The sequence below is a fragment of the Oreochromis aureus genome, unplaced genomic scaffold, assembly GCF_013358895.1.
Source record: "Oreochromis aureus strain Israel breed Guangdong unplaced genomic scaffold, ZZ_aureus HiC_scaffold_54, whole genome shotgun sequence".
NCBI classification, from domain to species: Eukaryota; Metazoa; Chordata; class Actinopteri; order Cichliformes; family Cichlidae; genus Oreochromis; species Oreochromis aureus.
The window spans coordinates 301,257-365,613 of NW_024108952.1; the positions used below are offsets into that span (position 1 = coordinate 301,257).

At 40.4% G+C, this 64,357-nt stretch overlaps 1 protein-coding gene and 1 long non-coding RNA gene across 5 annotated transcripts; one reads left to right on the forward strand and one right to left on the reverse strand.

Annotated features, from left to right (window-relative positions):
* The first annotated feature begins 372 nt into the window (after nucleotides 1-372).
* si:ch211-153l6.6 lies at nucleotides 373-28,578 on the forward strand. 3 transcript variants are annotated; one of them, XM_031728612.2, is made up of 8 exons: nucleotides 373-507; nucleotides 8,233-9,378; nucleotides 15,196-15,410; nucleotides 15,711-15,920; nucleotides 18,614-19,176; nucleotides 22,772-22,863; nucleotides 25,308-25,396; nucleotides 27,304-28,578. In XM_031728612.2, exons 1-8 carry the CDS (start codon nucleotides 376-378, stop codon nucleotides 27,308-27,310), a joined length of 2,454 nt encoding a protein of 817 aa, XP_031584472.2. In that variant the 5' UTR covers nucleotides 373-375; the 3' UTR covers nucleotides 27,311-28,578. The 3 variants fall into 3 exon arrangements, with proteins under 3 accessions (XP_031584472.2, XP_039463743.1, XP_039463744.1); XM_039607809.1 differs by having other exon boundaries at nucleotides 15,768-15,920; XM_039607810.1 differs by having other exon boundaries at nucleotides 25,278-28,578.
* A 12,145-nt stretch (nucleotides 28,579-40,723) lies between these two features.
* Nucleotides 40,724-47,909, reverse strand: LOC120437094. Of its 2 annotated transcripts, none has more exons than XR_005610826.1 (8): nucleotides 47,874-47,909; nucleotides 47,304-47,343; nucleotides 47,112-47,158; nucleotides 46,755-46,799; nucleotides 45,878-45,907; nucleotides 45,351-45,419; nucleotides 45,075-45,146; nucleotides 40,724-40,763 (listed from the first exon to the last, which is right to left on the reverse strand). It is a non-coding gene; the product is annotated as an uncharacterized LOC120437094 (long non-coding RNA). The 2 variants fall into 2 exon arrangements; XR_005610825.1 differs by having other exon boundaries at nucleotides 45,075-45,149.
* Nucleotides 47,910-64,357: the final 16,448 nt, after the last annotated feature.

Below are 64,357 nucleotides of genomic sequence, written 5' to 3' on the forward strand. Positions count from 1 at the left end.
ACTGTAATGACCATTAATGTACAACATAAAGTTACACAAAGAAAGATTATGTTCGTGATGCTAGCAGTAGATATTAACTGTACATCCCCACAGGCCTAGGCTACTTGCTAAGATAGCTATCTTTTACAGTGTTGGAGCCTGGGGGGGCGTGAACGGCGGATGCAGCAGGCGCAGATAGAGGGGGGGTCGGAACCAGGCACACAGTAAAAAGAGAGAGAGATGTGCAAGAGTCTGCCAATAAAAATCGATCTCTTCTGCTCTAATTCACACACTAGCTCAGGTCGATATAGCCTGCCTCTCTCTCTCCCCGCTGCTCTCCTTCTCTCTATCTCTCTCCATCACATACACGTACGCTCGCGGCAGCCGCCAGCTTGTATGCGTCCCTCCTCGCGCCAGAGAGTGGCCGCCTGGCTGCTCGCGCTGCCGTTGGGGAGAGGTGGAGAGGAATGCGCGCGCCGCGGCCGACTGGAGATGATCTCGTTTTGGCTGCTGTGCTGGAAGCTGTTGGTAGGTAAATAAACCAATCAACAACATTGAATAATAAAGCCGAACAGCGTCTTCCTTGCAGCTGTGTGGATGCACACCGTGTAGCCTGTGAACGAGGTGTATGCGCGAGGCTCTGGCTCAGCTTGGGTTCTGTATGCACGCTTATCTGTCACGATTTTGGTGCTTTGCCCAAGTTTAGAATAATGTCTTATATAACACTGCTGGCACAGCACTCATCTGACAGAACGCAGTAGAACCAGGGAGATAATTGAATTTTTCATTAGAATTTAACTACAAAGAGCAGAACAGGAGAAAATGGAACGCTAGAACCGAGTGCAACAGCATCATGGCTCCATTTATAACTCATCTTTGGTAAAACACATGATGCCTAAAGCTGCTGTGTAATCCTCTCAAAACATAGACACGCACACACACACACACACAACACACACACACACACACACACACACACACACACACAGAGGTGTCTGATTAAGTAATCGTCATAATGCTGTCTCCAGCTGCTGATGTGGGGGCAGAGACTTCACTATATTCACTATACAGGGAATATAACTCCATGTCGTGGATTTAATATATTTTAAATATAAAGTTCAGCTGACAAAGGTCAGTGAGGTCTACCAATAATCCAAAAGTCTTCTGGTTCAAATCTAGACAGGCAGTGTAGGGGCATGGATTACAGCAGAGCACCACTACACCACTAATGACTGTCCAGGCTGTCCTCAGAAACTGAAGAAGGAACGATGCTATTTTGAACGTGCGCAGGAGCACATGTACTGACTACATTTCTATGCTGCAATCAAACAATCAAACCTGCTCAATAAATATGGCTTTAGTAGTGTATTAGAAACTAAATTTGACAATATCAGCCGGATCTGATGTTTTCATAAACCGTCACATCCTGCTGCTCAAGCTTCTGTGAGAGGCTAGCAGATGTTGACAGCTGCTAACCAACAGTTGTTGCACAGATGAAGTCTGAGCTACTGTGAAAGGTTATTCCCTGTATATACTTTGAGCAGCAAAACTCTGGACTGTCCTGCAGCAGGTTTCATTTGCAATAATCCAGGGTCTTCAACCCATGCTGTCATATTGCAGTATTGTTCATTGTTATATTTTCTGCATAGTCTCCTGTTTTTAGAGTTTCTATTTATCAGGTTTTCCATGATATTATGTCCAATTACAAACGTGTGTACGTACTTAAACCCTTAGTTTTCCTCAGTTCTTTGTTGTGTTGTTTGTCAGCCTGTGTGTTCCAGTTTGGATTATTTTACCCGCTTTATATCAGCTATCTGGAATCGCTGCCTCATATAAATAAATGTTTTTGTTTATGTAAATGTGCTTTGGAGTCTGCATCTTGGGTCCTGGATTCTCCATAACCATGACATTATTGTGTTTTGGTATGCTGGTCAAAGTTCATGAGTATTGTGTCTCATGGCTAAGAGCACACCTGTAACAAAGCTGTAAAAAGGTTATAGTCACATTTTGCTAAAAGAGTTTTGCAGATCAGAATGATGACCTTGCAGGCCAGACATGAACTCTGGAAAACAAACCCATCAATACTGATTCAAACTGGCAGATGTTGTATCGGTCAGCGAGTTAAAGCAGGGTCACTGCAAAATTAATAATAGTTTCAGCGAGAAAGAGGACGGACATATTTGATTTCTGTCATGAATGGATCCAACTTTGCTCACCAGTATGTTGGTGTGTGTGTGAGGGCGCGAGAATGAGGGTGACTGTTGATTTCCATATTTACATAACTGCACGTCATGAAATAAGCACCAGGGCAGGACAGATGATTATGTCACAGGGCTAACACAATTCAGCTCAATTCAGTTTTATTTATACAGCCCCAAATCACAACAACAGTCGCCTCAATGCAAACGTGTGCAAATGGAAGAAAGCAGTCTTACATATTTGTTTAATACGTGCGTTGAAGGACATGTCCTGGTCAAAAATGACTCCAAGGTTCCTCACAGCATTACTGGAGGCCAAGGTAATGCCATCCAGAGTAAGAATCTGGTTAGATACCATATTTCTAAGATTTTCAGGGCCGAGTACAATAACCTCAGTTTGATCTGAATTAAGAAGCAGAAAGTTAGCGGCCATCCAGGTCTTTATGTCTTTAAGACATTCCTGCAGTTTAACTAATTGGTGTGTGTTACCTGGCTTCATGGATAGATAGAGCTGCGTGTCATCTGCATAGCAGTGAAAATTTATGCTATGTCTTCTAATGATGCTGCCTACGGGAAGCATGTATAATGTAAACAGAATTGGTCCTAGCACTGAACCCTGTGGAACACCATAATTGACCTTAGTGGGTGAAGAGGACTCTCAATTTACATGCACAAATTGGAGTCTATTAGATGGATATGATACAAACCACTGCAGTGCAGTACCTGTAGTACCTACAGCATGTTCTAATCGCTCTAATAGGATATTGTGGTCGACAGTATCGAACGCTGCACTGAGGTCTAGCAGGACAAGCACAGAGATGAGTCCACTGTCAGAGGCCATAAGAAGATCATTTGTAACCTTCACTAAAGCTGTGAATAACACAGAGAGACAGACAACCATTCACAATGACATTCACACCTACTGGCAGTTTAAATTCACCAAATAATCTAACCCTACTAACTGCATGTCTTTGGACTGTGGGAGGAAGCCAGAGTGAACCCACACAAACACGTTGAGTACATGCAGATTCCACAGAGGAAGATGACGTGACAGTACTAACCACCGTGCCACTGCCAATGCAAATTCTAGATGTAAAGTGTATACATGAATTTCATTAAATAGTGACTTCCAAAATGAATTAAATTCACTTCATCCATTCTCTCCTGCTTATTGTTATCAGGGTCACAGGCACTGAATCACAAAGTAGTGACTTCAAAGTCCTTTGTTAGATAAACACCCTACAATAATAATGTGGGTCAATATAACATCAATAATATTTCCATTATTTTACATTATGTTCATATTACATCAATATTACAGCAGTACTAATCAACAAAGGGGAATAGAAACGTCATCTTAGCAGCATCTAACTTACATTTAGCAATACTACAATATAAAGAATTATATTGTACTGAGGCAAGAATGACACTTCTGCAAGTCAGTCACCTGTCAGGGATGATGCACAATGATTCACAGCATCCCAATGTACAGTTATGGACAGGTGAGTATATGAGCGTGTTGTATAAGGCCTTGGGCCTCTTGAGACATTTGCTGTGGTGATTTGGCGCATATAAATGAAACTGCATTGAATTGATAAATGTGTCCGCTTATTATTATTATTATTATTATTTTTATTACTGTCGTTATTATCATCATCATCATCATCATCATCATCATCATTATTATTATTATTATTATTATTATTGTTATTATTATTATTGTTATTATTATTATTATTATTACTTACAATTATTATTTCTTCATACATTAAGTAACTAAACGTCTGGAGATGATTCCACATGGGGTATTTGCCACGGCCAAGCCAACACATCAAACTCAGTGTTGTGTTCCTCAAACCATTCCTGAACCCTTTTTGCTTTGTGGCAGGACACCTTAACCTGCTGCCATCAGGTGGTACATGTTAATGTAACATGACCCAAGGTTTCCCAGCAGAACATTGCCCAAAGCGCCACACTGCCTCCTCCAGCTTGCTTTGTTCCCATTGTGTATCCAGGTGCCAGTTGTTCCCCAGGTAAGTGACGCACATGCACCCAGCAATGTGATGTAAAAGAAAACGTGACCTATCAGGCCACCTTCCACCAACCCAAAAAAGTTGATTTTGTTCATCTGGACGTAGAGTTTTCAGTATGTTTCGTCACTCATCCAGGGTTCCCCAACCTTATAAACAGTACATTTGCACAATGTACCACTGATCAATGGCCATGAGTCCCATTCACAGAGAGTTGGGGAATGGCTGCAATCACAGCATTGTAAGATGGTGACAGATGTACCCTTAGGCCCCGTCCTCGATTCAGAGATGGTCTTTCCCTTTTCACGTAAATGGCCTCCTTGACTCTCAAACCAGCGTTCCTCCCTGTCCAGGATGTGTACATCCTCATCATTGAAATTTGTTTATGTCCCCATGCACTTACCTAACCTCCACCCACTCGCTCTCCAATAATGCCACACCAGGGTGTGTGCGAGCCAGAGTCCACCATAGCCTGCCCTCCTGCAGCTGGTGCTGGTGCGCCGCTGCCTGCTCCATGTACATGACGACCAGTTCCGCCACCATTTGGCCCAGCACCTCCACGGACTGGGTGCGAGAACGCCTGGGTTTCAGCATCACTTGTGAAGTGAGGACCCCGTATCCACAGCGTTGGAGATTATTGCAGGCTTTATTTCCAATCATGCTTTTCTAACTTTTCTAACTACTAACTTTTATAGTGCTGTTGGGATGCTTCAGAATCAGAATCAGAAGACTTTATTTATCCCAGAGGGGCAATTAACAAACAACTGAGCAGCATACGTTGAAGATAAGGACAATAAGAACAGGCAATTGGAGTGAAATAATAAATACACAGAATATACAGTATATACAGTTTTAAAATTAAAATTAAAATTTCAGCTTCTTCCCTCAGCCTGGGCTGCCCGCTCATGCGTTCTGGTCAGCCTCCTTCACACCACACCCTTAACCCACTACTCCAACCCAACTATGAACATAACCAACAATTGATATTCAAAATACTGAGTCGCCACTTTACCTCCTGCTTTTACCGCCTTATGCAGAGGCAGGGTATATCCTGGACAGGTCACCAGTCCACCACAGCAGATGCACAAAAAGACAGAAAGCTGCACACTCTCAAATCCACACCTATGGAAAATTTAGAATAACCAGTCGCTAACATTTATGTCTTTGGGCTGTGGGATAAAACTGGAATTTCTGAATAGAATCCATGCAAGCCCACAGATGAACTGTTAGCTAAAATCAATGGACAGCTGTTATACTCGGAAAGCTTAAAGTAGGTGAAGAATTGCAGAAAAAGGCTACAACAGTTATAGGTTAACTGCCAGCATAGTTAAAACCTATGGATAATTTTACAGAAGCTGGAAGTGCAGGGTGAATAGTTAAAGTGTAAACAAAATGATTTGTGAGCTGGGATGGTTGGCCTCGGTAGATGTACACGACCTTTTCCATGAAGTTGATTAAAAATGCCATGGATAGAACAACGTGTCTAAATAAAGCAGTGAGGGCTTGGGTTGAAAAGTAATTTTGTTCCCCTATGAATCAAAATGTACGTAAAGGCTTCCACTTATGCCCATTCACTCAGTTTGTACTACGGCTTAATCAATGATTGTAGAAAACAGCCATTGGGCTTAATGCTGACTGATGCAGAGAGACGTTAATCATCTGTTATGCAGCAAACTGGAAATGACATCTCTTCAAAGTAAATGCCTTCAGAGTTTCATCACATCAGAATTAATTGAGGACTTGAGTTTCTCTGTTGAGTAAAACTTAAGCCCCTTTCACTTATGAACTTTATGCTGTTTTGTGAAAATTAATCTGGAATCATTTCCAGTGCTGGAAATGCAGCAGAGGACAAGAAATAGGTCATCTTCATAAGTGTTTGTGATAAATCCTGTTAGGTAGAACTTTTAGAAACCAGAGAGGTGCTGCATAAAAAAGCATCACTCCACCCAGCAATTCTAATAACCTTACTGCCACAAACTTGTTACAAACTATAGCTGCATTGGCATTGATCCAGTGTTGTAGTTGACACATTGGTGCAGGTATGCATGTCATGTGTCAGTGATACAGAGGCCTCTGTCTCCTGAGGGATACATCTTTCACATGTTTTAGTTTATATTTATATTTATATTTACATTTTATATTTGCTCAGTGTCATTTTAGTTCCCATGTTTGCTGTTTATGAATGTTATACCATCAATTTGCTGTTATGCAACTAAAGAAGTTTTTGTATGAAGTCACTATATTCAGCATGCAACCAAAGAGAAGTGATGGGCTATAATATCTGGTTAATGTGATCTCTCTTCACACAGTGTGACTGAACTGAAAAGGAATTGACTTTAGCAGCTTGCCTGCCTCTGCAGCTATACTTAGTGTTACCATAGCAACACCTCCCATCTGTCACCAGCACATGCTTTGAACGACAGACCATAATAATATGCAAACCCACTCACAGCCAACGCAGTGCCACCATGGTAACGAGAGGAAGGCTTGAGTTTAGCTCATCAAATATTTGAGGCCATGTGCAGTACTTTAATGTACCCTGATGTACTCATGAGTATGTGGACAATTATATATTCAAATATATTCAGTAATTGTTGAGTAATTGTATATTTGCATATGCCTTATTATAGTGTAAGATTAACAGTGTAGTTCAGTGTGTGTTGAATTAACCAGGTTTTTGTACTTTAATCTTAGCTCTGTGTTTGGTCTCCACCTACTCGTGTGCAAACATGTGCAGCTGCTAAAGATTTACCAGTTTTAACTTCTAATTTACTAAACCATGTAGGGTGATAAATTCAAACAGGCGATAAGATGCTCTAGTCTACCCACAGTTGTTACTCATCTGCAAAGCACTTTGCAGACCACCTCCATCCAAGGTTCTCATGATGTTTCTGACCTATAATCTCTGATTAGGACTGATCCTTCATGTATTATGTATGTACATGTATGTAACAGACCTGTAACACCAAATACAGGTTACTGTCGAAGCAGACTTGCTTTAACTAGAGTGATTGTCAAATTCTAAATTGGAGATAAAGTATCTGAATTTCAGGAGTGGGAAAACACCTCCAAAGACGCTCCTTACGGTTCTCCTCTATATATGTTCCCCCAGTTCTACAAGCTGTTCATTCTCATTTACGTGCTCCACCCTCCCTCCCTTGTTAAATTCTTTAACTTCTTCACTTCTATTTAGTACATGGGGATCTCCCAGGCCCGGTCGAGGTCTTCCCCAAACCGCAGCTCAATTCTTGTCCAAGACATTCACCTTTACCTACTAAAACGCTGTCAAACCTCAAATGAGGATGTGGGCCCAGCTAGCGAAACACATATTTGAGATACCAAGTTAAAACTGTGAATTTTCTTAAGAGAGTTATTCCCTGCTGTGTTTTCAGTGTTATTAACTGAATAACTGTGAAGTAGATTAAACCATCCGGACCCTTGCTAAGCTGACATGAAATTAAATGAAATTTATAATGTTAACAGCCTCCAATTAGAAGCAGCCTGTCCACCTCCAGTAACCCCCACCCTTGCTTAAGTATTTCCTGTATATGCATCAGTAAGAAGAGCAGTTTTTCACTATCATAACTGGTTAGTGCCACAGGTATGCTTTCTTTTCCTTTCGAACCTCGTATTGCTAAGCACACCACAGCAGTGACAGGAGCACTTTCATCCATGATCCACACCAATGTCTGCTTTGTGAGATTCTGCAGGAAAGCAGTCCTGTTCTTCAGATAGCCCTCTTTGACTCTGTCATCCTCCTCTGGGTGTCACTGTGTGACATCCATGTGTATCCACCTACCTGTTAGCCTGAACTCTCGCAGACTTCCTTTATGCACGTTGGTCACTGCTGCTCATTGGAAAGAATGCAAACCCATAAGCTATGTCATTTTCATCACAATTATGAGATTTTAGTAGATTGGACTTTTGAATTGACTTCATGCTGTTTTATCCAAGTATGTTTTTTTTTTAATTTCTGCTCCATTATAACCACAAAATGAATTAGAACTACATGTATGTTTCCTCAGAGAGCTACAACTGGGCTAAGGAGGACAACACCTGAGCTAACAGACGCTAACCACGACAACGGTAGCTCCAGCAGCAATAACCCCGTCTGCCCTCCCTCTCCCCCACTGCTAGTCAGTCCAGTTACCATGGAGATGAGCTCATCAGCACCACTAACAGACATGGAAGGAGAGAGCCTTTTTAGTTGCCACAACCAGGAAGAGGACGAACTAGGTTTTCCTGGGGTCCATAGGGTGGAAGACAAGGCTGTAGGAGGAGAAAATAGGAAAGGAGATGAGTGTGACTATCTCATTTTTGAGATGGGAGATGAGAAAGGAAGAGAGGTCAGTGAAAGTGAAAGAGGAGAGGATGAAGGGAGTGGGGAGATAGAGGGAGAAGAAGAAGAGAGGGGAAAAACAGAAGGAGAAATCGAAAGAAGAGAAATAGAGACAGAGGATGAAGACAGAGGGAGATTCAAGGGAGAAGATGGAAATGAAAGAGAAACAGAGAGTGATAGCTGGGAAAGAAGAGAGAGAGAGGGAGACGATGAAACCAGAGAGAGTACAGAGGGTGGGGAGGTAGGGGGTGGAGAAGAGGGAGAAGACCCAGGAGCAAAAGACACAAAAGAAGAGGATCGCTGGATCAGAGGAATAGAGGAAGAGGCAAAAGAAGATGTCTTTTCAGATCTCCTCTTCCCCTCAGACAGTCTGCTGCATCCTTCACCATCTGAGCCACTAGGTGCCACCTCAGATCCTCTGGAGGCCGTGCCACAAGAAGTTTGGGGTCCCGACTTCACCATCAGGGATGACCTGAGTGACAGCCACCTCAGTGACTGCCTCCAAGCAGAGCGTGTCATCGTGTACTCAGACAGCGATGCAGGTGAGGACCAGTGGTCAGCTTTTGCCCCCTCTGACATCACCAGCCAGATCGAAGAAGAGAGGAAGAAAGATGTAACATTTGAAGAAGAGGAGAAGGTCAAAGGAGAGGAAGAAGACAATGAAGTCAAAGCAGATGCAAAAAAACAAGAGCAGAAGAGAGAGGTGGAGGTGGAGGAATACAGGGTGGGAAGAAAGGATGATGATGAAGACCAGATGAGGTTGAGGAGAGATCTTTTCCTACGGTCTCCTTCAGTAAGCTCCACAGCGAGCTCCACGGACCCCGACAAGAAGGTGAGTTTGCTGTTTGTATGTAGCCTGATGGCAGAGACACGGGGATGTTCTTTTGTGCTTTTAACTTGGTTCAACACTTTTCATCAGACATTTAACAGAGATGAATTATAACAACAAAAATGTTTGCCAAACTTTTTTGACATTTTTTGACAAAAATAAAAGCAAGTAAGTTACCCCTAACTTAAGCTATCTCCAAAAAGAAAAGCCTAGACTTAAACCAGAATAGATATACGCACACATGGGGCTTTATAAACTCTGGTCTTAACAGAGTACCTGTCAGTTAGCCAACGGTGGATGGAGCTGTGTCTCTGTCACTCATCTGTTACAGTTTCTGACACTTTTCATCTGTACCACTCAAAACTGTACTATCAGTGTCTGACAGAGGGAGCTGCAGCATGTGCATGATTGTAAGAGCCTTGAGCCCATCACCCAGCATTAGCACTCGCAGTTTGCATCAGAGTTCTAGGACATTAATTCAAGCATCAACTAAAGTGAACTATGTAGTTATAGCACAGACAGATCTCAGAAGTATTCATTGCTGTATTATAACAAAACATGTTCATTTTAACAAGAAAAGGAAATAAAGATCATCGCTTCCACCTTGTGCCCAAACTGTGCAATCATAGCTGAAAGTGATAGCATAGCCCACTCAAAGGTGACATGAAAAGGCTAATTTACACTGTGGATCCCTGCACTCAAATACTGTCATAGGTTTAACACTGACTATGAAGCTGGGTTTAAAAATATGTGTTTGAGGTTTTTAGAACAAGTTTAGTGCCGTCTTGTACCAATACAGAACATGATGTCACTGAGTTGGTTGGTTGCTGCTAATAGACTTAGATTAGTTTCTGTTAGCTAACTAGTAACAGAACCATTATCTCATAAAAACTAAAAATCAGTTTATATCTATATCAGTTTTATACGAAACCAAGGACACATTGTCCATTTCTCTCTGTCCTGTAGGGATTTTATGAGAGAGAAGACAAATATGTTGTACGTTTTCACAATTTTCTATGAAAACGGTTAAAGTTTCAAATGAGTTTCACATGGTGCCATGGACTCTGTGTGTGTCTCAGTGTCTCTGGCTCAGAGACAAAAGGCTGCGTGTCTCTCTGCTTGCTCAGGAGACACAAACAAACAAAGAGCCCCACACCCAGACAGTAATGCTTTTATTATGTGTGATAAACAGGACTCTAAGGTAGGGATGTGTACCGATATGGCACCAGTTCTGACATAAACGGTAGTAACCAGACCGAAAAGCAGCGCACATTTTGGTGCTTTATTTTGGTGCTTTTTAAAAAATTTTTCATGAGATGTCATACACTTTGGATTTTAGCCAATCATTTTACCTTTACAAGCATAGTAGGCGGGCCCAGGTACGTACGTTCTTTTAGAGCAGAGCTACAGATTAAAAATGCCCAAGGCGAAGCGGTCAAAAGTCTGGCTGTACTTCACAGCAAAAGATGCAAACTCAGCAGCCTGCAACAAGTGCTTTAAGCCCCACGCCCCCGGTACTGGGAGCAAAAAGGAGGAGATCACGTTTAATCGGTTATAACACGGGGTGAGAAATATAAGTCCAGACATGTGTGGTATCCACAGAAACCTCTGAATCTCAGCTAAAATGTCATATAAACCATTTCTACAACCACCAAACTCAACGAAAACAAGCCATGATTAAACGAGCAGTTATGTAAATGCGCACAAGTCCGCTAAACAAACAAGGCGAACCAGAAATTCTCCAGACTTCATGTAACCGTCTAAAGAAAAGCTGGTTATCTTCCAGAGCTATCACTAATTCCAAACACCAAGTTTCACCACACTCTGACCAAAATTCACTGAATGAGCCACAAAAGAAGACCACAAAAGCACACAGCGGCGTAAATGTGCTAAGACAGAAATTGGCTTACCGTCCAGATTTCCTCCGTTATTTTCGCCGGTAGCCGGTAGCCACATGATTATCAGCAGTTACCACGCCTACCTAGCCGCATCAGAGCCGTTTTCTGTCAACAACCTCCATTTTAGACCCACCTATAGACACGTGACTGGACAGACGTCATATGCAGTAAATTTGGGCCCACATGGGTTTTGGCCTTGGAACGTCTGATTGGTTGAAGTAACGTGAACGTGGCATCGTTACAATTCAATTCAATTCAATTCAATTCAATTTCTTTATTGTCCCACAAGGGGAAATTAGTTTAGCAGCAGGATAAAAATAAACAGAACAATACTATAAAATAATAATAACAATAATAATGATAGAAAGTTCAAGGACAATTATTTGCCATTAAGGAGACAAGACGCAGTAGGGATAAAAGAGACCTGGAGCCTTTTAGTCCTCCTCGGAGGTACTCTAAAACAGCGGCCGGAAGGCAACAACTCAAACTCACTGTGAAGTGGATGGTTCACACAATGAATAATAGAATGAGTCTTTCTAAGCACATTTCTATTGTAAATGGCCAAAAGTCCATCTTGCCAGCGCCCTGAAATTTTGCTAGCAATTTTTACCAGAAGTCCCAACCGATTCTTATTCTTCACCGTCAGGTTACCAAACCACGCAGCGATACAAAAAGACATCACAGATTCGATAAAACTTCTATAAAACAAAGACAACATCTAAGATGAGGCATTAAAAGATTTCATTTTCCTTAAAAAGAACAGTCTTTGTTGAACTTTTTTAGTAGTGGCATCAGCATGAGATTCAAAACACAGTTTATGGTCAAGTACCACACCTAAATATTTATAACTCTCAACTATTCCAATATCGGCAGTTTTAATGATAGTAGGTGATGAGCTATAAGAGGACTTCCTAAAATCAATAATCATGTCTTTAGTTTTTGACACATTAAGTGAAAGGAAGGACTCATCACACCAATTCACAAAATCATCTACAACCTGTCCATGGCCTGACTCATCCCCCACTAGAAGACTGACGATTACTGTGTCGTCAGCAAACTTCAGGATGTGTCTGTTCGTGAAATTGCTGCGACACTCATTTGTGTACAGAATGAACAGAAGGGGAGAGAGGCAACAACCCTGGGATGATCCAGTAGAGGAGAGCACATCAGAAAATACATGATTCACCCTCACACATTTTGACCTATTGGTCAGAAAGTCTGTCACCCAGCCGACCAGACTAGTGTCAAGCTTGAAATGATTGTAAAGCCTGTCAGCAAGTAAGAGGGGTTGAATTGTATTAAATGCAGATGAAAAGTCAGCAAATAATAATCTTGCATGGGTGTGGGGGGCCTCAAGATTCTTATACAAGAGATGCAGGAGTGTGACAACAGCGTCCTCCACACCTCTCCCTGCTCTATAGGCAAACTGGAAGGGGTCAAGATGGTGTTCAACATGCATTAAAATCTCCTTCTTAATTATCTTCTCAAATGTCTTCATCACTAAAGAAGTCAGAGCCACAGGCCTAAAATCATTCAGTGCCTTAGGAGAACTGCCCTTAGCAACTGGAACAATAATAGCATGTTTCCAAATCTTAGGTACTGTCTGTAGCTCTAAAGAAAGTGAGAAGATATAGTGAAAAATCCCACTCAGCTGATCAGCACAAGTTCTCAGTACCTGTCCTGTTGTCAGGTCCAGGACTCTTGCTTTTGGTGTGTCTAAAAAGATTAGCTACCCCCCTCTCATCAATACAAATTGATGGGGGAGTGATAGTCTTTTCCCTCAGTGTGTTGGTCTGCCTAGAACAGTCATAGTTCTCAAAACGAAGGTAAAAACTGTTAAGACTGTCTGCCAGATGTGTGTCAGAGGTAAACCCCCCTAAGGTAATGCTACTTTTACCTTTCGTGTGTAGCCCTGCCATTGTTTTCATACCAAGCCAAGCTCTTTTGAGGTTGTTACTGCTGAGTTCTTATTTCTGTACCTCATCTTGGCAATCTTTATTGCAGCCCTCACCTCCTTCCTCAATATTCTCACAGTGGGAACGTCTCCCTCGTTAAAAGCAATTTTCCTTTTAAGAATCAGATCCTTAATATCTTTAGAGAGCCACGGTTTGTTATTAGGGAAAATCTTAGATTCTCTGACTGAAATCACAGAGTCTTTGCAAAAAGAGATGTAGCTACACACTACATCAGTGAGTTCATCCAAATCAGAAGTGCTCTCTTGAAACAAGGACCAGTCAGTGCAATCAAAACACCCCTGAAGGGCAACACAACTGTCTTTTGTCCAGACATTAGTCCGCTTCACACAGGCCTTCTCCCTCCTAATCACAGATCTGTAAGCAGGGAGGAGGTGAATAACATTGTGATCCGAAGAACCTAGCGCAGGTCCAGCCACAGACTTATATGCCCCCTTAATTGGTCCATAACACAAATCCAGCGTTTTGTTATGCCTTGTAGGACAAGTGACATATTGAAAGAAATTGTTCAGTGATTTCTTAAGATTACAATTGTTAAAATCACCAAGAATAAAATTAGGAGCATCCGGTGAGAGAGTCTGCAGATTGTGTACCACTTTAAAAATGGCGTCAGCAGCAACTACTGACTCTATTGGCTCAAACAATTAAAAAGAGGTGTCAATCATGCAAATTGACCAAAAGAAACCAAAGTTACAGCCCCTCAGAGTTTAAAGGGCCAGAGGCCAATTAAGCGCTCCATGCGCAGAAAAGGCCCATCACCATGTAAATGTGTGGTTAATTCTTCAAAAATGTATTTTAAAAAAAAGCATTTTTAGGCATGTTAATAAAATTAATTAATTTCTGCTCTTAAATACCTAAAAAATTCAACTGGCATGGTGTCCAATTGTGTGCCAAAATTGGACATTTTTGTACAACGTCTGGATATTCATGTATTGACAGCGCTGTAATTTTTCACTGTTTCACTTTAAAAACATAAATCTTTGCACAGATGTTGTTTATATGTTGGTACGGTTCTTATCATTTTGCAGAAAAAAAGAGACCGCTAAAAATAAAAACATAAGAGGTTTTTGGACAAAGTTTGTGTTCTCCATTCTTTAAGCACCGGTTTGAGCACCGTTTAAGCACCGGCACCGTTTCATAAGTACCGATTTGGCACCGGTATCGGATAAAACCTAAACGATATCCATCCTTACTCTAAGGTGATTGGTCAAACGTTGGTTCTCCTTATTGGGCTGAGATCCAGCACTTTGGCTCACGTTTTTTCTTATGCACCTTTCTGGGCATCTCCTTATTTGGAGATGCCACTTCACCCATCACCATGGCAACCACCTCTTGTCCTCCATCAGGCCTAATTTAAGGCCTTGTTGTCTTGTAGGTACTACAACCTCGTCCACACTCTTGTGACGGGGTCTTAGTCTGTCGCTATCAGAGTGACACAGTATTAGACAAAACACAGATATGTGATGCTAATTATGAGATATTAGTCTTACAGATAGAAATAAATCCCAACAGTCCTTTAAACAGTAAGTGTGTTTTTTGTTGTTTAACTAACTGCACTGAAACTGGAAACTCCACCTGTTAACCTTAACGTTTGGGTTTATAAAGAATTTTATGAGTGAGAACAGTCTGGAGGAGAGCCTGTCTGAGTCATGTGACAGATGGTTCACCTGACCAACACCTGACTGAAACGCCCGGCCTGGCTGTCGGACTCCAGCTGTAGGTCTGGTGACTCAGACGGGCCTTCTTTCACACCGTTGTCATTTACTTGGTCAAAGCGTTGAGTGTCATCACGTGACTGCTCTAGTGGATAATCTCTGGTTGAGCGAATTACTGGACCCAGCAGGGTGTCCTGTGAAGCCCCCACCCATTTCCCCCACCCCAGAGTGAAAGAGTCACTGGCTGTTTGCTAGAATGCTTAGCTTAACCCCACATCTAATCTCTCCTGTCAGGTCCCTGTAGATTTCTGCGTGCATGAAGAGACCCAAAGTGAAAACGTCTCTACTGAGCATGTGGACTTTCTTTTGGCCCGTCAGCAGTGGAAGAAGATGGAAGAAGAGGTCAAAGGTCAGCCCATCCCAAAACCGGGACTGAGAGCTCAGGGGAGCTTCCAGGGCACCCACTCGTCACTATATCCCCCCACTCGCAGTCCCCGGCTCAAACACAGGTAAATCTTCACACTGAAGTCTTAGTCGTCCTAACAGTAAATAATTTCTAATATGGCCTTCGTTGAAGTTTCAAGGACTTAGCCTAAAAGTGTGTCATACAATTTATAGTGCTGACAGAAGCTGTAGAGTGACAGTGGAATAGTTTTCAGGGCTCATGCCCAGTCGTAAAACAAAGAACAATGCACCACATTAACGAGATGAGTCCTTCAGCCAACACAGTGCACTTAGCAAGTAGCTAGAACGCTGTAGGTTTCACATCGTTCTGAACTTGAGTGTGGTTTCCTCCTGTCCTATACAAGGGAAATTCAAATCCCCATGCCCAGGGAACCTCCTCTGTCCTCCACCCTGTCCCCTAGCTCAGAGGACTCAGGTCTGGATGATTCGTCATACCGCAGCACCCTGGAGGAGCCTGAGACTGCAGTGGAGAGAGAGATCCGATTGACTCTAGAGAGAGAGGAACGACACCGCAGGGAGAGGGGAATGATTGCACATGGCCTTGCAATACCCAGGTACAGCAGCCAAAAAGTCCAAGTCTACCACTACACACCAGCAGTAACTGGCTCTGCAGTATTGTGCAATCACAAAAACTCATATAGCAACAGAATGCAGTCCTTATGATCTCAAAGGCAGTTAAATGCACCTAGACAGAATTTTAGTTCATTTGAAAGCCTTGCCTCTCAACTGTCACAAGCTCTGGGTAGTAACTGAAAGAATGACATTATGGATACAAGCGGCAGAAGTGAGCTTTCTTCGAATGGCTGCTGGCCTCTCCCTTAAAAATAGGGTGAGGAGCTCAGATTGAGCGGGGCAGAGTAGAGCCACTACCCCTCCACATTGAAAGGAGCCGATTGAGGTGGATGCGTCCCTGGAGAGGTGTTTCAAACATGTCCTATCAGGAGGAGGCCCCAGGGCGGACCCAGGACATGCTGGAGAGATTACAACTCTTATATGTTGTGGGAACGTGTCGATGTTCCTACGGATTAACTGGAGGAGGTGGCTGAGGTGTAGAGGGAAGTCTGGGCAGCCTTGATGATGGATGGATGGATGGATGGCTAGATGGATGGGTGATGGATGGGTGGATGAATGGATGGGTGGATGGATGGATAAATGGATAGATGGATGGATGGATGAATGGCTACATGGATGGATGGAAAGATGGATGGATGGATGGATGGATGGATATATGGATGGATGGATAAATGGATGGATGGATGGATGGATGGATATATGGATGGATGGATAAATGGATGGATGGATGGATGGATGGCTAGATGGCTAGATAAATGGATGGATGGATGATTGGATGGATGGATGGATGATGGATGGGTGGATGCTAGATAAATGGATATATGAATGGATGGATGGATGGATGGATGGATGGCTAGATAAATGGATGGACGGCTACATAAATGGATGGATGGATATATGGATGGATGGATGGCTAGATAAATGGATGGATGGGTGAATGGATAGATGATGGATGGATGGATGGATGGATGGGTGAATGGATAGATGATGGATGGATGGATGGATGGATGGATGGATGGATGGGTAGACGGCTAGGTGGATGGATGGATTGATGGATGGATGGGTGGATGACTAGATAAATGGATATATGGATGGATAATATAAGGAAAGATGGATGAATGGATGGATGGCTAGATACATGGATGGAGGGATGGATGGATCAGATTCAGAAGACTTTATTTATCCCCAAGGGGCAATTAAGAGACTGACCTTGCCGACCGTACATACAATACACAAACATCACACTGGGGAGACAGGTCAGGCTAGGTTGCTGGCCAGTCAGCCGCACGAGCAACGACCCGGAACCGAACAATGGAAAAATGCACAACATGAGGAAAGACGAGGTGAAAAAAGAACTCCCCCCAGACTGAGCTCCAAGAGGGAGATCAATTTGGGAACAGAAAAAAAACACCTCATAGCACATAGCACATGAATCATCACATCTCACAACATAGAAGACATAAGCTTCGAAGGCATTTGGAGGGTGTGGGGGGGTGAGTGTAGGTCTGTGTCAGTGTACATGCGTATGTGTGTGTGTGTGTGTGTGTTCAACCGAGAGAAAGTGTCCCTTCACCCGGTTAAGCAAAAGTCAACAATCTTCGATCAACGCGGATGGCCGTGAAGGAGGGACAAAGAGTTCTGACAACAGTTCTGTTATCATGGAGAATTTTGTTGTTCTAGCCGCTCTATCACGTGACGCGTACACCTCCGACGTGCTAAGGTTATGAGCCGAGTTACGCCATGTCGCAAGTTTTGTGAGGTGCTTTCGTGATATTTAATGGATCGGATTACATTTTTTATTTCTCTCCGATATCCGATCCAGTAATTTAGGTCAGTATCGGACTGATACCAATACGTAATATCGGATTGGTCCATCTCTAGTAGATAGAGTTGAAGATTAACTATAAGGAATAGGAACTGGGGGGGTTTTCTGATTGCAAGGTACTCAAGTTTGGGGAATACCCTGTTAGAACTAGATTTTTTTAAGTGATTTTGATGGACCTGAGTGTGAAATAAGGACACTGTCCTTTTGTATGTGCTTGTCAGTCATAAAGTGTCTATATTTTTGTCTATTTTACTTTATTGGAGGCCACCATTTACAATATCTATATAATATTAATTTTATTCAATGAGAAACTGAAACGATAAACTCATAATGAAAGTGTTTACTGAGGCCATGGATTAAGCATGCTGAATCTTGAGTTACCTCCTGCTGGCCATTAGAAAACATGCAGGTTAGCAGCACTTTCACATCGATGTTCATTTTTACCCAGACCCCTAACAAAAGTTGACATTAAAGTTGCCATGGTGTCTGTGATAGCAAGCATTTGTCTATTTATTTCTCTTCTTTAAGCTCTGGTTTGGCTTCCATCAAATGTAAGTGTTAGTGTTCCAGTGAAGGGTGTACTTGTTTGTCTATTGCTGGGCAGGTAATCATTTGATTAAGCTTTTTAAAAGTGAAATCGAACTAAAATTGCTGTCTGTACCCATCACCCTACAACCAAAATAAGCCAACCTATTGAGTTAAAAGAAGTGCATAGAAGAGTGATAGTTCTACTGTAGAAACACATTTTAGACAGAATAATTCAGAAAGGATTCTGAATATTTGTCAAAATGATCCAAAAACCCTCCATTCAAAACACTCAACATTCACATTGTTCTTGTCTGTATGCAGGCCATCCAGCTTGCAGACAGGACGATCTCCACCCAGACCTCCGGCCTGCCGCACCCCGACACTCTCAATCTCCCCGACTCCATCCTGTTCCTCGTCCCTTCCCCGATCTGCCTACCATGAAATGACAGCTAACAACGTCATCATCCTGGAGCCCGATTCCTCTAGCCCCGCCTCCAGGAATCGTCTGCTCTCTTCTGCAATCGGCGGCCTTTCCGATTGGCCAGCAAATTCAGATGCAGTGCCTTCCGCTAATGTCATTGTTGTAGAGACCTCCAATCTGATCATTCGCAGTGCGTCTGAGTTCTGCCTAAGCTCCACCCCACTGTCCGTGGAACCGCAGGAGAGCACCTTCACTTCAAATCCTTTTTTCAAGCTGCGCTCACTCAGCAGCCAGTCACTGGTGGAGCAAGAGATCAGGATGGTGAGGCAGAGGGAGGAGGAGTGGAAAAGGCAGAGGGAGGAGATGTGGAGGAGGAAAAGAGAGGAGGAGTGGAAGAGAGGGAGAGAGCGGTACGATACTGTGTTGGTGTCTCCGGGTCTGAGTGATAATGTCACATACAATGGTATGTACCATCCACACAGCTAAAACACTCATGATTTAGGAAGCACACAGCCTAACATACTAGAAACGTTTTATTTTATTGTAGATATATTCAAATGAGTCAGTGTTTGAATGCGTTTGAATGTTAGACAGTGTGCTTAGGCATAGATAGGTAAAAGAGTCCACATTAAAGTTTCTACAATTTCTGAGTGTTTATGTTCATTTAGGTCATTCAAAGCTTTTACAGTCAGTAAAACTGGAGGTGCAGAGTGTCCAGGCTGGGTGTTTTCAGTGGGTGCATCACCTTCTCAGCAGTGGTTCACAAATATTGTGTCATAGGGTCTTTCCAAGTGTGTTGTGGTATTGTGATGCACTAAGCTCAGGAGGTAGAGCAGGGGTCCGTTCTTCGTACCTCGCTTACTACATCCAAGATCAAATGACACATCCAAGATCAAATCATTGCGCCAATTTTGAGCTCGCTAATCCGGTTCTCCGAACACACCTGCTGTTGACGATTAGTATAGCTGGATGAAGTAATCTGAGATCACTGGGTGGCTTAAAAGGGGCTATGCATCGATAGTAGAAACATTGATCGGCAACCCTTTGATTGGTCGGCGAAGATGTCGAAGGAGCGCGCTCAGTATTTTTCGGCAGCAGAGCAAGAACTCTTGATTGAGGGATTTCAGGAGTTTCAGAGTTTAATTAAAACGCAGGGGAACACTGCAAAGGCTGCAAAAGCAAGGAGAGAGGGCTGGCAGAAAGTTGCTGACAAATTAAACTCGTAAGTAATTTATTATATTATATTACATTATATCCTCTTTCACATTAGAGCCACAACAGGACCCTCTAGAACATGGGAACAAGTAAAAGTGAAATATAAGAATATTCTACAGAATGGTAATATTTATCACTTATATTGCTTTTAGTCTCTTGAAAAGAGACCCTGAAATAATCTGTTTGTTTGTTTATAACAGCAACCAAGAAAAGGGCAGAGCAAATAAAGACAGGTGGTGGTCCTGCACCCCCTCGTCACACCCCTTTTTGTACTGTGACACTTATTGACATTGTGGGTTTTTTTGTGCGTAGTTTTACATAACACTCCATCACTTTTACCTGTTCCCATGCAAGGGGTGACTGAAGCATGCACAGTAAGTTGGGAGATATATATATATCTATATCTCTCTCTCTCTCTCTCTCTTCATATATATATATATATATATGTAGAGAGAGAGAGAGAGAGTGTGAGAGAGAGAGAGAGAGAGTGTTAAGTAAATAATACCCTCACGGGAAAATCGATATCTCTATGAGCACACTGTCGCGCTGAGCTAAAGGATCCCGTCTATCCCGCAATATCCGCTGAATTCTGTAAACTCTTATATCTTGCACCTGCACCTTCCTTGCTCGCGTACAAACGGACAGGACATGGCTGCGACAGACTTCCCAAATCCACCTTCGCTTTTATAGCCGTGGTCTCTCATCTTGATTACGAAGTGTTTTACTATTACTACTCTAAAATATGAATTACATCTGAAATAATCAAATACATGAAATAGAATGATTAATAGTACATTTCCCTTTTTTTCGGAAATGACCTGTATGTATCTGTATGACATCAATAAAAGAATCAAATGCTGCATTATCTTTAGTTACATTGATAATATTTATTTATGGAAAAACAGTGGAGAAATATCGCTGTTGCTTTCGTATAAATGAAGCGGACATACCTGAGTGGGCGCGATCTAATCCTGTTTACATAAAGTAAGCCTGCTCCCAAGCAGGTTTACGCCACGGATCTGTTGCTATGACAGCAAGTCCCGGATGAGCTTCGGAGAACCGAATGATCCAAGATCACGCGAAATCGTCAACAATCAAATCCAGCTAACTTACTTAGTGAGGTACGAAGAACGGACCCCAGGTCATCTACTAATTACAAGATTGGTGTTTTCATTCCTGGCCCAGTTGGCAAAAGTGTCCTTTGGGAAGGATGCTGAACCCTAGGTTGCACTACAGTGCATAAACTGGAGAATGAATGGGTGTGAATATTAGATAGAAAGCACTTGAGAAGAGGAAAAAAGTTCTATATAGGAATGAGTCCATTTACCTTTTTTATTGCTCTCACCTGTGCATACAGTATATACAGTATACATATCATATATGAATATCATTCAGGGGTCTCAAACTCATGGCCCAGAAATTGCATTGACATGTGGAAATCTAATGCAGTTTGAAGTGACTTTTTTCTTAGGGAGGATTTGTTTGTTGTTGAGTGCAATGTTAAAATGTTAAAAAGCCAAAAATGATTTAATATGAAGACAACATGAGCAGAGAGCACAAACATGCTGAGAGATTGGCTGTTAGTTCAGTGACAGACTCACAAACTAATGTGTACACTTATGTCTGCACTTTGATTTTGTTAAATATGAACACAGTGTGTCTGGACAGAAAGACCAGTGTGTTTATGTGGAAGTTCAATGAAAGGCTTAAGTTCGTGAAGAGTGAGGGGGAAAGATTTGTGTTCACGTTTGCAGTTTTGTCTTCTTATAGAATACTTGAAATTAAAAAAACAAAACAAAACTACATTTTTGGAAATATTTGTGGTGTTTTCTTATGTTTATTTGTTTTTTACTACTTGAACACTAAAGTGACCCTCCAATGAGATGACAGTGCCACTAGAGGACTAAAAATTCTTCGTTCATGGAAAACAATTACAATCCTAAATCCAGGTGAGGTTATCCACGCCTCTTGGCAAAGAGTGGACAAGAGGCTTCTCCACTCAATGTGCAGCCTCACACATCTAAGGGCATCACAGACCTGTTATTGCTCACTGTTGTGGGTGAATGGTACCTGTCCCTCCGAGAAGTTAGATTTGGGCTGCCCAGGTTCAGTAACCACTGTTTGTTATTTGTGTTGTACTTGTTACATACTCATTGGTCTTTAAAAGATCTTGAAAAACTTTTGGCTAAAAGCAATCCCAGTTTCTGGATGATGGGATTTGATAGGGTAATAAGAAGGAAAAACTTATGATGCGACACAAACCACTAGAACAGGTGAACCACTGCTGATTAGAAAACTGTTAATAAGCAAATGCTTGTTTTATGCTTTCATATGGACTGGGAATGTTTCTGTGTTGAAAGAAATGGTCACTAAGCCTGTCCATTTAACGTTGCACAGTTTTCTGAAAGTCCTGTAAAGTGTTTTGATTCCACACAAGAAAGAAATTCATGTAAACATGACTTCATGAGCCTATCACCTCCTATCCTCAGCATCTTTCTAATTCAGGAGGAAATGAAATCAGCCAAGAGTAACAGCTTTTACTGCTGAGTGAAAACAACAATTACTCTGAAGTCAAACAGGTCAACAGCACAGTGTTAATCTGTTACAGATACGACACATAACTGTGCCTTTGATGTATGCTTCAACAGTAAAGGCTTTGATGAGGACTCCCTTTTTTATGATTTGTGGCATCTTGGGAAAATTTCCCAACAGGCATCTATAAGTGTTTCCGGATCTGAAAAGAAATGTTAGAAAAATGTCTTATAGTCTGTGTAGTTCTCAATTCAGGCCCTAACTCATATATGCTGATGATGCTGTGGGAACTTCCTCTGTTTTGATGCCAGTGTCAGTGGTTCCAGACAGAAGTGTCTCCTCCCCGTCATCCCCCTCCAGGACCCGCAAAATAGAGCGATCCAGTTTGTCTTGTGACCACAAGGTTGGCAGACTCACACACACATATGCATGTACTCTACAGCTGTTGTAGAAGACAAAGTTGTGTCAGCACCAAAGTCTGGAAATCATTATGCACACCATATATGTGTTACATTGCATCGTTCAAGTCTGCGTCATTCTAATACAAATGAGCGTGTTTCATCTTATTCAGTTGAATCAAACCACTTGAGGTTCATATATAGTTCATATATAGTACCCCAGCACTGACAGTATCTTATGTTTCAAGTCATACAAACAGCTTATGACCCTGGATATCATGGCTCCTCTGAAAAGAAGAGATGACTGTCTCTGATATAATGCACAAAATTTTGAAAGCATACAGCTTCTAAGGCTTTGCACTCATTTACAGGATCCTTATTTGACCTGGAAAAACACTGAAAAAGTTTTAAAAAGACATTTGGGAAGTTAGGACATTTTCCTGTTCGTCACTAATAGGGCTGCCACAAACGATTATTCAGATAGTTGACTAGTCACAGATTATTTTTGCGATTAGTCGACTAATCAGATCTTGTGTCCATTGGACGTATAACGTACAGCTTATTGCACCAGCATGCGTCTTTTCTTATATAACTATCATTAGCTTACAGCTTGAAGTGTTTAAGGTATGTCCTAACTAAAAATAAAGACAAGATGATAGTTTATTAAACTTTTAATGAAATTTGCAGATTGTCTCAGTGGAGTTTAATAAACTCAGCCGTCTGCTCCTTGCTATCTAAAATATAACAGGACACTGGAGTAAATTCTCGACCATCTCACACTTCTGTTTAATCATTTTCAGCCAAACCGATTTACTCAGGAACAAATAAAACACTAAAAAAAGCCAAACAATAATATTTTTAAGTTATCTAAGTGACTTATATATCATGTTTAACCTGAGTAGCGAAAGATCATGGGGGGGTTGAAAACGATTTGCTGGGAGTTCGCTGTTCTCGCCAGCTCTAGTGAGCCTTGAACCCCGGCTAGCTATTGAGCTGGTGGGTAACAGACGTCTCCGAAAACGTCGGAGCACTTTTGCAAATATGTGATGTCTCGATAAATCGAGCAGATATTTGAAGTTTACACAGCTACATTCTCGCCTCAAAACATGTAAAAAGTTTATTTTGTGACCCAGAAAGAGTAACAAGAGTAATATTAAAACTAAGTAGCTGCCGCTATTGTTTGAAACGCTATGAATTCTGGGATAGACTGGGCCACGAAGGATACACTTGACCCATCCTTCAAATCTGAGGAAAAGGAGGACGCATTTGTCGGCCGCATTTGGAGGAGTCTTCGAATTTGGACAACCTTCGTCGTGTTGCTGTCACGTAATCGGCCTACAAATGTGGCCTCAGGAGGATGCAGCCCCTGAATTTAGACACAGGTACGATACTGGACACAGCTTCTTCTTCTTCGGGGTTTAACGGCAGCTGGCATCCTTGTAGATGCAGTGCTGCCATCTTCTGTTTCAGTCCGTTATTACACTCTTAAATCCTACTACTTATCCCTGCGTCTTTCAGGATCTTACAAAGCTTCAAACGACACTTTGACTATTAAATTAGTCGTCGACGATTTTGATAGCCGACTAATCGTGGCAGACCTAGTCACTAATAACAAGAACAACACCAGGTTTGTTTTCAGCACCGGAGCCAGGCTGACAGAGAGTCAGAGCTAAATTGAGGTTTTCTTTTAACTTTAATGAGAAATTCTTCACAAATAAAATTTTAACCATCAGAGAAAAAATAATTCATAGCTGTCCCATATGAAGTGCATCAAATACAGGAACTTTAATAACTGCTTACTTTACCTAGGCTCTTCCTCTCTTATCATCTTTCTTAGTTGACTAAACCATGAGTGCGCCTCAAACAATTTTCACTATTACTTAATGCTTTAATATGATTATTCTATCTTCATTAGCAGATTATGTTCCGCAGGCTTCTAAGGTGGCCACAAACAAATGATTTCTAAACTTATTTTATTTTAAAATAGAGTTGCTGTCAAACAGTTAAATGGTAATTTCCAAAGTAATGGTTTATAGACTGCATGATAGCAGAGAATGTAATGAAGCTGTTTAAACTGTCACTCTGACTGTCGTTTGTACTTCACCCTTTGTATATGTCATACCCATTGTTTCACTCATTTTTTTACCTTAACTTTCTGACTCATCAATCAGTTGGATTGATCGCAGCTTTCATTCACCAGTTCACAATTTAGCAAATATATTCATTATTTACCTCATTTCATCGAACCATTACACCTGTATCACTTTATCCAGGATTTCTGTTACATCTCTTCATTTTTCTTTCTCTCTCACATCCATCCATCCATCCGTCCATCATCCATTCATCCATTCATCCATTCATCCATCCTCCATCCTTCCATCCATCCATCCATCCATCCATCCATCCATCTTTGCTCCAGTGGTTCAGCTGAGTCTTCCCCTCCCTCCAGTTCCCTCCTTCCCTCTCTTCAGTGCCTCGACAACAAAATGCCATGGCACAACGATGGGAGGCCTCCCTACTAGCCAATCAGAAGAAGAAGTAAGCAACGGTACTGCTCAGCTGTCAGACATTTTAAAAGCCAAAATGACGTCCCCTGCCTATTTCTTCCTTAGTTTCGCCAGAAATCTCAGTCAGTCCTGTGTATCAGCAGCCAGTGTGTTTTACAACATTTGTCAGAGCTATGGGTTATTGCTCAAATGTGGGTTTTTCACCTGGACACCACAGAAGAAGAGGACTGTTTCTCGGTTTCAATGATTTCAGTAATTTACCTGAGCTGGTTTTCCACAATGTCTCAGTGGCTTTAAAAGTCAGACTATCTAAAAGAGTCTGACACATTGGATCTGCCTGTAACGTCACTTTTTCTTTTATATAATAATTCCTGTGGACACATTCCCTAAAGGTGTAGGACTACCGTAAGTATATATCAGTCTTAATCTGCAGTAATGATAATCCCACTGGTTTTAACATGTGATATTTAATGTGAATTTTCACATTTTAACATTTGTGATTTTATCCTCGATATATAATATTTACAGCACTTTGATAACTAGATATGGCTGAGCTAAGGCACTAATAGAACTATTTATTGACATCTATTTTATGTGAATGACTGACTCTAATGCAGTGATTTTCAATTTTACTTCTTGGCAGTCACATGCTCGACTTTAATGACTTTATATGTGAAAATATTGTAGCTATGCATTGCAGAGATGCAGACATGATGTTGCATGTTGTTTTCTTCACAATAACAGTTCACGTATTTTAAAGGTGCCACACCAAACTTTGAAAATCACTGCCTTAATGAAGTGTTACAACGAGCCATTGATCCAAACAGTTTGGATGTCCCAGGTTTCCTAAAGTGCTACGGTGGCTTTTGCTTCTTTTATGAAGGTCAGTTGTTGGCACAGGTTCTCATCAGTGTGTTAAATATACACTCTACCTTCCTTTAGTCCCTCATCAGCACACATTTGCCATTTTTGAGGAAAGCTGTTAGTGTTTTAAACAGTTTAGGTAGCTTCTGTTAAGTGGCTGCATGATCTTGATGAGAGCAGCTCATAAAGGGAAACTTGCCCTTGCATGATGGATCCTCCCTCTTTAGTTTTTAACTTTAACATTAATAGTTTGCCTTTGGCATCCAAACTGTACTGTTTTCATCCTCTCAGTAGTTGGCCTACAGCCTTTTTACTTTTTACTTTAGGAACCAAAAGAAAATCTGTAATTTCTGCTGTGCAACCTGTGTTGTTGTGTGTGCCACAGGCTTTTTTCTATCATGAGCCTAGTTATCCCCCAAGAGACCAAGGTATAAGGAAGGATTCTACTCTTATCTAGACTGTAGATAAGTTTGATTAGTTTAGGTTAACTTCACACCATCATACAAAAAATGGACATCATAGAGCCTGTGTATCATCCTGAAATAAAACAAATAAGGAACAAAGATGTATCTCAGGAAAAGAATTAGTGTTTAATGGAACTGAAGAGAAGTGGAAAAGTTAAAAGAGGAGAGCAGTCATCTGAATATGTTGCTAGATAGCTTGTAGCTAATGCCTCACCAACAACTTCCATCTATAAAATGGATGAAAGATCTCAAGCTGAAACCAACGTTTGCATGGCTGTGTCCCCGTGCTGTTTGAGCTTTATAATCATCCCCAGACAAACACGCTTCTCTTGGAGTGATACAACCTGGCCAAACTGTCTGTGCATGGCTCCACAGCTATGGAGGCGAGGGCTCATCACAGCTCTGACCACAAGGTCTACTCGATATTTTTACAGATTTTTATCTCCTGTCTTGATTCTTATAAAGAGAGATTTATCGTATTGTATTTTTGCTGCATATATTTATGAACTGAGCAGTGCTTATAAATTCTTAAAACTTTTATTTGTAAAAGGTTTATAACATATTGTGACGTAAGATTATTGAAAACGTGAAGTCTTTCCATGTTTTTTAGAAGCTGATTTTTCCATGTGGTGTGTGCGTTTGTGCACGAGTGCATACCAATCCATCCTCCTGACACATGAGACTTACACATGAGTGGCTCTGGCATCTGCAGTATGACTTCAGAGTACATCCACTGGTTTGATTAAAGGTGCGTTCAAGTCAGCTCAGAATGCAGGATTTTTCTGTCACATCACCAGACAGGAATGCAGCAGATTGCTGGGCATCACTTTATTTGAACTGTGCTGCACTGCACAAACTATACTACAGTACCTCAAACTACCTAGCTAACTACATTAGACCTGTGAGTCACTGTGTAGTTTATAGTAGTTTGGCTTACCTTTTCTTTACCTTCTGCCCTACCTTCCTAATATTTAAATGCTACATTTGCAATTTTGTATGATAATCTTAAAGTAATACTACTTTTCAAGTGCTGAAGGAGTTGTTAGATACTATAACTAGCTTTGTTTCCACACTAGGTGTTATAATTTGAACTTGAAATTGAAGCCGAAGCTTTAGTTACCTTAAAGAGAAAGGTTTCTAATAGAAGGCTGCAAAAAAAAAATTCCCACTGAGTATTTTTCACCAGCCACTCTGATCAGTATGCTGGTGGTCATTTTTTAAATAAGACAGAGGTCCATTTTTAGCTGCTTGATTGACATGCTTCGTCTTATGTGATTAACACACTGGCCAGTTACTAATACACATAAGGAACTATGTTGTTCAGATTTTTCACTCAGTAAATATTTTCCTTTAAATCCACGCAGCAATATTAGTGCTCAATGTTAACAGCGCATTTGGCCCTTTTGGCCAATCTAATGATGATGTATCTCCTCCAATCAGCTTCCAGCTGCTAACCCCCTATTCCACTGCACTGCTGTTTAAATCTCTGTGTTATGAATTCTGAGATGTGTGAATGCACTCTGTGAGAACAGGATGAAGGGTCAGCACGTTGTGTTGCTGTGATACTGTATTATAACCTGGATTACACTGTACTGTACACTCAGTGATCAAGGATTTGAGTCCACATCCACACCTGGCTGCAGTTTTACTTTAAGTTTTGTTGTTTTTGCATTTAATTTTGTTTAGTTTTGGAAAGAAATTGAATTTAGATTTCAGATAGACTTCTCAGCTGGTGCAAAGGGGACCGGGTCCCATCTTCATGTGGACTCACAGATGTTTTCCTCATACGTGTTATTCATGTGTATTAGTTTGTTTGCATTCACATTCACTCATTTATTATTGCCAAATAAAGGTGTGATGATCTTAAATAAAGCGTAACTCCTGAGTGGTGCTCAGCCTTTCTTTATTCTCCATCAACCACACAACTAGAAACACCAAGTAAATGAAGTATGTGAACTGCTGCATGTGTATATTTAGCTGTACTTGGTCTTGATTTTGTTTTAGTTCCAAACACTTTCAGGAGAAATGTGCTTCAAAATAACACAAAAAGAAAAGCATAGAAGAGCTAGCCTGGAGTCTGGATCTGCAGATTTCCACTGTGTTCACAGGGTGGGACTCACCCACTCGGTTTAGGATGAAGCACATTTATTATGGATTATCACTATGGACACACACTTTTACAGCAGACACGGTCATGACAATTTCTAATCTCATTTTGTTTAGGCCTCTCCATATAATGACAATATATAAAAATAATAACATATGATTCTGAAAATGTCCATGCTGAAAACTGGCAACAAGCTTCAGTGCACCTGAGAGACAAAATCCAGGGTTTAAAACATCCCACCAGCCTGCCCTAACCTCCTGCTCTGTATTTATACCCTCAGTTTGCTCCTGCTCTGTTGTTTGCTCCTTTAAGGCTGTGCTCACCCTTGCAGTATGTTCTCCCTGAACATTTGTGGATTTGGTTGTGCTTGTATTCTTGAGTTGCACTTTGTACTTATCTTCAATATTAAAACCATTCTTTAGTTTACGCCTCTTATGTCCGAGTCCTGCATTTGGGTCAAACCGCTGCCTGCTACACAGGCAGCCTTGATCTAAAGTATTACCAGCTGCCATGGGTCAACATCAGACAGCAGAGTCAATCAGGAGTACTTTAAATGTTTCTATCACATGTAACTCACACCTAACACCTAGTGCAAAACTAAACTGAAAAAAATGTCTGAAATAGGAAAAGATCTCATTATTTTGGGGCCATAGTGGCTAAAAGTAGAAAACACAATAACAGCCTGAGAAAGAGGGATCTTCAAATGAAAAGAATAATAATGACTGAGATTAAAGTTGTAAATAAATTCAATAATAATAATAATAAGAAGAAGAACAGAAACGTTGATGCCACAGCAGGAAAAACACTTGAGATAATACTGAAAGAAATGACTGCTGCATCACATTTAGCTGGTCCATTGCTAAAGGGTGCGAAAAAAGGGCAAAACTAATAAAGCTAATAATAACCTTAACTTCTTAACAAAGAGATGACAGCCAGGTAGCAGACACTTGTGGGCCTGATCTGTCGAGTGTTCTGTAAATCACACAACACATTCAACATGTGGTCGTTATTAAGGTGAGCTGAGTCAGCACCATCAGTCAAGTCAAATGTACTGTCATGGTCTCCTTCTGGGTCACATTGCTCTGTCTCCCTCTTTCTGCTCTCTCTACCCCCCTATTAGTGTGAGTGTGTTGGTACGTGTGTATGTGCTTTGTGTTTCAGAAGGATACTGATGGGCAAAACAATTTAAATCATCTCCACCAAGACTGTGTGCCTTAACAATTATATGCAATAAATCTGTCTACCTGTTCATGCACTAGCAGATTTAGGAGTGAAGCAAAGTTTTCCTGACTGTGAATAGCTGCTCATTCAGGTATCACCATGGGAAATCTTTCCCAAGCCCTCCAAGTGACTAACTGCAAAACCTTCTTGATCAAATCACAAAACACCAAACTGCTTCAGTCCCTTTAATCATCTCTGTACATAAATGTCTACATATATGAAAAGATACTGTTAGTCCTAGGTTTTCCCAGGTTAAATCCACAATCCTTCTGTTAAACTCACCAGAAAATAACCGATTGGAGTCCACACTGCCATGAGGTGTGTCTGCAGTCTGCTTTGGCATCAGCCATCCTCTTCTCCTTTGGATTTTTCTCTGGAGAAAACAGAGATAAATCTCTTCATCCCTGTATGAACTACAGAGGTCTGATTAAAATAACTATTAAAAAAAATACCCTTTGCTATTACACTCTTTCGCTTGTAAACTGTGACAAGGAGCCATCGTCTTCGCCAGTCTTGATCTCCAGAACTTATGGTCTGCATTAGGAAGACAGCCTTCAAAACACGCCTCTTGGAAAATGTTGTCATGACATTCACCCTCACCAATGCACTGGATGTTTTCCAAGCTCTGGTGAAACATGTGCAACTTTATCAGCCACTTAATTTTTGTCTACCTGTACGACATATTGATTATTTGGTTTTTGTTTTTTGTTTTTTTTTGTTACAAAACTCTTGCTGAACACCTGCAGCACATCTGCCAACTACTGGAAATACTCTTGGAAAACAAACTGTTTGTAGAGAAATCTATATGTTTGAGAAGGGGTGAATGAAGGCAGATCCAGCCAAGGTCCAGGTGATGGTGGACTGGCCAAAGTCAGCAATCGACAAAAAGCTCTTTGTGTGAACTCATCAAGAATTTGCTCAAACAGCTGTTTGCATCCATGCCCATCCTCATCCATCCTGACACCTCAAAACAGTTAATTGTGGAAGTCGATGCCTTGGACACTGGTGTAGGATTTCTGTCACAGCAGTGTAGAAACTATGGTACAACCCTGTGCTGTTTTCTCTCACTGTGTCTGCCCTGCAGAGCAGAACTACCATGTGGACAATCAGGAGCTTCTGGCTCTGAATATGAGACTAGAGGAATTGATGCACTGGCTTGAAGACTCTGATCATCATTTGTTGTCTGAACTGACCACAAGAACGTTGCCTACCTCCAATCAGCCAAGAAGTATTAATGCTCGACAAGCTAGGTAGCCCTCGTCTGACCACCCAGCTGTGTGTCGGAGCAGACACTGAGAAACTGGGTCCTTGGTTGGGACAGCCCAGCAAACTGGACCTGATTCCATGTATGAACCACCCAACAGTCTCTACCTTGCCATTATAGTGGGATCTCAGATAACCCATTGGGTAAAACCAGCAGAATCAAATATGCCCACAACCTAATGACCGCCTCTGCAAACAGATTTTCCCCATTCCATGCTCAACTGGAATACCAACAGCCACTATTCCCAACTCAAGAGAGTGAGTTGTCTGTACTTTCTATCATCACCTTCACCATTGCCCCTGCTACAGAGGACCATCAAGGTGGCAACAGTGAGAACTCTGCAGCAGAACAACTGGCTGCCACTGGATTCTGGCGCCTGACTACACCCCAGGTTGGAAAGTTTGGTTCTTCCAAATATATTCCATTGAGAACTGAATCCAAAAAACCTTGTCCAAATTATATTGGCCCGTTTCAGATTGAATCACTCATGAACCCAATCACTATCTGCCTGAAGCTCCCCAGGAAGGTTCACAATGTCTTCAATGTCTCTCTCTTATTATCAACATTAAGATTTCAAGGCTGCAATTTGTGAGTGTGGGGTGGGGTTGGAAAATGTACATATAAATTAGTCATACTTGCTACCTTAACGATTTCTTTCTGCCTCCTCACCCAATAAACCAATCAGAGATAGAAATGCCTTCCCTGGGAGAGCAAGGCTTCACTGTAAAGCAGTGATGTACACAGACCACAAATCTAAGCTAAAATAACTCCCTCCAGTCAGTTTACTTCAAGTAAGATGTGATAACAAACACAAGCTCTTTTACTTTTCACGGGATGCACAGTTACTGTCACTAACACTAAAGAGAGAGAGAGATCTGAATTTCTTAGAAAGCATTGCTTTCCATGTAATTTTGGTTCTGAATCTAAGCTAAACTACACTGTAAAAAACAAAAAAAAATCCTAATATAAAAGTATTTTACTGTGTATTTTACAGTTTTGTTCTGTTTTTCTAGAATATCATTAAATTTACATAATTAGACTGTGATTTCACATTTCAAATGTAAATTAACGTAAAATCACTGTAAATGTAATAAAACATAATGTTCTTGTTTTTTTTAAATGTATCTGTCTGTACATATGCAGGGCTCTAGAGTGCGACCAATTTGGTTGCAAATGCGACCAAATTTTTCAGTGGTGCGACTAAAAAAAAATATTTGGTCGCACCGGTGCAACCAAATATTTTCGGGTAACAACAAAAAAAAAAAAAAAATCTCTGCAACTCTCCGTGTGGTCAACAACAGACACACATTATGCCCCTATCGTGGACTAAACCAATCAGAGATAGTCAGGGGCGGGACCTCTCTGATTGGCCGTGGACCAGTTGAAAGTGCAGGTGGAAGAGAGAGGTGAGTAGCTTGAATAAAGTGATATCAATTCATTAACGGATTCCACACAAAGACGTAAACACAGAGCGGACCCGACGCATCAGAATCAGCTTTGTCTTTCTCGGCTTTTTCACCCCACGGCCCGAACACGGACACGCTGTCGGAGCTCAGCGATTCTGATGCGTCGGGTCCGTGCTGTGTTTCCGTCTTTTTTGCGCTGATTCTGAGCTGCAGGTTTTGTCTCTCAAACCAAAATTCGCCGAGCCAGCAGCAAAAGAAGCAGCAAACTACGCTTCACATTTGATCAATGTCGTCATGAATTCCTTCTGACTTTTGCTGTTTTGCTTCCACCACGATAAAAATCACACTTCATGCACAGCTCCCCCTCCCCCTCTCTCTCTCTCTCTGTACTTCAAGAACAGTTTCCTGTCTCAAATCTCTGTTTTCTGCATTATCCATTCGCTTATTACCAGTGTTGGGTAAGTTACTTTAAATTAGTAACTTAGTTACATTACTAGTTACTTCTTTAAAAAAGTAACTCAGTTACTTCAAGTTACTCGTTACTTTCAAAGTAACTAGTTACTAGGGAAAGTAACTTTGGTTTTACTCAGAATTCTCTTGTTAATGTGTTGCTTCCGTAACTGGATACCCAGCAAGATTGCCAGTCTTCTAGCTTGCTTACTTGCCACAAGTGCACTGTGCCACCTACCAATAGAAAGGAAAAAATAATGTGCACATTTCCACAAGAGAAATCCCACGCCTGGACCGTCGTTGACTGCCGCCATGATTCTAGCCTGCTTTTTACATCCAACACAAAAACTGCAGTCGTGGTGCTTTTGATTGTACTCAGAACTTGGAAATTCTGCCTTCTGAATAGGAAGATGTAGGTAACACCAGACTGCAGATGAGCTGCATACAGAGCTGGACTGGGACAAAAAAATCGTCCCGGGCATTTTGACTAGAGACCGACCCACCATTATAGGAAAAATCATAAAGCCTTTGAATGAAAACAAACACTGTTGTGACAGTGATGTACACTGTTCTGATATTATATATGTATCAATCTATCAATTGTTTGTTGTAAGACTCAGATAATTATTTTTTTTTTAAAAGCGAGACATTTTAAATGAGAATAGTAAAGAAAAGTATTTCCTTGTCCCCCCCTTTTCCCTGTTAATGCCCTACCTGGCCCCCTGGCAACACTTTGCTAGACCCGCCCCTGCACAGTTACCAGCTGTCAGCTACTTAGAAAAGGATCCTGGTGTTATTTGTCTCTCAGAAACAGTTCATAACTTCCCTTCAACTCATTCATGTCACCTAAAAGGTAAACCTGTTTCTCCATCACCTGTTCAGCTCTGATGATTCAGTAAGGACATCTCCTGGTTTCATCTTCATGTTTCCCTCTCACCAGATAACCAAACTGATATCATGACCAGCAGCTTTACAGCTGTGGCTCCAGCAAACATCAGCTGATACTAGAAATTAATATTAAATAAATTCTAACAACAGCTGATCAAGTTTAAACGTGCTGCTGTTGTTTAGCGCGACATCCGCTGGTTTCCTCTTTCTGGCGCAAAGTGGGCGATAAACAAACAAGAGAGAAAAGCCGATCAGCTGATCATTGATCAGTTTCGTGATTGAAGTAGAAACGGGAGAGAATGAGAGAAGAAGAGGCAGCTGTGCCCATACGGTAAAAAAAAAATATTTTAAAATACATTTTGAAATATATTTCAAAATATACAAAAAATGGCCAAAAAATATATGTGCTAAAATACATTTTATTACTTAGTTTTTATTAAGGGTTTTACATATTTTCTACAACAGAAAAGGAGAACAACAAACAGCCAAAAACAACAATAACAAAACAAGAAGTCGACTGAAAAGCACAGCTTTTTCCCACAAAGCAATTCTGGTAGTGAGAATATGACTTTATATTTATGAATTGACAACACATCTACAGATGTAAGAGCAGCCTAGGAGAGGCATACAGAAGTTTATATAGATGTGAGTAGGCACAGCAGGAGAAAGAAAGAATGAATAAATTAAAAATAAAAAAAAAACCAAAAAAAAAAAAAACCTCTAATTTCAGATAGATTTCAACCACTTGTCCCATCTTATGGTATAAATATTAGCTTGCAACCTTAACAAAAAGGTAAGTTTTTCCATTTTATGAATCTCCTCGACAATGCTCAACCAGTCATCCAAGACAGGAGGGTCAATACAGAGCCACTTACGAGTAATTGCTTTTTTTGCTGCAGCAGTAAGAACCTTCAGGAGATATTTGTCATTGCTTGTTAATTCTTCGGGTAGATCTCCTAAATAAAATGTTATGACAGGCCGTTGTTTTGATTTAAAGCCTATAGTCTGTTCCATCTTTGATATAACATCTTCCCAAAATTTAGCAAGTTTTCGACATGACCAGAATATGTGGGTATGGTTTGCAACAGTTTCCCCACAGCTCCTCCAGCATGAGGAATTTCCCCGTGTTTGTTGTTTTGGTGTTATGAAAAATCGTACCAAGTTTTTCCAACTAAATTCTCGCCAGTATGCAGAGGATGAGGTTGAAATAGCAGTCCCACACATGTTGTCCCATTGCTCAGAAGTTATAACTGAGGACAACTCTCTCTCCCATCTTTCCTTTATATAATCTGTTGAAGACCCCCTACTTTTCAATATGCCCTGGTAGAGTTTAGAGATAACTGACTTACATCCCTTGAAGTATGTTTGTGAAATCAGATTAATTATTTCATTAGGTTGTGTATTAGTTCCTTTAGTCACTTTTGAGGACAAATATTGCCGTAATTGTAAGTATCTGAAAAAATCACTTTTTCCTAGCTCATATTTTTCTTGTAATGTTTGAAAACTTTGCAGGCCATTCTTATCCAGTATTTTACAGTATACATTAATGCCTTTATGTGACCAGTTCTTAAATTGTAAATCCAATTGGTTTGGTTTAAACTCAGAGTCATAAGCCACCCACTTAAGTACTTGAATGTGGTTCCTTAGATTTAGTTCTTTCACTAACTCAAACCAGATATGCAATGTAAAAGATGTGAAGGGGTTCAGCTCTTTCTGGTAGGCTGTTGTCAGCTTCTGATCTCCTATCAAGGCTTGTATTGGAATGACCCCACACATATTCTCAATCTCTTTCCATCGGGCCCCATAAGTGTCATCACACCATTGTATAATTATTTTGAGTTGAGCAGCAAGGTAGTAATCTCGGAGACTAGGGAGGGAGAAGCCGCCTTTATCTTTATGGATTAATAATGTGCTATATTTAATTCTAGGTTTCCACCCCCTCCAAATAAATCGAGATATTTGTTTATCCCAGTCATGGAACTGAGATTTGGGGATTTTGATAGGTAGAGACATAAACAGATACAGTAGTCTGGGTAGGACTGATATTTTAATGACCTCCATTCTCGCACTAAAATCAAAAACAAGTGTTGACCATTGAGTGAGGTCCTCTTTAATCTTTTGGTTCACGGGCTCAAAGTTTTTTTTATACAGGTCATCTAACGATTTAGTCAGCCATACTCCTAAATATCTAATTGCTTTCAGAGACCAATCAACAGAAATTTTCTTTTTAACCTCACTCAACGGGCTATAGTTAAAACTTAAAATTTGTGTTTTTCCCATGTTGAGTTTGTAACCGGAATACATCCCAAACCTTCCCAGCAAATCTAAAAGGGTCCGGATGGACTGGTCTGGATTTGACAAGTACAAGAGGACATCATCAGCATATAATGCTATTTTGTGTTCTCTTGAATTAACTACGACCCCATGAATACTATCATTTTCTCTTATTGCCTGTGCTAAGGGTTCAATGTAAAGAGCGAAAAGAGTCGGAGATAAGGGACAACCTTGACGAGTAGATCTTTCCAACTTTATACGGTCTGTAACTCGTCCATTTATCTTGACTCTCGCGGTAGGCATTGAATATAATGTCTTAATACTGTTAATGGAGTTTTCAGCAAAACCAAATCGTTCTAGGACCAAAAACAAATACGTCCAGCTGACGCAATCAAAGGCCTTTTCGGCGTCCAGACTAATTAGTACCGCTTTATGATTATTTTCTCTTATATTATTGATTATGTGGAGAGAGCGTCTTATGTTGTCTTGTGTTTGCCGGCCCCCAACAAATCCAGTTTGATCTTCATCAATCAAATCTGGGATGAACGAGTTTAGCCTATTAGATATAATTGAGGCGTAAAGCTTATAATCTTGGTTTAGGACTGATATCGGCCTATATGAGCTGCACAGCATTTTGTTCTTACCGTCTTTAGGTATAATTGTTATGATTGCCTCAGACCATGATGGGGGGGTGGACATATTCTCTAATGTCCAGTTCAATGACCTTAGCAAAACTGGAAGCACCTCCACCTCAAATGCTTTATACCACTCAGCCGGCAGGCCATCTGTACCTGGTGTTTTGTTATTTTTTAGTTTCTTTAAGGCCATTTCCAATTCTTCTTTCTGAATCTGTTTGGTTAGGCATTCATTTTGACACTCACCAATTGATGGCAAATCTAATGAGTTAAGAAACATTTTTATATCTTCTGTATTGGCTTGAGCAGGTTGTGTGTATAACATTTTGTAATAGGTTTGGAATGCCAAGTCAATTCCCTCCAAGTCACTTTGTAATTTCCCAGTTTGGGGATCAAGGACTGAGCATATAGAATGCATCATTTGCTTTTTACGAATTTTTCTAGCAAGTAATTTTGTTGCCCTTGGCCCCATTTCATAATATGATTGTCTCAAAAATTTGTATTTTTTCTCTTCGTCTTCCTGGTATATATCAAGAATTTGTTTTTTAATTTTCTGAATTTGTTTCAAGGTCTGGTCAGATTGAGTCTTTTTGTATCTGTTTTCTAAATCTTTTAGTGTATTTTCAAGTCCATTTAGCTGACTCTCTTTAGCTTTCTTCAGAGCTGCACTTAGTGATATAAATTTGCCCCTAACGACTGCCTTTAAGGTGTCCCATAAAATATTAGGATTTACCTGTCCATTATCATTTATTTCTAGAAAATGTTTTATTTCGGCTTTTATCTCTTTTATAATAGTCTTATTGTTAAGTAGACCTGTATTTAGCCTCCATATAGTTTTTTTTGGTCTAGTCTCTAGATTAATTGTTAGATAAATTGGTGAATGGTCTGACATATTCCTAGTACCTATGTCACAACTTTTTACCCTATGTCTATCATTTCTAAAGACAAAAAAAAGATCTATTCTTGAATATACGGCATGGGGGGGTGAAAAGTAAGTAAAATCTCTATGCTTTGGATGTATTTCTCGCCAAATATCCAATAAGCCCAAGTCATCCAGGCCCTTTCTTAGCAATTTACTCTGTGAAGTCACTATCCTCTTATTATTAGAGGTATCATCCTTATGCATAATTGTATTAAAGTCCCCTGCACATATTAACACACCCTGAGACTCCGAGGAGATCAATTCAAGGATTTTCTTAAGAAATTTCAAATCATAATTTGGTGGTAAGTAGACTGAAAGAAGAGTTACCATTTTGCCCTCTATTTTACCTTGAATTAACACATATCTGCCTTCGCTATCCTTTACTTGTCTGGTAAGTTCAAAATGTAGGGAGTTGTGTATCAATACCGCAACTCCTCTTTTGTTACCTGTTTTAAAAGAGCTGTAAAATGTATTTGTGAATCCAAACTTCTTTAACTTCTCATGCTCTGCTTGAGATAAATGAGTTTCTTGGAGAAACATAATCTGTATTTTTTCCCGCTTTATCTTAGACATGACTCTACTCCTCTTAACAGGGTTGTTAAGTCCATTTACATTCCATGAAGCTGCTCTAAAGTCACAGTTACTCATACCGGTATTTCCAACCACTTACGTCAATGCTCTGAACATAGTTAGAACTATAAGAACAAAATAACCACAAAAACTGAACATATGTTACATTGACTTCCACTCCTGGGGCTTTATAGTGCCCCGTCATTCTATAGTGTCCATTCTCACAATATTGGAGAAAAAATCCTACCATATGTAGGAGCTCCATCGCTGCATCCAGCAGCTTTCTCTCGTCTCTGAACATTTTAAGTATCTCTCTCTCTCAGTCCTGATCAACATTGATCAACATATTTTACATGACACAGGTCTAACACAAAAAAAATGGTATAAGGTAAAAAGTAAATACGTTACGGGAGCAATGCATACAATGTCAGCATATGGTAGAGGCATTTCTTTATAAATCTTAAATAAGATGTAATAGAAAGGCTAAACACCTCTTCCTCTATTATAATAAACTGAGATCAGGAAACAGTACTTACAGAGCAAAAACAGGTATTTTAGTCACTTAGTCCGGTGAGGCTTAACACAAGATAGTTTATACTTGTTGTCTGAGAAATCCACGAAGCCTTCCACGGACACGTTCGGAGTGTGAGCTATCCGTTTTCTCCCAATGTGCGCCTCGGGTGAGAACCTGTTCCCAGTTAACGTCCCCGCAGCGTGGCATCTCTACAGCGTAACCCCGCTTCTTCATATCCTCTGCCGCTTCTGATGCACTCCTGTACAGGCGTGGACCGTTCTCCCAATGAATTCTCATCTTAGCTGGGTATGGTGTCTGGAAACGTATTTTTTGCTCTTTGAGGATCTTCTTAATGTCCTTGTATTCTTTGAGCTTGTTGTTAATCTCAGTCGGTAAGTCGTGTGTAAATGTGATAGTTTTGCCCTCATACGAAATTTTCTTAGCCCAAGCTGCTCTCAGGATTTTGTCTTTTATGTCATACCTCTGGAAATTAACCACAATAGACCTTGCAATTGCTATGTCTTGCGGCTTTGGTCCCAGTGATCGGTGAGCGCGCTGAATCTGCAACTCATCATCTTCGGGAAGGGCAAGTTCTTTCTTCATGAAGTTGTTAATGAATGCCATCATATCATTCCCCTCAGCACCTTCCTTAATTCCGTATATACGGAGGTTGTTGCGGCGCGATCTTCCTTCCAAGTCCGTGACTTTGGTCTGGAGAATTTTCTGCTGGTCCAGACAGTGAATTAGCGCATCTCTCAGGTCCACATTCACTGTCTCAAGTTCGTTCACACGTTGTTCTACTTCAGTTAACCTAGTGGCGTGGTTACGAATATCCACGATGACATCTTGTAGCTTCTGGTTCATCTCAGCCTTTAGGTTATTCAGATCTTCTTTGATTTCTTTCCTCATCTCTTGGATGTTATCGCTCAAATTTTGTATTGCTTTAGCCATTGTTAGCTCGTTTTCCTCACTTTGCTCCGTGCTCCTCTTCATGCTAGCTCCGTCGCCGTCGTAGTCCTGTAAGGTGTCTTTTGCCTCTCCGTAACTTTTGGAGCCCCCCTGTGTCTTTTTACATCTGCCTCCACGCATTGTATATCATTGTCGGTGTGAATCCGTTTATTGTATTGAGTTTGTGGAGTTTTCCTCACTTATGATCAGGAACGGTCAAAAAGTTAATCCGCCATCTTGGAGCACTCGCCGGAAGTCCGCTAAAATACATTTTAAAATATATTTATATATTTTGAAATATATAATTTTGGTTATTTTTTGGCCATTTTTCGTATATTTTAAAATATATTTAAAAAATATATTTATAATATATTTTGAAATGTGTTTTAACACATATATTTTTTGGCTGTTTTTTTAATATTTTGAAATATATTTATAAAATATATTTCAAAATACAATTTAAACTTATTTAAAATCATTCAAAAATATATAAATTTAACCCTTCATATATTTCTAAGAAAACACATTCACATGTAACAGCTGAAAGAAATCTTTATTTGATGTTTAAAACATACATATAGCATATCAATCAAGCAAGGAATATTCATTTTATAATTTTATTCTCATTACATACTTAAACATTCTAAAAGAAACACACACACACACATATATATACACACACATATACATATATGTGTGTGTATATATATGTGTGTGTGTATGTGTATATGTGTGTGTGATTGTATGAACATAAGTCAACATACTTAAAATGTAATTTCTTTTCCTTTTCCAGCAGTCTCCGTTCCCCCAGCTTTCACTGCAATCCTCAAAGCCCTTCTGGACACAGTGGGAAACCTCTTCCTTACCGCCACTGTAACAAACAAAAGTCACAGTTCTATTACTTTTATCAGAATTAAAATAAAAATATGATTTATGTTAGCTGGCTTCATTTAGCAAACAGATATTTCTGTTTATATAGATACAGATATTAATACAGATATATTTTACGCATAATTTTACCTCTTTTTTTTCCTAGATGGAAAGTCTATCCAGTTCACATTACAGTAATGCTAACACCCCTTTTGGTCGTCTCGCCTTACCCTCCAGCATTCATAAATCTGTTGACCTTCTTTGTCTGAGACCAACCACTACAATGCATCATCACCTATTGGTTTGTATTGGTAACGGTTACTTTACTGGAGCAGACACGCAGTTATTCTAGTAACGATCAGTGGCGGGGCGAACTGTCGTTACAGACGGAGAGCTACGGGCCGGAAGAGAAAGAGAGTTGAAGGAAAAACACTCACGGTTGCTGAATCAGGCGGTAGTCGGAGCTCCTCGGCACAGGCCCCGTGATCAGCTGATCACCGGCTGACAGAGGGCGGCACCCGGTCGCCAGCGGGTGACGGCGGCGCGGAATCGAGCTGGGTGGAGGACTTGGCCCGAGCACAGGTGTCACAGGCGGAAGGCCGAATCCGTCGGACGGACGACCCCCCGAGTCATGGAGGGCCACCAGAAGGCACGACGGAGGAGTTGGAGGGTCCTGTGGCGGGGGCCCCGGGTGACCAGCCACGAGGCGGGAGGAGTGAGCCCAGAGCAAGGCCTCCTGACGGCACCGGGATGGTACATAGAGCCTCCCCAGCTGGAAGGGGTGTCAGGCGGGACGGCTGGTACAGAGCGGCGGTCAGGGCATCCCGGATAGAGGCGGACCATCCAAGGGCCACCCCGCTTCCTGATGGCTGAAGATAGGGGATGAAAACCAGCGAAACAATGAGACGGTAGGATAGGTCTAGGGTCTCGTAAGAAGCGCCGTGAGGCCGTTCAACCCTGGGATAACTGCCTGAGAGCAAGCTTTCAGAACCTTGCTGTTCTTGGAGCCAGGGCGGTCGGCGAAGGTGGAAGTTGTCCAGGTTCGAAGAATAAGGCCCAGTCCACAGAGGGCCTGCCTTTGGGTTGCAGGATGGTACATAGAGCCTCAGCGGGAGTGTCAGGAGTGGTGTCCGCTTGGCAGAACGAATATGGATCAGATTCTGATGATCAGTCCAGATCAGAAATGGTTCCTTCGCTCCCAGGAGCCAATGCCGCCACTCCTCCAAGGCCCACTTGATGGCCAGGAGTTCTCGCTGTTCGCCGACGAAGAATAAGGCCCACTGGGCCTGCCTCGCTGAGTGTCAGAGAATTTCCAGTCCAGATCAGAAATAGCAGCATGGGTGAAGTTTTCCGTCCGGGCCGTGTTGAGAAATAGCAGCATGGGTGAAGTTTTCCGTCCGGGCCCGGCGCCAGCGCCAACATCGAGGCATCCACCTCCACCACGAAATCTCTGGCAGGATCAGGGTGGAGCAGGACGGGAGCCGTAGCAAACCCGGCGGATAAGGTCTCGGAATGCCTGTTTCGCACCTGGGGAGGCAGAAGGGCTTGGGCAGGTTAGCTGGTTTGGTGAGGGACGTCAGGGGGGCGACAATGGTGCTGAAATTGCGGATAAAGCGCCGATAGAAATTGGCAAAGCCCAGGAAGCTCTGTAGCTGCTTAAGGCTGAGGGCTGAGGCCACTGGGTCACGGCTTGGACCTTTGCGGGTCCATGGTCAGGCCATTGGAGGAGATGGTGAAGCCCAGGAAGGTGGTGGACCGCTGATGGAAGGCACACTTTTCCAGTTTGCAGAACAGCTGGTACTCGAGCAGCCTGCTCAGCACGGCCCGCACATGGCGAACATGGTCCACTTCGGTGCGGGAGTAGATCAAGATGTCATCCAGATAGGCAAACACCCACCGGCCCAGCATGTCCCGCAAGACATCGTTGATCAGATGTTGGAAGACAGCAGGGCTGTTGCAGAGGCCGAAGGGCATCACCAGATACTCCCAGTGCCCGTTAGGGGTGATGAAGGCCGTCTTCCATTCGTCCCCTTCCCTAATCCGCACCAAATTGTAGGCGCTGCGTAGGTCTAGTTTGGTGAAGACGCAGGCCTGGGAGAGGGAATCGAGTGCGGTGGATAGCAGAGGAAGAGGATGGCGGTTCTTAACAGTGACTTTATTCAAGCCCCGGTAGTCTATGCAGGGGCGAAGCCGCCGTCTTTCTTCTTGACAAAGAAGAATCCCGCAGCTGCAGGGGAGGTAGAAGGGCGAATGAAGCCCTGTTGGAGAGCCTCAGCGACGTACTCCTCCATGGCTCTGTTCTCTGCGGGTGACAGCGAGAACAGGCGACCACGAGGAGGGACCGCTCCCGGGAGGAGCTCGATGGCCATGTCGTAGGAGCGATGAGGAGGGAGAGCAGAGGCTCGCCTCTTACTGAAGACCTCAGACAGGTCATGGTAAGCCGGAGGGATCTTCTCCAGATCAATGGGCTCCGGGGGTGACGCCTCTGCTGACTTTGAGTCCTTTTCAGTCCGGAAGAGAAGGCAGCGGCGTGAACACCGGGGACCCCAGTCCAGGATCTGGCAGGAAGACCAGGAGACGTGGGGGTCATGTTGACGGAACCAGGGGTATCCGAGGATGAGAGGAGAGGAAGTGGCCGAGACTACTAGAAACCGGATCTCCTCCTGATGATCCCCGACAGACATGCGGACTGGCTGGGTCTGGAACTGGATCGGGTAGGGTTGGAGTGGTCGCCCGTCTACTGAGGTCACCGGGAGGAATCGGTCGACGGAAGTCAACGGAATGCGAAGCCGAGAGGCTAGTTTTTGATCGATGAAGTTCTCAGCGGCTCCGGTGTCCAGGAGGGCTTCAGATGAGAGCTGTTGGTGTTTCAGGTGAAATGTTACCGGCAACAGAAAACGAGAGGGGTCAGAGGGTGGGAAGGGCCAGGTGGGACACCCCGCAGTCTACCTGGCGTCGTCGTTTCCGGCCGTGGCGGGCACTGGGGACGACGGTGTCGAGCTGATCCACAGTAGGCGCAGAGGCCCTCACGCCAGCGTCTCTCTCTCTCCTCTTTGGGGAGTCCACCCAGCTGCATGGGCTCCTCGCTGGATGTGCTGCTTGGGCTAGCCATGGCTCCATCAGAGGGGGGAGGAGGTCGCGACGACGTGGTCCTCTGAGGCTGGAAGGGTTTGAAGGCCCGAGGGGTATGGCGAGGCCGCGACATCACACGTTGGTCAATCTTCAGCGTGAGGTCCACGGCCTCATCCAGGGTTTTAGGGGCCTCACGGCCGGTCATCTCGTCTCGGATGTAGTCAGCCAGTCCCTCCAGAAAAATAGAGCGCAGAGAAGCATCTCCCCACTGTAGCTTAGCGGCCAGGGTGCGGAATTGAGAGGCAAAGTGACAGACGGGTCGACTGCCCTGGCGTAGATGAAGCAACTGTGACTCCACTTCCACTTCGCTGCTGGGGGGAACAAACGTCTTTTTTAATTCCTCCACAAACAGGGCATAGTCATTGCAAGCTGCCGATTTATTGTAGTAGAGAGCCGCGGCCCATTCCTGAGCCTGGCCAGACAAGAGAGAGGTTAGTAGTGCAACCTTTGCACGGGCGGTGGCGTATTTAGTGGGCTGGCACTCGAACAGCATGTCTAAAGTGGCAAGCAAACCATCAGGCCGGCCATCAACTCCGTTCCACTTATCTGGCATTCCGATCCGGGGCTCCGCGCTCACCGGCGCCGGCTGACGTTGCAGCGAGGTGACGGAAGTGGAAAGTTGGAGGACCGTTTCGGTGAGGGACTCCACTTTTGTGCACATCCGATCAACTACACCGCGAAGATATAGAACTTCGGCTTTCAGCCGTTCGAATTCCGCTGGGTCTATAGCAGGCTCAGACATCCTGTCACGGCGGGGCGAGCTACACACGGTAGCTCGGCGTGCCTGTGTGGCGTGCTGACTAGACCCAAGCGCGGCTACGGCTAGCGGTGGGTTTGGAGCAGACACGCAGTTATTCTAGTAACGATCAGTGCACAAAGCGTGGCTTCGGAACTGTCGTTACAGACGGAGAGCAAGCGGAGCCGGGAAGAGAAAGAGAGTTGAAGGGAAAAACACTCACGGTTGCTGAATCAGGCGGAGACTGACGTCGGCAGAGTTTCGGAGCTCCTGACATGAAGAGAATGATGTCTGAGCGGCGAACAGGTGGGTGGCGCCTCTCTTTTAACCCCGGCCCCGTGATCAGCTGATCACCGGCTGACACTTTACAACCTATTTTAATGGTTGTAAAGTAAGTTACTTGTGCTGTATGCAATTTTAGATACACAGAAAGTCTTCACTTACTATATATGGCTGTCATAGTGTCCTTATGAAGGGCAGTTCTTCGCTCTGCGCTGATGTCCGTTTTGCTCTGTCCTCCTATAAAAAGCATGAACATTTGAGTGTTTGACTAGTTTTAGATTTCCAAAAATCTGATATTTGTACAACTAAACATTTGAACTACAATGATATGCGATATACTTTTATGGGTACTTTTTGGTAAAGAAACTGGTGACAGAGTTGTAGGCTTTTTAGAATACTATTAGCTAACCATTTGAACTGACTTTCAAAGCTGTTTACCTTTTAAATTGCTGTGGATCAAAACCTCCAGTGGGAAGGCGGCCATTAGAAGAACACGCACCATTGAACCTGAAAATAACAAAATCAAACAAAAAACAGAACAATATATAAGAGTCAGGTAGGGTAATAAATCTCTTCCGAAGCAATATAGTTCATTTTGGGTGAAAAACAAAACATTCCTCTAAAATATATATACTGACATCAGCAATCAACATCATGATTGTAATTATTTCCTTTTTAGTACATCTACTGCTGTGTGCATGTGTCAAGCACTACGACTGTATCTATGCATATAAATTCACCATATATATCCTGCAAAAATGTTTTGTTATAGTCAAAAAGGCAAACAAACAAAGGCATTCAATCAGAGGTGAGAAATTAATTGGGAATATCAATTATAGGTGAACTATTCTTTACCTATTAGCAATCAAGCTTCTTTAACCAAGAAGCTTGAAATATTTGAATGTAAAATAAAATAAATAAATAATAATAAAAATAACATGATGTAATTAAAATGCACAACTTACATTAAGGAAATCTGCATTTGTATCCACAGGCTAAAAGTAAAACAGTAAATGTGTTAGTAATAGTACAGGTATTTGTAAAAAAAAAAAAAGAGGCAGTAACTGTGACTCTTCTAGTCGGATGCTAAATGCAGAGATTTATATTTACAGTATAATACTGCATGTACAGGTAGCTGTGTTGTGAACTGTAACTGAATATTAGAGAATCTCAGAGAAATTAAATGTATTTATTTTTTGAATTTATCAATCATAAAACCGTCTGTTTTGAAGGCCTGTTACGATAACAACTTTTTGTTGGTCGGTATATTGACCAATAAACAATTGCGACAAGTTATGTCATTGTCATTTTAAGACCATTTTATGTCTTTGAATGTATAATCATAATATAACACCATAATAATGCAAGATCTACACACTTTCAATTGTCAAACCAACAAAATATAAAATAAAATAAATAAATATTTAGATCATGGAAATTAGGTATCAAAATATTAGATACCGTAAAAACTTGAATAAATAGTAAATTTTCTAACAAATAGAAAACAATGTTATTTAATGTTATTGTGTTGTTTTTATTATATTTTATTTTTGTAAATATAATGGCAGATAAATTGCATCATCAACAGTTATTGAGGTCATGTACATGTATTGTGTGTTAAGTCAATATATCGATTATTGTGACAGGCCTACTGTTTTGGTATCATAACAAGCTTGTCAAACATGCATGACCACTAAGCAATGTCTAAGCAGTAGTACTGGTCTGAATGACAACAAACATAACTAGTGTTTTGGAAAATCTGTTAGAAAACAGTTATTTCAATAATTATGATTAGCATGTGACACAGACACTGCATAAAAAACTACAACAACAAATACTTACTTTAGGAGGATGGGGGAGGGCAGCATGAGGTTGAGACTTTGACATCTGTAAGAAACAAATTCATGTATTACAAACAAGTCACTTAAAAATACATTAATGTGGCAGACTGTTCCCTGTTCAGATGCAGTGTGTAAGTACAATCAGGGCTGTCACAACAATGGGGTGGGGCCAAGTGGCCGCAACCCTAGGTACAATGTGCAGGTATATATAATTACATATAATATATGTGAATAAAGCAAGCATCAGTTTAGGTTAGTCCCTGTGCTGACTGATGCTTGCTAGGTTTATATGATTGCAAACTGCACAAAAACAACAACAGCAACAACATTAATGACAATGACAAACAAAATTACTTACATTTATGTAAATCTCACATCAGGAAGATCTGCATTCGATTTCATGGGCTGAAATAAATAGGCAGAAACATTACTGCTAAAAAAACAAAAAACAAAAACTCTAAAAAGCCTAAAAATGACTTAAAAGGCAAGGAAATGTGGAACATTGTAATTAGCGAACACTAATTAAGCATAACTGTGCTTTGTTTCTAACCTTGGTAAGTACTCTGTAGCCAGAAGGACAGGTGGGATTTCTGTGAAAGCCAAATTAAATGTGAATAGGTTTTGATAGTTATTGTATATAACAAGTGTAAAACAGTTTTATTTGTATTTTTTTCCCTTTCTGAGAAGGCAGAATAATAAGAAAAGGCAAAAGTACGTCACAATATAATCAATTAAGTTACATATTTTGATTACCAAATTATGGAAGCGTGGAGCTGCCACCCAGGCAAAAGAAAAATAGAAGTATATCACGTTATAACGTGAAAAGTTTATTGTTCTAACATTATGGTTTTCATGTATGTATAATATAATATCATGTTATTACAATATACATAATTATCACGTTCGCACAATATTGTACGGACGTGATAATGATGTACATTGTTCGTACAATGTTGTTCAAACATGAAAAGTATATTGTATAAACATGATAGTATATTGTTAGAACGATAAACTTTTCACGTTATAACGTGATATACTTCTATTTTTCTTTGCCTGGTGGCAGCTCCACGCCTCCGTACAAATAAGCGAGAATAAAGTAATATTATATGAGAAAAGGCACCTGCTAGCTTGATGATGGAGGCTTCATAGACCGGCCACCCACCTGCTTCTTGTCGCCACTCCACCAAATAAAGGTCCGTTTCCTCCATGCCGGCTAATTATTCATCCTCATTAAAATCTCGTATATGTTCAGTTGGCAGAATTGAGAATTTTACATCTTCCAACCACTTAATTAAAGCGAACATAATCGGCTTGTTTCTTCCCGTCTCCTGTATCCGGCCGTTCCTCTCGCTGTCGGAATTTGCGCCTCAGAGACATCGTTATTTTTCAAAAAAAAGAAAGAAAGAAAGAAAGAAAGAAACAGCAACAACTAATAAAGAGAATTTTTGCACATTCATTGCACATTTGTGGGAATGTTTAAATATTTAATTTTTATTAATTACTTTTCATTATATCTTTATTTTTTAAACCACCATGGCAATGCGCATGCGCATACTCTCCTGCACGCAAAGGGCTTTGGAGTTGATGTAATGTCGCAATGCATTGTGGGAGCGCAGCACCATCTTGGCAGGCCACGAATCAAAACAAGATTGCTACGAACCATTCTGAAACGTAGCTCAAAAGAAAAATGACGGTATAGAGACAGATTGTGTCCAGATTCAAAGAGAAGGTACTTGATTGTTGAAATGTGGACCCGTATGAAATACGGCCGTGGAGTAGAAATCCTGAAGACCAAACCGCTATTGACTTAGCATGATCTACTCTCATACCTTGTCTGTGGAGTCAGCGCATACACGGCGCACCAATTTCGCAATTATAAATCTCTGGAGGCGCACATCCAATTCACCAAGGACTGGGTACAAGATTTGGCTATTTTTAAGCCTCCACGTTGTGAGTATGCCGTCATTCAAGCAAAGGTAAGTCAGCTTGAGTACTGCGAGTAAAATGCGTTTGATCCCCCCCGAACATTCAAATTAGTGCAAGCATAAATTCATTCATGAGGGGGAAATTACAGTGAGAACATGTAGAGGCTCTGTTAGAGGGATAACATAGTGCATTGATGTGACATTGTCCTAAGGATTTAGTTATTCTTTATGGTTAAAGAAATTGCCCTAATTAATTCATATTTATTATAAATAATCCTAATTACACATCTTGCTTCCTTGTTTGTGTCCTGTGTCACTAAAAATACATTCCGTTTTAGTTTTATACATTGATTAATGACCTGCAGAATCTCCTTATCATATTAGGTGTCCATAATTGTCACTTAAAGTCGAACATTATGTTTTCTCCCTCTTGAAAGTGATTACATCCTTGCATTACATACTTTAGGTTCATTTTTTGCTGATAGGTTTCTAAAAAGAAACAGGCAGATTTAGAAAGATGCAGTGTTCTATACATGGATACATAAAAACACTTTATTTGTTACATTTATGATAAATGGATTTGAAAGTAGATAAAACACATTTGTGTCGGCCTTGGCTTATTAAAGTTCTTGTCTTTAAATGAACTTTGTCTGTGTGTGTTTCAGGTACTACACTCTTAAAGACTGAATTGCAGCATTGCAGCCACAGGTCATTGTGAGCATCACAGGGAAGGTTGAAGCCGCCCACTGCACCTGTATGGCCGGAGTCGTGGAGACCTGCACCCATGTTGCTGCTCTTCTGTTTAATGTAGAAGCAACAGTGCGGCTCTGTGGCACAAGGACTTTTACAGATGAACCTGCATACTGGGTTTTGCCTGGTAATATGACCAAGATACAGCCAGAGGTTGGCAATAAGATAGACTTCTCCTCTTCAGCTGCCCAAAAAAAGGTTCTTGATCAAAACATAAACAGACCATTCGTTGTGACAGGTAAAAGAAGCCATCCTCAAAAAAGAAAAGTTTCACCTGCTACTGTGAAGGAGTTGGATCAACTGATGGGACAATATCTTTCCAAGCTTAGTTCTGTTCTGAATAACCCAAAATGTTTTAATTTAGGGGGCCATGTAAATAATTTGCATTTACTGAATATGTACTTACTAAGCACCACTGTTCAAAAGTTGAATAAAGAAACAAAGAAATGTTTGCCTATTTTTAATTAAAAGCACTTTGTAGAACATCAAATCAGTTACAATGTAGAATCAATGTTATGTATAGTTTACAAATGACAAAATGTTCACATAAAATCATGACAGCATTTAAATAATATCACCCACTACTAGCATTCTGTAATTTACTGTCTCTTTTGAAAACTTATCGCTACATAAACAGCACAAGACTTAAGAGTATTTAACAAGAGTATTTTCCCCTAGTTTTACTACCACACTGGGGCACATGTTCACCAAAACGCAGCAAACCTTTGCCATCTTATCCAGGAGGGTCACCTTTTTACTCACACATGGAAGAAGTAATCTGATTGGTATGGTGGTGTGTAGCATGTAGTTTGAAGCAGGGATTTCGTAGTGCCCCATGTGTAGTGTTGGAACCCAGTCAGGATTTGTTTCATTCATTTCATAGGCTGGTTTGCTGCAATAATGCCAAATAATTAGCAACTCTATAAATAGAAGGTAGTTCTGCATGTTTGTTCTAAGTTTGTGCTATGATCTCAGAGCGCATTGAAAATAAAACTAACAGGCTATAAAGAATAATATGAACTTATTTAGAACTTACCTGAATGAAAATACTGGAGCACACCAACAGATATCTGGGGATGGTAGAGAACTGAATATCAGCTCGTCTCACAGCTGCTATCCAGGCTAGATGCCTTCTTTTGGTAACATCCAACACATAAGCTCCCTCATGATTCTTCCAGGTGAGGAAACAATGAAAAGAGAGCCTGTTTTCAAGCTTATTCCTTTGCCGGTAGTGCAATCTAACATTACAACCGGCCACACAGCAAGCATTTGTTTGGCCTGCTAATATGGCGCCTCGACCAAAAATCTTGGCTACGCCCCATCCCGTAAGATCACGCTCCAGAGCCCTATTAACGTATGGATCTAGAAAGAAGACGCTGCATTTTTAACTCCGAGGGAGCTGGAGAATGAGCCTATTTCCAAAAAAAGTGGAGTGTGTTCCTTTAAGTACTATATTGTATATATTGTCAAAAACTAAAGTGTACATAGCAGTTGTTGTATCTTGTTTACTGTATCACTGACAGATAATTTCAAAGTCAATGAACGCTACATTATAGTGAGATATTGTGTAATGTGAAATACTGTAAGCAAATGAATAAACAACCTAATTCGTGATAGACCTTTGACTCTGTTTTGTTTGAATCCAACTGTTTTTTGCAGATGTGCATAAAACATGTTACTTTTAGTATTATTATCATTATTGCACTAAATACATTTTAAATAAAGGATACTTTGATATGCATTCTACTGTAAGGTTGGAAATGTATTTTCTTCACCCTAAAATATGTTTTGAAATGTATTTTGGTTTGAAAGAAATATATTTTCAATTTCAAAAATATATTTTTTGGAGCATCACAAATACAAAATATATTTACCATATATTTGAAATATATTTTGGCCAGGAAAAATGTATTTTTTTACCGTATGGGTGCAGCTCCAGCTTTGTGTCTTTTTCATTGTAGCTGAATTATGGGTCAAACTGTGTTCCTTTTCACCTCAATACGAAACGCGTAATATTTTCTCTGAATACGAGACAATTCTGTTTTTTAGGGGACGGTTGGCAACTCTACTAATTAACCGTATGAACAAAATAAAGTTCAACATCAGTAACATAGCACCCACCCAGCTGTATAGAAACTCTGTCATGCTAGCTAGCACGCAGTACGAAAATGTCAGCATACTGAAAATAAACTCCACCTAAACTTGGTTTATATCTGACTCCGATAGACTGCAGGTCATAACTTCTTACCTGAAGTTCAGTTCACCTGACACGCGGACCGGCGGCCGCTTCGGGTCTCTCCTCTTGCCTCCCTTTTCCTTCATCCACCTGCTGGCTTCCACCACTTGCTAATGTTATTGAATCTGTGGAAGCTCCGCGATAGCACCACACGAAGTAACGAATAACGAGCCTATCTAAATCCCAGTAACGAGTAACGCGTTCCTGGTTTTGGCATAATAACTAGTTACCATGCTCGTTACCACAATAATAACGTAGTTACTGTAACGCGTTACTTAATAACGCGTTAGTCCCAACACTGCTTATTACCCACCAGTCTACCGTTGTTTACAGCGCTGTCGGCCGCTGTCGTTTTCTTTTCTTTTTCTTTTTTTCACTTAAATGACCTTGGACAAGAAAGCCTAATTTCTGCTCTTCAATACTGAAGAAATTTAAACTTCTTAAAATTATGCAAAATTACAGAATATTACAGAATATTTTTAAGGTTATCTGCTATAAAACGCCAGACCAGGAAAATCTCCTTCATGTTTTTCTGTGTTTTATTCTCAGTTACTTTGACACAAAGGCATCTGCTGTGATGTTCACAATTCTGATGAAGTCTCATGTGTATCAGTACTGATAAATGATCAGAATTATAATATTTCTGACTGTCTGAGGCTAAATTGAATCGAATGGATTATAGAAGTCAGTGATGATACCCAGCCCTAGTGAGCAGCCTAGGCCTGACAGAAGTGGATGTAGCTGTGGGTAATAAGAAGAGATGAAAAGAACTATTGATAACTTTTGTGTTAAGTTAAGGCCTGATCCGTCTGAAATTCATAGCCAGCTCTGACACGGTGCCATCAATCTTTGAATGCTGAAAAAACAGCAGTGTATCCAGAAAACACATTATATGCTGCAAGCACTGCCGTGTCCCCTCTCCCCACTGCCTTTCAGCAGCAGGCAGCAGCAAACAGGTCGTCAGAGGAGCCAAGATGATGATTAAGTTTAACATTTTCTACAATATTGACAAAGCACTTTAAGCACAAGTTTGTTAGTTAATAATTTAGAAATGAATATTGTCTGTAGGGACTTCCCCCCCCCAAAGAAAGTGCACATGTAAAACTGCGGTGTTAAGCGATGCGGTTGAAAAATTTGAGTGCGCCTAACTTTTGTGCCGGTACGCCTAAATTTTTAAAGTTAGGCGTACCGGTGCGCCCATGTCAAAAAGTTAGTCTAGAGCCCTGATATGCATATTTAGATTGTAAAAATACATTCACAAATGTATCATGATTTCACAAATATGTGTCCGTTATTTGAAAGATTGAACTGTTAAATTCAAATGTAATGCTATGGAAAAATATATAAAATGATTCTCATAAACTTTTTTTACATCAATTAGTGTGAATGCTTTTACAAGCATTCACAGTATTGTTCTTCTACATCTTTCTTATTAGTGTGAATGCTTGTAAAAGCATTCACAGTATTGTTGTTGTAATCTTTATTCTATTTTACTAGTGTGAATGCTTGTAAAAGCATTCACAGTATTGTTGTTGTAATCTTTATTAGTGTGAATGCTTGTAAAAGCATTCATAGTATTGTTCTTCTAATCTTTATTATTAGTGTGAATGCTTGTAAAAGCATTCACAGTATTGTTCTTCTAATCTTTATTATTGTGTGGATGCCTCAAAGGGCATTCACACTATTGAGTTCTGTTTCTTCTTTATTGTGTGGATGCCCTCAAAGGGCTTCCACACTATTGAGTTCCTGTTTCTCTTTATTGTGTGGATGCCCTAAAGGGCTTCCACACTATTGTGTTCCTGTTTCTCTTTATTCTTTATCTTTATTCTTCTAGTTGCTCCGTTTTTTGGCACTTAACTACTCCCTCAGTTTTCAGCCGATTTTCTCCGTTCAAACTCTAAACTGTTCTGCTCTTTCTGCTAATGACTGCTATGACTTTTGGTGTTTATTAATGTTATACTTTTTAAAATATTACACTTTTTTCCTTTAATTTGTCCCATTGAAATGAATGGGAAACTTCCACAATTCTGTGCAATTAACTCAGAGTGAGCACTGGTCCTTTCTGAAACTTCTCTTCATGTCCGAACAACTTCTTGCTGCTCACTCAATTTTCACTCAACCCCCACAAATTATACATCAAAACGTAGGTATTTTTGCTGGCTTTCAGACAATGTCACTATCTTTATTGTGAGATTTACCGTTTTTTCGCAATTTGCCTCGGAGTGACACAAGGTCTCAATACTCCCCATTCAAAGTCTATGGGGAGGTTTTGAAATTCAGAGCTGAAATTCTGAAACGGGAGGCATTTTCAAATCGCCAAATCTCTTTAACAAAGCAAAGTTAGGACATGAGGCTTGTGCCAATATATCTTCAGACACTGCTGACACTCACAGTGGAAGCAGTTTTTACAATTATCTTACCGTTGAGCAATGAATTACGTTTGTTTGAGGGGTGGAAATCTGTCCTTCTCTCAGTCTTCAAACTCTGGAAATGAAGCCGTTTCTTCTCTCGTCATATCTCCGCGACGAAGGTAGAACGAGCTATGAAAATCGCAGTCAAAATACACCAAAGTCCGCTGATTCACCCAGTACAAGAATTATGCTGCTAGCCCTCCTAGTTTTTGAGTTACACGACGTTTTGTAACTCCAAAAAGCGGCGTTTTTCATCTCTCACCGTGATCTATTTTCTGACTGCCCAAGTATCTGTCTTTCAGACCGCCGCCCCTTTCCAGGTGGCGCAATCAGTAATGACACGGCTCTGCAGCTCAAAGGTCGTGGGTTCAATCCCACCTTGGTCCACGGTTTTTTTTTTTTTTCACTACAAATTTATACACTATCACAGACCTGTAATTTATATTGCTAATTTATTACAATTCTGCAAAGTTTTATGATTTTACCAGCTTTTCTAATATGGACCTCAGATTCTTGTTAACGCTCCATGGCAGAAACAAGTACACAGCCTGATGAAACAGACTGAGGCAGTACCTCTGATTGGTGAATTTGAGCAGAACCAGGTTGTTCTTTCATTTCATTTCTTTATTTATTTCACACATGGTTCAACAGTATTTCTTTTTCTACAAACAGAACCTTCTGCCTCTTTTCAGCAGAAATTCTGCTCATTCACCTCATCTCTTGTGTTGGAGTGCCCTCTTGTGGCGCCTTTTGGGTAGTGCCTTAGTAAACGTGAACACTGCAAAGAAGTGGTATCAGACTGGTTTGTAGTGGAGGAATTTGTTGCCAGTTTCTTTCATCTTTAATCCGTATTCATGTTGTAATGTAGTAGTACCACAATATGGCAGAAACACTATGTTTTAGCACAAATACTTTGATTTGGTATACTTTAGCTTCCTCACCCCTGTAGGCAAAATTTTCATTTTTTTCACCCCTTTTCAGCACAAATTCCAGCTTTTTTGGCTGTTTTCAGAAAAACAAAACTCTTTTCAGCAGAAACTCTGCTGATTCACCTCTTTTCTCTCTCTTTCAGCACAAAGCGCAACTGTTTTCATTGCTTGATTCATCTCTTTTCAGCGCAACTTACCTCTTTTCTGCAGAAATTCTGCTGATTCACCTCTTTTCTGCAAAATGTTCAGCCTTTTCACCTCTTATCAGCACAAATCTCAGCTGTTTTCAGAAAAAAACCTCTTTTGAGCAGAAATTCTGCTGATTCATCTCTTTTCAGCGCAACTTATTGCTTCTTTACCTCTTTTCTGCAGAAATTCTGCTGATTCACCTCTTTTCTGCAAAATGTTCAGCCTTTTCACCTCTTATCAGCACAAATCTCAGCTGTTTTCAGAAAAAAAACTCTTTTGAGCAGAAATTCTGCTGATTCATCTCTTTTCAGCGCAACTTATTGCTTCTTTACCTCTTTTCTGCAGAAATTCTGCTGATTCACCTCTTTTCTGCAAAATTTTCATCCTTTTTGCCTCTTCTCAGCACAGTTCTCAGCAGCTTCTGCTCATTTAGCAAAATTGTCAGTTGCTCCATCTCATGTTTTTGTGAGAATGAGTTTGGTTCAGTGAGATGAGCAGCTGCCTTGAGACCAGAAGGGCCAGGTTCAAATCCCGGTCATGGCAAAACCTGTTTTCAGTTTTCTCTTTTGTTCTGCCTCTTTTCTGCAGAAATTCTGCTGATTTACCTCTTTTCTGCAAAATTTTCAGCCTTTTCACCCCTTCTCAGCACAATTCTCAGCAGCTTCTGCTCATTTGAGCAGAATTGTCCGTCTCTCCTCCTCTTTTTTGAGAGAGTGAGTTTAGCTCAGTGAGATGAGCAGCTGCCTTGAGACCAGCAGGGCCAGGTTTGAATCCTGCTCAGGGTGACATGTTTTTTTTCACCACCATGCAACTTTTTGCAACTTTTCATCTTTTTCAGCTTTTCAGCAGACAGCTTCAGCGTTAAGGCATCCACACAGCATTTTCGCAGGAAATGCAAATTTTTCTAGTTCTTTATTTTTCTTTTTCAAGTTGCTTCCGTACGTTTTTTGGACTTTATCTACTGCCTCAGTTTTCAGCCGATTTTCTCCGTTCAAACTCTATACTGTTCTGCTCTTTCTGCTTATGGGTGCTATGACTTTTAGTGTTTATTACTGTTATACTTTTTAAAATATTACACTTTTTTCCTTTAATTTGTCCCATTGAAATGAATGGGAAACTTCCACAATTCTGCTAAAACTTGCTTGTTTTTGAAACTTAACTACTTCCTTATACTTTCACCTAGAAACTCCATTCAAACTTTAAAATGTTCTCAGATTATTGGGCTATTCCTGTGTGATTCAGCTGTTTCAGATCTTCTACCGTTTTAATTTTATGCCTCTTTAAGTTTTCAGTTGCAAAATTGTGATTTTCAGAAAATACATGCGTTGCTATGGTTGCTATGCAATTAACTCAGAGTGAGGGCTGGTCTGTTCGGAAGTTTCTCTTCATGTCTGAACAACTTCTTGCTACTCGCTCAATTTCCACTCAACCCCACAAATTATACATCAAAACGTAGGTATTTTTGCTGACTTTCAGAAAATGTCACTATCATTCTTGTGGGATTTACAGATGTTTTGCAAATCTCCTCAGAGCAACACAAGGTCTGAAAACTCTCCATAGAAAGTCAATGGAGAGCTTGTTCAAAATCACCGCTGAATTTTTCTAATGAGAGGCATTTTCAAATCGTCATATCTCCTTAACGAAACAAAGTTGAGACATGACGCTTGTGCCAATATATCTTCAGACTCTCCTGATGCTCACAATTCAAGAGTATTTTCCTCACCTATTACCGTTTGGCCATGAATTACATTTGTTTGAGGATAGGAAATTTGTCTCTCGCTCAGATCTCTTCAGATTTCAAACTCTGGAAATGAGGCACTCTTTTCTCTCGTCATATCTTTTGATGGATTTCAACAGCCCTGAAAATTTCCATGACTGTTCACCAAAGCCTGCTGTTTCTTACGGTGAAAGAATGATTTTGAGGCTCCATAGAGATCTAGAGTTACACAACGTTGTTTGAGGGCAAGTCAAGGCAGTTTTGCTTCGCCTCTTCTCAGTTGCAGTGTGTTACAAGTCATATAGCTTTAATAATTTATATTTTATCTCTGAATTATGAAGACCTGGAGATTTCCCCATCTCTTCTGAACAAAACGGTGTCAGAATGAGCGTTCTAGCCCCTACGGTTAGGAAATTATGGCCATTTGTTCGAGGGGAATCCTGAATGTGAGAAATACACTAAAGAAAACTCAGAGCTCTCTCTGTGTCTGTGTGTGTAAGTGCTGATTACAGCAGGTGCAGCTAATTTAGCTGACCTAGATATACCAAGCCCAGACTCTTAACAGCCACTGTTCCCTTTGCGCTCTGTGTATGTGTGTGTGTATCAGTATTTCTCCCATGTTAAAGTATTACTCCTCCATAATAGTATTTCTGCTAAATCAAAGTACTTCTACTACATCTTAGTACTTCTGCTCAATCATAGTAATTCTGGGAAATCATAGTATTTATCCCAAATCATAGTATTTATGCAAAATTACAGTATTTCTGCTAAAAGCAGAAATAGTACCTTTAGAGAAATTTCTGTCAAAAGATATTATTTATGTTAAAACATACTATTTCAGCTAAATCATAGTATTTGTGCCAAATCAGATATTTGTACCCAATCATAATATGTTAAAATCATGGTATTTTTGCTTGCCAAATCATAGTATTTGTGCCAAATCATGTTATTTTGCCCAATTAAAATTTCTGTTATCTTATAGTATTACTACTAATCGTAGAATTTCTGTGCCATGTCAGTATGTATGATTATAGTATATGTGCCAAATCATAGTATTTTTAGCAAATCATAGTATTTGTGCCAAAACATAGTTATTTCTAGCCAAATTGTAATGCAAAAACAAATGTCTTCTCACAGTATATCTGTTATGTTATAGTATTACTACTAAGTCGTAGAATTTCTGTTATGTTATAGTATATCTGCTGATTATAGTATATGTGCCAAATCATAGTATTTATAGCAAATCATAGTATTTGTCCCCAACCATAGTATTTCTTGCCAAATTGTGTATTTGCTAAAAACATACTATGTCTGCAAAATCATAGTATATCTTGTTATAGTATTACTACTAAGGCATAGTAGTACCAAATCAAAGTATTCCTTCAAAATCATAGTATTACTGCAATTTCATAGTATTTGAGTGAAATCATAGTATCTGTGCAAAAACATACTATGTCTGCTAAAAGTATCTGTTATGTTAATGTATTAGTACTAAGTCACAGTATTTCTGCCAATTCGTAGTATTTGTACTAAATCATGGTACTTGTGCCAAATCATAGTATTTTTGCAAATCATAGTATTCGAACCAAAACATAGTAGTATTTGTATACTAAGTAATAGTATTTCTTCTAAATCATAGTATTTCACTCAAATCTCAGTAGTTGTTCTGAAACGCAGTATTATTGCCAAATCATAGTATTTGTACTGAAACATAGTATTTGTGCCAACAAGAGTATTTCTACTAAATCATAGTACTTGTGCCAATTCATAGTATTTCTGCCACATTGTGCTAGTTGTGCAAAAAAACATAGACTGTCTGCAAAATCATAGTATATCTATTATGTTATAGTATTACTACTGAGGCATAGTATTTCTACCAAATCAAAGTATTCCTTCAAAATCATAGTATTACTGCAATTTCATAGTATTTGAGTGAAATCGTAGTATTTGTGCAAAACCATACTATGTCTGCAAAATCTCAGTATATCTGTTATGTTATAGTATTACTACTAAGGCATAGTATTTCTACCAAATCAAAATATTCCTTCAATATCATAGTATTACTGCAATTTCATAGTATTTGAGTGAAATCGTAGTATCTGTGCAAAAACATACTATGTCTGCTAAATCACAGTATATCTGTTATGTTAAAGTATTAGTACTAAGTCACAGTATTTCTGCCAATTCGTAGTATTTGTACGAAATCATGGTACTTGTGCCAAATCATAGTATTTTTTGCAAATCATATTATTTGACCCAAAACATTGTATTTGTACGAAGTCATAGTATTTCTTCTAAATCATAGTATTTCACCCAAATCTCAGTAGTTGTGCTAAAACCCAGTATTATTGCCAAATTGTAATATTTGTACTGAAACATAGTATTTCTGCCAATACGAGTATTTGTACTAAATCATAGTACTTGTGCCAAATCATAGTATTTCTGCCATATTGTGCTAGTTGTGCAAAAACATATACTATGATTTTGCAGAGAGTCTATCTATTATGTTATAGTATTACTACTAAGTCGTAGACTTTCTGTTTTGTTATAGTATATCTGCTGAATATAGTATATGTGCCAAATCATAGTATTTGTGCTGAAACATAGTATACTGCCACATTATAGTATTTGTGTAAAACCAGAATGTCTGCAAAATCATCATATATCTGTGATGTTATAGTATTACTACTAAGGCATAGTATTTCTGCAAAATCATAGTATTTTTGCAGAAACATAGTACTCTGGTAAATCATAGTATTTCTACTAAATAATAGTATTTCTGCCAGATCATATTATTTGTTTCAAATCATAGCATTCGAACCAAATCATAGTATTTGTGCCAAAATATTGTATTTGTACAAAGTCATAATATTTCTTCTAAATCATAGTATTTCAATCAAATCTCAGGAGTTGTGCTAAAACACAGTATTATTGCCAAATCATTGTATTTGTACCCAAACATATCAGTTCAACTTATTTAACTCTTCTCAACAGCCCAATACCTCTTCTTCACCCGTTTCAGCAGAATTGTGAGTGTTTTCACCCCTTTTCAGCACAAATCCCAGCTTTTTCAGGTGTTTTCAACAGAAATCTCTTTTTAGCAGACATTCTGCTGATTCAACTGTTTTCAGTGCAACGTTCTACTTCTTTACCTCTTTTCAGTAGAAATTCTGCTGATTCACCTATTTTAAGCAGAATTTTCAGCCTTTCACCTCTTATCAATACAAATCTCAGTATCTTCTGCTCATTTCAGAGGAAACCTTTTCACCTCTCCTCTTTTCAGTACAAATTTGAACTTCTGTACCCCTTTGAAGCAGAATCTTTGCCTTTTCACCTCTTTTCAGCAAAAGTTTCTGTTTTTTCACTTGTTTTCAGCATAATTTTTCGGTTTATTTACTGCCATACAATTTTTGCAGCAGACAGCTTCAGCGCTCCGGCATCCACACAGCATTTTCGCAGGAAATGCAAATTTTTCTAGTTCTATTTTATTATTATCTATTCCGTACGTTTTTTGTACTCCTACTCCTTCAAAACTGTTCAACTTAGAAAAACCATTCAAACACCGTTAGATTCCTCTTCTTTTGGACATGACTGCTTGTATTTTTCTCATTTTTAACATTTATATTTTTAATTTTATTCAACTTTTTTCAACAAAAATTTCCCATGTATTTCAATGGGGAGACCCTTCAAATTCTCCTTCAACTTCCTCATCTTTAAACTGTATCTACTTCCACATACATTGACGTAGAGCCACCATTCAAACTTTAAAACGAAGACAAGACATTCAACTATTCAACTTGTATTTATCTTTTCAATATCTATTATACTTTTTCTTCAGTTCCAGTTTAAGTTTCATGATGTTTTTTCAGCCGTTTCAGAGTTTATAATGGGTGTGTATGGGACGGAATGTTGGGGCTAGAGTGAGACAGCTCAACTGCTAGAGTGAGAGGAGCAAAAAAATTAATCTGAAAATATTTTTTAAAACTGCTGCTGTGTCCGCAGCGTTTGCTCTACCGGTCTGATTTTACCCTCAAAACGTAGCCATCGCTGTCCTCTTTCATCCAATGTGTTTACGATTGTCCTAGGTGTTATGGTTCTTTCATAAATGTCACCAATGCACAGCCTCCTCCCTCCAACTCCTCCATAGACTCCAATGTTAAAATGGCTCAGAAAGTTCCTTTGAAAATCAGAAGAGCAGGCTGTATTTACATTGTCACCACGTCCATATAATAAAGTTCACAGGCATGAAAACTGAGAATTTGGTAGACTGGACATTGCTGACGCTCACGGTGAAAGAATTTCGTCAATACAACATGTACTTTTCATTTGGGAACGATTTGTTTTGGACTGACTTTTCTGTTCATTTTAAGCAGCAAAAGTGAGGTGCATGTCTGTGTGCGTGTGTACTGAGCCACTGGGTGCAGTCACTATAGCAACCAGGCTCACACCTGCCTGCCTAACGAGCTCTCTCTGTCACTGTGCCAAGATTCATCTTAAGCACTTCTCTTTCAACTGCTGTGTCCACAGTGTTTGCTCTACAGCCATCATTTTACCCTCAAAATGTCACCATCATTCTTCTCGTTCCAACAGCGTGTCTTTCAAAGCTCAGAGATGTAAACCTTTAAAACTGTGTGGATCCAAGTGGAGGGATCACATTTTAGTTATTCAGTGATTCAAAGATTATGAACTTTTAATATTCATTCAGATGTTTTCTGACTCTAAATTTTCTTTTCTCATTTCTTAGGTTTTTCTAATTTTAATTAAAAAACTTTTCAGCTATTTTCCAACTTCTTCTGTGTGAACATCAGCTTTCAAAAGTTCTGCACTTTTGTTTTCAGGTTAAAAATTCTGTATTTTCCAGCTCATTCAACATTTTTATCATAAAATTCAGCAATTAATTCATTTCAGTGCATACATTCAGATTCAAGCATTCACACTGCAGTTTCTTCAGAAAATGCACTTTCTAGTTAGTGTGAATGCTTTATCGTTCTTCTAATCTTTATTAGTGTGAATGCTTGTAAAAGCATTCACAGTATTGTTGTTGTAATCTTTATTATTGTGTGGATGCCCTAAAGGGCTTCCACACTATTGTGTTCCTGTTTCTCTTTATTCTTTATCTTTATTCTTCTAGTTGCTCCGTTTTTTGGCACTTAACTACTCCCTCAGTTTTCAGCCGATTTTCTCCGTTCAAACTCTAAACTGTTCTGCTCTTTCTGCTAATGACTGCTATGACTTTTGGTGTTTATTACTATTATACTTTTTAAAATATTACACCTTTTTCCTTTAATTTGTCCCATTGAAATGAATGGGAAACTTCCACAATTCTGTGCAATTAACTCAGAGTGAGTGCTGGTCCGTTCTGAATTTTTTTTTCATGTCCGAACAACTTCTTGCTACTCGCTCAATTTCCACTCAACCCCCACAAATTATACATCAAAACGTAGGTATTTTTGCTGGCTTTCAGACAATGTCACTATCTTTATTGTGAGATTTACCGTTTTTTCGTAATTTGCCGAAGAAGTGACACAAGGTCTCAAAACTCCCCATTCAAAGTCTATGGGAGGTTTTGAAATTCAGAGCTGAAATTCTGTAACGGAGGCATTTTCAAATCGCCATATCTCCTTAACAAAGCAAAGTTAGGACATGAGGCTTGTGCCAATATATCTTCAGACACTGCTGACACTCACAGTGGAAGCAGTTTTTACAATTATCTTACCGTTAAGCAATGAATTACGTTTGTTTGAGGGGTGGAAATCTGTCCTCCTCTCAGATTTCAAACTCCGAAAATGAAGCCGTTTCTTCTCTCGTCATATCTCCGCGACGGAGGTACAAAGAGCAATGAAAATCGCAGTCAAAGTACACCAAAGTCCGCTGATTCACCCAGTACAAGAATTATGCTGCTAGCCCTCCTAGTTTTTGAGTTACACGACGTTTTGCAACTCCAAAAAACGGCGCTTTTCGCCTCTCACCGCGATCTATTTCTGATTGCTGATGTCATTGTTTTTCAGACCGCCGCCCCCTTTCCAGGTGGCGCAATCAGTAATGACACGGCTCTGCAGCTCAAAGGTCGTGGGTTCAATCCCACCTTGGTCCACATGTTGTTTTTCACTACAAATGAGTAGTGCAAAAACATACTATGTCTGCAACATCACAGTATATCTGTTATGTTATAGTATTACTACTAAGTCACAGTATTTCTGCCAATTCATAGTATTCGTACTAAATCATACTACTCGTGCCAAATCATAGTATTCAAATCAAAATATAGTATTTGTACCAAAGCACTGTATTTGTAATACAGTATAGTATTTCTGCCAAATCATAGAATTACTGCAATTTCATAGTAATTTTGAGGAATCCCTTTTGTTATAGTATTACTTCTAAGGTCATAGTATTTCTGCTTTGTCATAGTATTTGTACTGAAACATAGTATTTCTGCCAAATCATAGTATTACTGCTATTTCATAGTATTTGAGTGAAATTACAGTGTTTCTGCAAAACATTGGTTGGTATTGGTTTTAGTTACCTTTAGCGTATGTGCTAGTTAGCGATAGCTATGGCAGCCCAGTTATTTTATTGTTTTGGGCTTGTTCCTGCTTTGTTTGTTTCCCCTGCAAATTTATGTGAATTTGTACACTGTAATATCACTGTATTACGTAATGGCTAAGTAGGAGGCTGACTGTTACTAAGTGCATCAGTGTACATAGGTCATCTCTTGTGTTGGAGTGCCCTCTTGTGGCACCTTTTGGGTAGTGCCTTAGTAAACGTGAACACTGCAAAGAAGTGGTATCAGACTGGTTTGTAGTGGAGGAATTTGTTGCCAGTTTCTTTCATCTTTAATCCGTATTCATGTTGTAATGTAGTAACTTTTGTGGCACAAATACCACAATATGGCAGAAATACTATGTTTTGGCACAAATACTTTGATTTGGTATACTTTAGCTTCTTCACCCCTTTTCAGCAAAATTGTCATTTTTTTCACCCCATTTTAGCAGTTTTTCTAATATGGACCTCAGATTCGTCTTAACGCTCCATGGCAGAAATACAGACAAGTACACAGCCTGATGAAGCAGACAGAGGCAATACCTCTGATTGGTGAATTTGAGCAGAACCAGGTTGTTCTGCCTCTTTTCAGCAGAAATTCTGCTCATTCACCTCTTTTCAGCGCAACGTTCTGCTTCTTTCCCTCTTTTCTGCAGAAATTCTGCTGATTTACTTCTTTTCTGCAAAATTTTCAGGCTTTTCACCTCTTATCAGCACAATTCTCAGCCTTTTCACCTCTTATCAGCACAATTTTCAGCAGCTTCTGCTCATTTCAGCGGAATTGTCCATCTCTCCACCTCTTCTTTGTAAGAATGACTTTGGCTCAGGGAAATGAATAGCCACCTTGAGACCAGGAGGGCTGGGTTCGAATCCTGCTCAGGGCGGCATTTTTTTTTTTTTCAGC

What these genes read in the sequence shown, in the direction of transcription:
- si:ch211-153l6.6 (XM_031728612.2), top strand. Translation starts at nt 376, where the DNA reads ATGCGTCCCTCCTCGCGCCAGAGAGTGGCCGCCTGGCTGCTCGCGCTG. An exon ending in CATGGCCTTGCAATACCCAG is followed by an intron (nt 15,921 to 18,613) that starts GTACAGCAGCCA and finishes GTCTGTATGCAG; the next exon opens with GCCATCCAGCTTGCAGACAG. An exon ending in TGATAATGTCACATACAATG is followed by an intron (nt 19,177 to 22,771) that starts GTATGTACCATC and finishes TTTTGATGCCAG; the next exon opens with TGTCAGTGGTTCCAGACAGA.